Source organism: Entelurus aequoreus, linkage group LG18 (genome assembly GCF_033978785.1).
Source record: "Entelurus aequoreus isolate RoL-2023_Sb linkage group LG18, RoL_Eaeq_v1.1, whole genome shotgun sequence".
Lineage (NCBI taxonomy): Eukaryota > Metazoa > Chordata > Actinopteri > Syngnathiformes > Syngnathidae > Entelurus > Entelurus aequoreus.
The window spans coordinates 26339877-26411965 of record NC_084748.1 but is presented as its reverse complement, the minus strand read 5'-3'; the positions used below and the strand labels follow the sequence as shown (position 1 = coordinate 26411965).

The window sequence follows — 72089 nt, the reverse complement described above, 5'->3', positions numbered from 1 at the left end:
CACACCTTGCCTGCTTGGTAATGACCTGCTTTACAAACTGTACCCTGACATTCAATATCGCACAGAAGGAACCTTCCTGGTGTTACCTGATGGCACAACTACCAAGCTGCGACACCCCTACGAAGGCTCCTCCATGAGCATGTGCTCATTCTACAGCCTGAAGCACCAGAAATGGCTGACATCTACTGGGTACGCCTCCTCCCAGGAACGAGTGAAGGACAAGGACTGCTCCAACTGATCTATTAGTAAAAGCCCTGGCTGACTGAGCTGCGTCAGTGTATACCGCCACCCGACCCGCTGCACGTTATGATCACAAGTTAGACGACTCAGACTAGGAGCCCTTTAACTCCTATATATGTTGGAACTCAAAGTGTGGCTGCTCATGTTGACCTATCTTTGCAACAAATAGCATTGGTATAAGATGGACACAATTGCAGTCCCACATTGTTCCCTTGCTCTCTGTCCCGCCTACGAAACCAAAGACTTAGGTCCAACGATGAAACAGGGCGTAGCTGGTGCTGATTGAACCGGCACGCAAATACCACATTTTCAATTGTTTTAGTTGTCTGTTAAACACATAGCTATGGGCTGCCCTTTGGACACCCCTACTGTAGGCTACAAGGAGCTAGCAGCTACACAACAGCTGAGCTAAAACAACACATTTAAGCATATCAAAAAATTATAGTGGCTTATTACATACACAAAGTCGCCAAGACAGAAGTCTGATAGAAAGTATTCAGTAACAAACATGTCCGCATCATTTAACTTTCTACAACATGAGCTTGACTTAATGAATTATTGTGGCCACTAGGTGTTGTAAAATATCAAATTACTATTGCAAAAGCATCCGCCATAAGGTTAGTGTTTTTCTAGTATTCGTGTCAATATATATAAGCATATTTTGTGGCTTTCACCATATTGAATAATTTGCATAAAATATAGGGTCGATATCGCTAAGGGGTCCCCTACCCTAATGCCACCCTCCAGTGGTCCACAGAGGCTGAAAAGGCTTTCATTGACCTTAAACATGACCTGTCTTCCGCCTCTGCTCTTGATGTGCTTGACTATCAGCTGCCCTTTTTCTTGGATGTTTCTGAAAGTGATAGTACTACTAACACAGTCCCTTGTTCAGAAACAGAAGGAGGAGGAGGTGAGGGTGGATCGTGTCGAGTTTGAGCGCGTCAAGTTTTTGATTTCATTTATACGATCAATCAAAGGTACTTGTTGACTTGTGTTGACAATTACAGTGGTTGGCCGGAAGCAACCCCAACCTCAAAGGAGGATGCCAAATCAGTAATTAAATGGCTTGTGAATGACCTAATACCCTGACATGGTTTCCCCAAAAAGATTAGGTCAGACAACGGCACCCATTTAAAAAAATACTTACTTAGCCTTGGTCGAAAAGGCTCTCGGACTAGAACACAGGTTCGGCTCGGTGTACCAAGGTAAGGTTGAAAGGATTAAACAGGGAATAAAAACAAATTGGCTAAAATCTGTGCACAGACCAAATTGAATTGGATTGACATGTTGCCATTAGCGTTAATGATCATTCGAATGTCCGTGACTAAAACTGTTTTTCCGCCCTTTGAATGTTTCACCCTATGAACTGCATACAGGTCAGCCCTTCACAGGACCAGGACTGCTCCCTTGGAAGGAGGAATCAGCGTGAGATCAAAATGGTATTTTTACAAAATGCAGAATTTGTGTGCCAGTTCCTCTGTACAGATTTGAGGATGACAGCCCGCCACTCCAGATTCCCTTCCGCCCGCTGAGAGGGTCAGGGTTAAGGTCATCCAGCGCAAGTGGACGGAGCCCAGGCGGACTGGTCCCTTCAAGGTCGTTGAACGGACGTCCCACGCCCTTCGACTAGCTCAGGGGTCGGCAACCCGCGGCTCCGGAGTCGCATGCGGCTCTTTGACCACTGTGATGCGGCTCAGCTGCATACTTGCCGACCCTCCCGGTTTTCCCAGTATACTTAACGACCCCCCCAATTTTCCCAGGAGACTGCCTCTCCTAGAAATCTCCCAGGGCAAATATTATCCTATTTTCACTCTAATGACTTAATCAAGGGCGTGCCCTAATGGCACTGCATTAATTGTCCTCTATAGCATTTACAAACAGCGTGCCAGCCCGGCCACATGTTATATGTTGCTTTTACTTGCACACGTAGGAGACAGCAAAGCATACTTGCTCAACAGCCACACAGCTTACACTGACGGTAGTCGTACAAAAACAACTTTAACACTGTTACGTTACAAATATGCGCCACACTGTGAACCCACACCAAAAAAGAATGACAAAAACATTTCTGGAGAACATCCGCACCGTAACACAACACAACAAACACCCAGAATCCCATGCAGCCCTAACTCTTCCGGTCTACATTATACACCCCCGCTACCACCAAACCCCCCACACATCAACCCCCCCTCTCCGTGCGTCGGTTGAGCGGAAGAGTTAGGGCTGCATGGGATTCTGGGTATTTGTCGTGTTGTGTTTATGTTGTGTTACAGTGCAGATGTTCTCCAGAAATGTGTTTGTCATTCTTTTTTGGTGTGGGTTCAAAGTGTGGCGCATATTTGTAACGTAACAGTGTTAAAGTTGTTTTTGTACGACTACCGTCAGTGTAAGCTGTGTGGCTGTTGAACAAGTATGCCTTGCTGGCACTTACGTGTGCAAGCAAAAGCTGCATTCATCATGTGGCCAAGCAGGTACGCTGTTTGGGCAGGCTGTAGAGGGCGCTAAAAGCAGTGCCAGCACGTCCTGAAATTTGGGAGTCTCCCGGAAAATTGAGAGGGTTGGCAAGAAAGATGCTATCAAGCGCCGTTCAATTAAAAGTCGCGGGCTGCACTAACATTAAATTTCCACATAGAGATGCGTGCCGGTGCGTGTGTCAGAGACCCCTGGTTAACATAGCGCAAAGCAATTTAAGCTTTGTATGTGGTGTTTTTCATTTTAAATTTTCAAAATTTTTTTGTGGCTCCCATTGTTTTCTTTAATTTGTGAAACTTTCCAAAATGGCTCTTTGAGTGGTAAAGGTTGCCGACCCCTGGACTAGCTGGTAAAGGGGACACCTGGTACCACCTCTCCCTCTGCACTCCTGCTGAGGAACCTGCCACAGAAGGGACCCGGAAAACGACGCTGAGAGAGATCTCCCTCCGTTGAGATGCCGTCTACCGTCGTGTAGATCTTCCAGACTTGCTCAACTGCTATATCGTATCATTGTTTGAGACCAGTCAATATGCTAATTGTTTCTTAGTTTCTCTTGCTTGTTCTCCGCATAGCTTTTTGCATCTTTAAAATAAGTGAAACATTTGATGTTGATCCCCGTTTCGTAACCTAAATTACCCTGATTTTGATAGACGAAAGGCAGGATGTTACACTCAGTAGTATTCCCTGAGGGACTGGTGCTTGGGCTTGTTCTACTGTCCTTGTACCTCAGTCCCTCCTTCCCGACGACAGTGACTGACACGTGTCTTAGAACATATGGCGGATTTGAAATAGACTGGGTCAAGGGGTACAGCAAGACTTACTTTTTTGACCTGTGCAGTGTGATTAATTGCGGGGGACGTAATAGCAATTATTGTGGTCGTGACCTCTATCTTTGTTAAACTAACGACATCACCACCGAAGACCTGGTAACTTTGACCATAGGAGCGGGCGCAGGCAACCTGTGGCTCAGGTGGACGACTAACCTGGACAAGAGCCAAGATCTAGGTGACTGTATTGCTTGTTCCGCTGGGCGTCCCTTCCCCCATACTTACCATACCATACCATACCAACTTTATTTATACTTATCCCGCCCCTTTTAAGTTGGCTGATACAAATGGCTCAAACTGTCTTATTTCCTTGTTTTCTGTACCCACGCCGCCAGGTTGCGATTTGTTGGCTAGTGTGCACCCTCCTGTTGACAATTCCACCCGACTTCTTCCCTTTGTAGCCCAAAAGCTGAATTACACGTGTTTTCAATTCACAGGACCATCTTCGTCCCCCAACAAATTGGGTGACATTGACCCTTCTTGGTGCACCAGTCTTTTAGATGGCACAAAAATAAGCCCTTGGGCACGGGCTGACTTATTTTGGTATTGTGGGGAGCACAAATTGTGGTGTGAATCCTGTGCAGGTGCCGAGAACCTTCCTATCATAAGTGCTATTTTCCTGTGACTGCTACTAAAATGTAGAATGCATCAACAATGTTTTTATAATCTGTTGAGACTGACCAACCTGACTCGTGACGCTGTTGAGGGACTTGCTGAACAACTTGCCCCAACCTCCCTTATGGCTGTCCAGAACCGCATAGCCCTTGACCGCATTCTAGCCAAGGAAGAAGTTGTGTCTGCAATGTTTGGCGACCAATGCTCAATCAAAAAGGTTAACCAACGAACGAGATTTCTCTACAGAATTTCCTCTCTGGTCAACAAAAGCACCTTGAGGATTCTGGCGGGAACTCTCGTTCAACCCTTTTTCGATTACGCATGCACCTCCTGGTACCCTAGCACCTCCAAAACCCTCAAATCTAAACTCCAAACATCTCAGAACAAGCTAGTCAGGTTACTTCTAGACCTCCACCCCAGATCCCACCTCACTCCTACCCACTTCTCTAAAGTGGGCTGGCTCAAGGTGGAGGACAGAGTTAAACAACTTGCACTGAGCCTAGTCTATAAAATCCGCTACACCTCCCTGATACCGAAGTACATGTCAAACTACTTCCTTAACGTAAATGACCGCCATAACCACAACACCAGGGGGTGCTCCACTAACCGCGTTAAACCCAGATTCCGAACTAACAAAGGTCTTAACTCATTCTCTTTCTATGCCACATCAATGTGGAATGTGCTCCCAACAGGTATAAAAGAAAGGGCATCTCTATCCTCCTTCAAAACCGCTATAAAAGTTCACCTCCAGGCAGCTACAACCCTAAACTAACACCCTCCCCGGATTGCTAATAATCAAATGTAAACAATCAAATGCAGATCCTTTTTCTTATGCCTTCTGATCTCTCTCTCTCTCTCTCTCTCTCTCTCTCTCTCTCTCTCTCTCTCTCTCTCTCTCTCTATGTCCACTACTTGATGTCCATATCCCCACCCCCCCACCCCCCCACCCCACCCCCCCTCCACACTCCTGATTGTAAATAATGTAAATAATTCAATGTGATTATCTTGTGTGATGACTGTATTATGATGATAGTATATATGATAGTATATATCTGTATCATGAATCAATTTAAGTGGACCCCGACTTAAACAAGTTGAAAAACTTATTCGGGTGTTACCATTTAGTGGTCAATTGTACGGAATATGTACTTCACTGTGCAACCTACTAATAAAAGTCTCAATCAATCAATCAATCAATCAATGCTGCACCTTCATTCCTAACAACACTTCCCCCAATAGCTCGGTCCAGAGGGCCTTAGAAGGCCTCCAAGCCCTGTCTAAAGAACTTACTGAAGTTTCCGGTGTCTCTGACCCCTTTAAAGATTGGCTCCACAACACCTTTGGCAGGTGGACTGACCTAATTAAGTCTGCCCTGGTCTCCATTGGAGTTTTCTTGGCCCTCATAGCCTCATGCGGATGCTTTATCCTTGTGCTAGGTATCTGTGCACCCGTTCCATTGTTAGAGCTGTCGAAGGTCAACCCCATCCTCTTTCTGGGCTTGCTATATCACTGAAGGGGGTCAAGCATAGTGGTGACTTTCGAGGACTGTTAGTTTCCTTCCCTGACAATGACGACATTGACGTTGACTCCCTCCTTCTCTCTCCCATGTAACTATGGTTTGATTGTTTATCGATAGCTTGCTCGAAAACCGAAACAGCACCTACTTTAATGTAGGGTGTGCTTTAGAAGTGTTGCTCTCGTAGGAGAGATCTTTTGGAGAAGATCTGAAGGGGGATTGTGGAAGGATGCAGATATGTTTAAGAGTTCTCTCTTTTTACATAGCCATGTTTAAAGTAGCTAGTACTTTTCCTTTGTTTATTTGACCAGTCTCTCTTTGTTTTCAGATTGTCTGTTTTATGTCTCAACCTTGGAATGTGAAAACCTCCCCCGTTGGTTTCTTATCAGTGTTGCGAGGGGGAGATGGGGGTTGTCTTTGTGTGAAAAGAAGTTGTTTTTTCCCTTGGAATGCCAGATCAACTAGAGCAGCGATATGAATGTATGATTAAGTTGATCTCCTAAAGCTTTGGTATAAACTTGAAACAATTCCAATTCTGTCTTGATGGTCCTTCTTACTCAGCATATATGTCATCGAAAGAATTTGGGATTGACCAGTAACTTAGATTCCCTCGGAGGAAGAACTGGTCCAATGCAACAGTACTAATGCACATCCCCATGAACACATCTCATTTTCACCCGTGCTGCCTGCCTCAAAGCCCCGGGTCGAACCAGGTTCTGGTGGATCATTGACTGCTCGCAACCCGAATCCACCATCGCCCGGTGTGTACTCCCTTGTATCCTTACCGGCATACAGTAAGTCTCACCCGGGCCAGAGGAGGGCGCCGGAGGGCCGGCAACCCGGATCACCTGCCTCGCCTCCACGCGTGGAGGTCCCTGACGCACGTGACCGGGCTGCCCATGCCTCCGGCAGGCCTGCCCAGGCGTTTAAGGGGCCGTCTGCACGGGAAGCACAGTATCCCCAGCAGCCGAGATCTGCAAGGAAGCACAATAAAAAATAGTTAGTTGCGCGGTGCCGCCTCCTCCCGCTGCACGCTCGGTCTGCGCGGTGCTGGTGCTGGGTCCTCGGCCGACTTCATGGTCGTCTCCCTTCGCGCCTCGCGGTGCCAGTCAACGTGTCGCCGCGTCCCGGAGCTGCTGCCCGAGCACGAACGGGCGGTCCTCCGTCCCCAAACACAGCGCCCGGAACCGGTGTCAGTGGTCCTCGGCGGTGCAACCGGTCAGGTCCAGCACCGTCCTTCACAGGTCCGGGAAGTGCACGCCGGTAGGCGGCCTCCCCCGCCAGCAGCGGCAGTAGACGCACTCCCCACTCCTCTTTCGGCTACACACATGCCTCCGCTGTGGCCACAAAAAAAGTCTATGAAGGCATGGGGTTCCTCTTCTTCCCTCATGCGCTGCATGGGGACGGCTGCCGATGTTGACGGTGCCGCTCCAACTCGGTCTGCCATCACTTGCACAATTTGGGTCTGCTGGGCCAGCTGGATTTGGACCGCCTCTAGCTGTCGATGGCCGGCCGCCATCACCTCTGCAAAAATGTTCGTCAATGCTGCCAGGGGGTCGGCTTCCATCTCCTCCGGTGGTTCGGCTTGTTGGGCGCCAAATGTAGAGGTTGCCCTCTAGTGGGTTTCTCGGACCACCACACACTGCCAGGACAGCCCGGATTTCAGTCTCTGTGTGCAAGAACTTGCATGTGTATGTGTGTGTGTTTAGATGCATGTGTGGCAAAAAGTGACACTTTTAGTGTGTTCTTTGCAGAGATATTTCTTGCAGTTGAAGCACAATACGTTTGTCTTTCTTTCCTTACTGCTTGGGCAGACCTAACACCTCTTTCTTTGAGAATCAGGTGGCCTGAGTGGGGTTGTGGTTGTGGCTGTTTTGGTTGATGTTGAGGCAGAGCTGGCTGAGGAGGATGCTGGCGCGGATGCTCTTTGTGTTGCTGATGAAGAGGACGGAGTGCTAGGCGAGCTCTGCAGCTGTCTGACCAAGGCTGCAGCGTCTGGGTCTCGAGGCACCCTAACCCTTTGCTCAATGTGTGGCTTGACAATGGAATTTCCCAGCTCCTCAAGAAACATTCTCCGCTTGTTTCTTTTGGTTGAGTTCCACCATTGGTGGATGTGGGTCCACTACACAAATGCATTACATGTAGACACATCGAGGATGTTGTAAAACACAACCATTGGCCATATCCTGGTCGCTGGCAAGTGTAAGTGGCAGTCAGCGTGTCCAGGTTGTTTTTGTTATAGTCAAGGATAATTGTGGACTTTTTGTCACTTCCTGATGACACAGCTGCATCTTTGTGAAGAGTGGACATAAGTATCACATTCCATTTTTTTTTGGACAATATGAGACAACAGTGGCAGTGTCTGTAAAAGCAAACTTTGAGGAAAGCAGAGCCCTGTCCTTCACCTGCAAGATTTCAGCAGGCAGCTCAGGTTTATTTTTCTTCACTGTGCCCACCATGGTAAGTTTCCTCCTTAGAAGTTCTTGTCCTTCTTCTCACCACCGGTGGCCTCCTCATCAGATGTTTCTGTGTCTTCTGGATGATACTCCATATTGTCTTCCTCCTCAGAAACTTGTTCATCCGTATCACTATGCTGCTCTGTGTCCTCTACCTCATTTTCACCAAAAATATTATCCAGAACTTCTCTCACTGTAAATCTCTTTTTCATTTTAGCATGCTGCAAATTGGAGATGTGCACTCTTCAAGTCACCAACTCTATACTGAATTGACCTCCCATGTATGGACATGCCCGTCTTTGTTTGTTTTTGTACTAGATAACAAGGTAAAATGAGAATCCCCTAAAGCTCACATGATTGGGAGAGGAGCTGGCTGTCAGTGTGTTCAGTTTTGGCTCTAATTATTGCTTTATAGTCTTATTTTTATAACTGGTTCGAAACCGACCCTAACAACACCAAGGTCATAATTTCAACCAGAGCATTTTATAATTTAGTGGGGAAAAAAAAGAAGTTTTATTTTGTTGAAATAGAGGTTCCTGACAAAGTCAAAAAGCCTTGTTGCAAAAAAATAAATTCATGTGGTTCTTTTATGCATTTAAAAACTAAAACGGGTCGGTGCCGACCCTAACACAAGACGAAGGTTAAGCTACAATTAGTTGTAAAATGTTGGACGGTTGTTTTTACGATATGCAGGCAAACGACAACTTTAAAACATACCGGCTTCAGATATCCCCAGGCTTAGCCACCGCACCTGGCAGCCATCTTGGGACGGTGGATCATATAGAGCGCGATAGGCTGCAGCGGGTCACGTGAGCGCGTGTGTTAAACTCGCGAGATTAAACGTGGAAAGGGTGCAGGTAATATGAGGGGATGCCATGAGAGGAAATATGTCTTATTTCCCACCCGTGTTACACGCACGCCTCCACACTTTGTTTTGTTTAACCCATTCTTAACTCTGGACGTACATTGAAAATACACGCAACCCTAACTTAAAATGCCGGACATTTGAGGCATTTAAGAAACCCCGCCTGGACACCCCGGACATCCCCGCAAAAGAGGACATATGGTCAGCCTAAAATACACATCGAGTGCGACCACAGCGGAAGGGTGTATATCAGCCATGTTTGAACATTTTTGTACTAACGGACATTCAATGCATCTGGACAGTAGTCATGTGGCAATTTAAGAGAAAATGCGTCTTTAATGTATTGCTATCAATTGATTTGATTAATTCCTTTACGGTCAATATTACACTGTCACGCTCCCCACACACATAAAAAACACACGTACAACTGTCAAGCCCATCTGACGTGTCGCAGCTTCACAAACATTTGTACTAAACAGAACTCTTAACACAATCACAAATACCATCAGTTTGTTTATAATAGCAGTTGAAACAAAGTTTCATCTACAGATCATAATTTACATCTAGCCAGGAAGAAGACGCTGTTGTAGCGTGCATACACACACTACATCACCATTACAACACACGTTCACTTGACAAGCACGGCCTGGATTGATACACCTTTTTCAAATTCAATTTGTCATATTTTTTGTGGATTTTAGTGACGTTCACAAGCAGGGACGGTTACAGAATTTTTTTCTCTCCGGGGGCTAAAGGGTGGGCTTGACCGATACGTAGGGGTGTTAAGAAAATAATCAATTTTCATGACTTCAGTTCTAATTTTTTCAATAAAAGCAGTTATGATACACAGAATAAGTGAGTTCGATATAAAAGTAGTTTGATCTGAATTTGACCAAAGAATATTCCACAAATGAGTCAAGTTTACACAGGTGACGATGGCAAAAATGTTTAACATGCAAAGGTAACAAATACAGCAGGATGAATGGCGGTCGCTGTTTTGTTATGCTAAGACAGCGTCTGCGCTAAAGGTACAGATGGCAACTCTAGCTGCATTGGACGGCTAAGCTAGGTTTGAATGTTTTTTACTTGACTAAATAAAAAATATTTAAAATATACAAGAAAAGGCTTGGGGGGATTTGACTGGGACCATACAGATTTCTGACGGGATTATATCCCCTTCAGCCCCGGTGTAACGCAGGAATGCATTAGGACATTTAAAAAGGAAAAATAGAACTTTAAAATCGACCCTGAAGCAGACGGAGAGCCAATGTAGCGACTTTAAAACTGGTGTAATGTGGTCCCGCCCTCTGGTCCTCTTCAGCATGCATGCAGCTGAGTTTTGTAATAAATAATTTGAGTTTCTAATTTATTTATTTTTTTAGAAGAGCATACAGCAGGGCATTACAATACAACAGGAAATACAAGCATGCATGAGCACCACTGTGTTGGCCAGACAGAAAAACGGGCGGCCTTTGCTTATGTTCTTAAGATGATAAAAAAAAATTGTTTTGCAATATATTTGATGGGGTAAAACCAGCTCAGACAGCTCAGTGAAACATCTGGTTGACTGGTGCAGAACCAACAACCTGGTCCTGAACGTCGACAAGACCAAGGAGATCATCGTTCACTTCAGGAGGTACCAGTCCAGCCACACTCCACTCTTTGTCAACGGCAAAGCAGTGGAGATCGTAAGCAGCACCAAGTTCCTGGGGGTGCAGATAACTGACTATATGACCTGGTCCCTACACACCGTAGCTCTTAAAAAAAAAAGCTCAGCAGCGCATGCACTTTTTGCGTCGGATGAAAAGAGCACAGCTCCCCCCATTCTCACCACATTCTACAGAGGCACTATAGAGAGCCTACTGACCAACTGCATCTCTGTCTGGACTGAAGCCTGCAGTGCCTCAGACTGGAAGTCTCTGCAGAGAGTGTTGAGGACGGCGGAAAAGATCATCAGGACTCCTCTTCCTCCTATCCAGGAAATCGCAAAAAGCAGTTGCCTGACCAGGGCTCAGAAAATCTGAAGAGACTCCTCCCACCCCCACCAAGGACTGTTTTCACAGCTGGACTCTAGAAAGAGGTTCCGCATTCTACGCAGCGGAACCTTCAGGTTCTGTAACAGCTTCTTTCCTCAGGCCATCAGACTCTTGAACGCATTAAAATAATTCCCTCATTCCCCCCGAAAACGGATTAACTCGCTGGAATATAAAGACAATATAACATACATCCATAAATGTGGATGCATATGCAAAAGTGCAATATATTTATCTGTACAGTAATCTATTTATTTATATCTGCACATTATTGCTCTTTTATCCTGCACTACAACGAGCTAATTCAACGAAATGTCGTTCTTATCTGTACTGTAAAGTTCAAATTTGAATGACAATAAAAGGAAGTCTAAGTCTAAAAATCACGCCCAGATATTTTATGGATTGTGCTGGTTTAAAATCTTCAAAATCTACTGCAAGTAAAAGTATCTCTTTATATTTAAAAATATAAAATGACTTTCTTCCGTCGTTTTTTTTATTGTTTGTTTACGTTACAAGCAACCCCACAGCAGCATCGGCTGCTCGTTAAGAATAGGATACGAGCTTCATGTTAGTCAAATGTACTTTATGGGCAAAGTCTATTTGTTCACTTTCTTTAGTAGTTGTTTTCCTCTTCAGTCTGTCTTCCACTGAATTATGTCTTCGCCCAATTTACTCAGAAACATGATTTACATTTTATCAGTCCCCTGGGCACATAGGTATGTCAAGACACGTAACGTTAATAACTATTAGTATTTTCCACAGAACTGTGTTGGCTGCATATTTGGTCATGACTTTTTATGGACGTTTTGGGAGACAAAAAGATAACAAACATAAAAAATAGGGATGTCAAAAACAACGTGTGAAAACGTGATTAATCACAAAAAATGGTCACATCACTCTAAATGCAGATTAATCAAATAATTGATTTTGACCATAGATGCTCTTATACCTTAACCAGGGATGATTGTTATACAGTCAGTGATCAGTTCAATGCACACGTCCGATCAAATCTGAGTGAAAAGATTCTGACTACAAAATATCCCTTGAAAAGACTTTGGATAAAACCTTTACCAACTTTTGAGCAAATAAATGATGTGCATTCAAGGAAAACATTTAAAAAATGATTTCAAGATGACACTGACTGCTGGTTGAGAAGATGATATGTGCTTTAATGTAAGTCCAATGTACTTTAAGGCTGCAACTAACGACTATTTTGATCAGGGGTGCTCACACTTTTTCTGCAGGCGAGCTACTTTTCAATTGATCAAGTCGTGGGGATCTACCTCATTCATATATATAATTTATATTTACTTATTTATTAAATATATGTTTTTGTTAACAAGTTAAAGGTGTTTAATGATAATGCAAGCATGTTTAACACATATAGTTAATATTGTTAATAAATTAAAGGTGTTTAATGATAATACAAGAATGTTTAATACATATAGTTAATATTGTTAACATGTTAAAGGTGTTTAAAGATAATGCAAGCATGTTTAACACATATAGTTAATATTGTTAACAAGTTAAAGGTGTTTAATGATAATACATGCATGTTTAACACATATAGTTATAAATGATAAATGGGTTATACTTGTATAGCGCTTTTCTACCTTCAAGGTACTCAAAGCGCTTTGACAGTATTTCCACATTCACCCATTCGCACACACATTCACACACTGATGGCGGGAGCTGCCATGCAAGGCACTAACCAGCAGCCATCAGGAGCAAAGGTGAAGTGTGTTGCCCAAGGACACAACGGACGTGACTAGGATGGTAGAAGGTGGGGATTGAACCCCAGTAACCAGCAACCCTCCGATTGCTGGCACGGCCACTCTACCAACTTCACCACGCCGCCCCTAGTTAATATTGTTAACAAGTTAAAGGTGTTTAATGATAATACATGCATGTTTAACACATATAGATTCCTTCCTTTCATGAAGACAAGAATATAAGTTGGTGTATTACTTGATTCTGATGACTTGCATTGATAGGAATCAGACAGTGGTGCTGATAACGTCCGCATTTTTAAATGGAGGAGAAAAAAATGTCCTCCTTTCTGTCCTATACCACATGAAAGTGGTTGGTTTTTGGCATCTTATTTGTCTAGCTTCCATACTCCTTTGTATACACTTTACAAGAAATACATTGGCGGCAAACTCCGTAGCTTGCTAGCTTGTGCACGCCAGCTTTCTGAGACTCTTAGCGCAGGCAGGATGAAGCAGAGCTTTTATTGTGAAGGCAGGAACTGTGCAGTCGGTCTTTAGAGTTTTGACGACAGGTACGGCGCCAGAGTCTGTTGAAATAAAAAGTGTTTCTCGCCTTCCTGTCGGTAATTTTTTCTTAATAATGAGCTGGCAGCAGCCAGCGTCATCTCAGAAGACCCTCGGGTGCCGTGAATGTCAATCAAGTGACGAAAGTGACTTCATAGTGAAGATTTATGATCGCTCATTTTTAGGACTATTTTTTGAATGCCTGGCTGGCGAGCGACTGAGACACCCTCTGCGATCGACCGGTAGCTCGCGATTGACGTACTGAGCACCCCTGATTTTGATAGTTGACTAGTCAAGGGTTATCTCAACGATTAGTTAATCGGATTCCATCCATCCATTTTCTACCGATTGTCCCGTTCAGGGTCGCGGGGGGTGCTGGAGCCTATCTCAGCTGCATTCGGGCGGTAGGCGGGGTACACTCTGGACATGTCGCCACCTCATCGCAGGGCCAACACAGATAGACTGACAACATTCACACTCACATTCACACACTAGGGCCAATTTAGTGTTGCCAATCAACCTATCCCCAGGTGCATGTCTTTGGAGGTGGGAAGAAACCGGAGTACCCGGATGGAACCCTTGCAGTCACGGGGAGAACATGCAAACTCTACACAGAAATATCCCGAGCGCAGGATCGAACCCAGGACCTTCGTATTGGGAGGCAGACGCAGTAACCCCTCTTATGAAGCATAAATCTATTCAGTGGCTGGAATTTATCCATCTGCTTTTAAATTCACCTTAATATATTTTAGGCATACACTAACTAACAAAGATGATTATTCATTCAGGAATATTTATTTATACTATAACTGTGCTGCTCATCCATCCATCCATCCATCCATCCATCCATCCATCCATCCATCCATTTTCTACCGCTTGTCCGTTTCGGGGAGCCTATCTCAGCTGCATTCCGGCAGAAGGCGGGGTACACCCTGGACAAGTCGCCACCTCATCACAGGGTCAACACAGATAGACAGACAACATTCACACTCACATTCATACACTAGGAACCATTTAGTGTTGCCAATCAACCTATCCCCAGGTGCATGTCTTTGGAGGTGGGAGGAAGCCGGAGTACCCGGAGGCAACCCACGCAGTCACGGGGAGAACATGCAAACTCCACACAGAAAGATCCCGAGTGCAGGATCGAACCCAGGACCTTCGTATTGTGAGGCAGACGCACTAACCCCTCTTATGAAGCATAAATCTATTCAGTGGCTGGAATTTATCCATCTGCTTTTAAATTTACCTTAATATATTTTAGGCATACGCTAACTAACAAAGATGATTATTAATTCAGGAATATTTATTTATACTATAACTGTGCTGCTCATTGGGCTGTTAAAAAAACTATCAAACTTTCAAACATGGTCATGAAATAACTTACAAAAAGGATTTGAGGTTATCTGAGCCGACCGATAACTTTGGGGGAATTTCAGGCCATAATAAAGGATCGAGAAACTGTTTTTACTGGGCATTTTACTTAGAGTTAGAGTTACAGTTTATTTCGAACATGCAAGCATACAACATGCTACATCACAATTTCCAGTTTCTCTTTTCAACATGTTCGAAAAGGAGTAGGAAGAAGCAGAGCTTTTTTAATCCTACCCCTTTTCTTTACATAACAGTTGCTGAAACTTTTTTATTCACTTCCTGTTCTCAATTTATTCACAATAAACTCCATAGGTAATCACAATACAAATAAATAAATAAATAATAGTAAGAATTTAATAATAATAATTGGTGAAGAAAGTCAAATTTCATATGATGAGATAAGTAAGATTACTTTAAGAATGAATGAATGAATGGATGAAATAAATTGAAAATGTTTGTCATGGTTCTTCTTCTTTGTACTTTGTAAACACTTTAAGTTTGAAGAGTTTCTTGAAGTGGATCATATTAGTACATTGTTTGATTGCTTTGCTTAATCCATTCCATAATTTAATTCCACATACTGATATACTGAAGGTCTTAAGTGTTGTACGTGCGTACAAATGTTTTAAATTACATTTTTCTCTAAGATTATATTTCTCCTCTTTTGTTGAGAAGAATTGTTGTATATTCTTGGGTAGCAGGTTATAGTTTGCTTTGTGCATAATTTTAGCTGTTTGCAAATTCACTATGTTGTGGAATTTCAGTATCTTTGATTCAATAAATAAAGGATTTGTATGTTCTCTATATCCAACATTATGTATTATTCTAACTGATCTTTTTTGTAACACCGTTAATGAATGAAGCGTACTTTTGTAATTATTTCCCCATATTTCTACACAGTAGCTCAGATATGGTAACACTAGTGAGCAGTAGAGAATATGAAGTGATTTTTGGTCTAGAACATGTTTTGCTTTATTCATTATTGACGTGTTTCTTGCTACTTTATGTTGTATATTTTTTACGTGAGATTTCCAGTTCAATTTATCATCAATCATTATACCTAGAAATTTGGTTTCATTTACTCTTTCAATTTCTATTCCGTCTATTTGTATTTGTGTTTGACTTTCTCTTCTACTGTTACCAAATAGCATTATTTTAGTTTTACTAAGATTCAACGATAGTCTGTTTTTGTCAAACCATCTTTTTAATTTGTTAATTTCTTCTGTTATTATTTGTATTATCTCCTGTGTGTTCTCTCCTGAACAAAACGCTGTTGTATCATCCGCAAATAATACTAACTTTAAATCTTTTGTAACTTTACAAATGTCATTTATATATAGATTGAATAATGTAGGTCCTAATATTGATCCCTGAGGTAGACCACAGGATATATTTAGCGTTGTAGACATGTGTTCGCCTAGCTTCACGTATTGTTTCCTATTCGTTAGATAACTTCCTATCCAGTTTAAGACTAACCCTCTGATGCCATATCGTTCTAGTTTTTTGATTAAAATATTGTGATTAATTGTGTCAAATGCTTTAGTTAGATCCATAAAAACTGCTGCTGCACATTTTTTACTGTCTATTGCATTGGTAATTTCTTCTGTAATTTCAATTAAAGCCATTGAAGTTGAGACATTAGCTCTTATCCATATTGGTTCTCTTCGAGTATTCTATTTTTATTTATGAAACTCTCTAATCTGTTATTAAACAGTTTTTCAATGATTTTAGAAAATTGTGGAAGTAAAGAAACAGGTCTATAATTTGTAAATTGATGTTTATCTCCAGTCTTATAAATTGGTGCAACTTTAGCTATTTTCATTTTGTTTGGGAATGTACCTGTTTGAAATGATAGGTTACTAATATACATTAATGGTCCTGAGATCTCTTCTATAACCTTTTTTATCGTTTCCATATCAATTCCATTACAATCAGTTGAAGTCTTAGATTTACATTTTTTCACGATTGTAACTATTTCCTCCTGTGTCACATTACTGAGGAACATGGAGTTGGGATTTCGCTCTATGGTATCATTATAGTCCTCAATTGGAACTGGGTCTGGAATCCTTTCTTCCAATTTTGGTCCAATATTTACAAAATAATTATTGAAGCTTTCAACTACTTCCTTTAAGTTGTCATTGTTTTTATTTCCGTCTAAAAAGTATTGAGGGTAGTCCCTCTTTGTGCCATTTTTAATAATGCTATTGAGGATGCCCCATGTTGCTCTCATATTATTTTTGTTCCTGTCCAATAATTCACTGTAATATTATTTTCTACATGATCGTAGTATTTCTGTTAACTTGTTTTTATACTTTTTGTACTTAATTTCTGCCTCTATAGTTCTTTGTGCTATAAATTCTCTATATAGTGTATTCTTCTTCTTACAAGCATTTTTTAATCCTTTTGTCATCCATGGTTGATTATTCTTTCTCTGTTTATTACTGAGTTGTATCCATGGACAATGTTTGTCATAAAGTATTATGAACTTGTTTAAGAAATGTTCATATGCTTCATCAACCTCTTTTTCATTGTACACATTGTCCCAATCTTGCTTTTGAAGCTCAATTTTGAAAGCAGTCATCCTCTTCTCTGTGCACAGTCTTCGAAATGTCCTTTTGTCTTCCATGTTCTTCTTGTAGTGTCCATCATATATTGTAAAAACTGGCAGATGATCACTAACGTTGGTTATAAGTAGACCACTTGTAGTGTTATTGTCAAACTCATTGGTAAAAATATTATCAATAAGCGTGGCACAGTGTGCTGTGATTCTACTTGGCTTTGTGATTTTTGGATATAAACTGATGCTGTACATTGTATCAATGAAGTCATCAATAGACTTTTGCTTGTTAGGGTTCAATAAGTCAATATTAAAGTCACCACATAAGAACGTTATTCTTTGACCATTATCCATGTAAGTAGCCTTGATCCATTCTTCAAATGTTTCTATACTTGACTTAGGTGATCTATATATACAACTGATGAAAATGTTTTTGCTTTTTTCCTGACATATTTCAATGGTTATACATTCTAAGATATTATCTATAGCAAATTACATGTTTTTTACCACTTTGTAGTTCAGGTTCTTCATCACGTACACAGCTACTCCTCCATTTTTGTTGGTTCTGTTGATGTAGTTTAGTTCATATCCTTCCAGATCAAAATCTATTCCTTTTTTATCATCAATCCATGTTTCTGTAACAGCAATCACTTTGAATGGTTCGTTGATGTGTTCCAAAAAGTTCTTAATGTTGTTGTAGTTTGCATACAAGCTTCTGCTATTAAAATGAATAATTGACAATTTGTTATCGCATGTAATGTTGCTATTATATTGATCATCTGTATAATAAAAATTACTGATGTGGGAGAAAAAATTTGTATCTGGATCTATATCATTTTCCAAATCCTGATTTTTGTAATCTTTGTTGCAGAAATTTTTTAGTTCCATATTTTCTTGTTCAACAATCTTTGATGTTGTTTCAATAATCTCAATAAGTGTAGGTGGATGTAATCCTGAATGTAGGTCCTCTTGTTTAGTCGTCCCTTGGAACATAGTAGTGTCGATGCTGAATTTGGGTGTTTGTTTTCTGTCAGAGTCCATTATCATCGTTGTTTTGGTAGCTGTGTAAACTTTAAAAATTGTCCAGGTCCTTGATGTCATGGACAACAATTACTCTTGCTTCTGGACCTCCATTCAGCTTGATGTAGATTTTACAGTTGGTGCTCTAAGTTCCCTGGATTTTTCCCTGCCTTCTCAAGTCGCGTGCTTTCTTGGCGATTCCAGCATTAAGTTTTGTGAGATGCTCATTCATGTACACATTTGTTCCCTTCAGCTTCTTTCCCTGTCTCAGCAATGCCATTTTAGATTTTCTGTTTACGAGTTTCACGAGCACGACTGGAGTGGCGTTGTTGTTTCTTCCGTTCAGTGGGATGCATGTTTCGATGGTATTAATGTAAATTTCAATTTCCTTCGATTGCAGAAAGTTGACCACTTGCTGTTCTGCTGAGATCATATCCATTTCATCAGGTTCACCTTCATTATTCACAGCTTTCGCATAGGATCTTGGTTTAATTCGGTGCCCTGTCACGATGATATCATTCATTCGTTTGTCCTGATCCATTTCATCTATGATATTCCTCAACATGTTGTTGTCTTCTTGAAGGGTCTTCATTCGTTTGCCCATTTCAGTGGCTTCATTATTCCTTCTGTTGTTCTGAGATTGCAGATTTTCTATATTTTCCTGCAGACTTTTCACATCTTGTTGGTGTTCTGTTGTTTCTTTTCTCAGATATTCTTTCAATTCTTTCATTTCTTCTTTCATTTCTTTTTTCATTTCTTCTTTCATTTCTTTCATTTCTTCTTTCATTTCTTCGAGTATTTGTAGTATCACTTCTTGATTCCCATCATGTCCTGTGTCCAACCTCAAATCTTGTTCCCAGTTGTGTTCTGTAACAGCTGACCCCGAAGGTTTCGGGATTTCAATCTTTCCTTTACCTTTTCGCATCGCGGCAGTCACTGACGTCACTGCCTCTTGCTTGTGTCTTAACGGCAGTTGCTTCTTTAGCGACTTGCGGCACTTTAACTTGTTTTTTCCAACAATTTCGTATCTTGCGCCGTTCAGAGATCAATTTGAGGTGTCAGCCTGTCAACTTATATCACTCTGCGACGTCGGGATCACTTTAAAACAGCTGTAAACTCGCCATAGCTTTTGGTTGCTAGGCAACCGCTTTGAACTGCGGCAAGGCGCCTTTGGCTTGAGTCTAACGGCTCTCTCAACTCGACTTCTTTCAGCGTACCAGTGCCTCTCAACTGACCAAAATCAGATTGAAGATGCCAGGGTACTCTCCTGTGGCTGTGATCGCAAATCAGTGGTCAAAATCTTCAGATTTAACAAAAAACTCCGGTAGCAAGAGCGGAGCCTTTCTCTTTTGCGTCCTTTCTCATCGACAGGAAGTGACGTCGATCTTTAAGTTGTTTTTACTGAAACATTGTGTACATTGTTTTTATGTTAATATATATAAATGGTCCCTAGTGTGTGAATGTGAGTGTGAATGTTGTCTGTCTATCTGTGTTGGCCCTGCGATGAGATGGCAACTTGTCCAGGGTGTACCCCGCCTTCTACCCGAATGCAGCTGAGATAGGCTCCAGCACCCCCCGCAACCCCAAAAGGGACAAGCGGTAGAAAATGAAAGGATATGTAAGTCATTTATTTTTAATGTGGTGTGTGACTGCTTCTGTTTTTGTTGTTTTTATATGTATTTCTGTAACTTTGTTTTGCTGCCCTCTTGGCCAGGTCACTTTTGGAAAATAGATTTTAATCTCAATGAGTTTTTACCTGGTTAAATAAAGGATAAATGATTAGTTGATTTTGTCCACTTAAAAGCAAGGGCAGGCTCTGTGCAGAAAGAAACTATATTTTTAATGAAAACAAAGGACATCAAAATAGCAGCAATAAAAAAAAACAACAACAAACCTTGACACAATCTAACTTCCTCAAAAAAAAACATGCATTTCGTAATGACTTGTGTGGGGAGGCGGGGCCAGCGGTCCGACGCCGGGGCCCGCTCCAAGATGGCGGCAAGGGGGCGTGGCCGGCGGACCCGCGTCCAAAACTACAGGTTCGTGGATCGCGCAGCTGGGCAAAATTAAGTAATCCCTTCACAGTGTTTAAAAGGGCGGCGGCCGAGAGCGACGGGGCAGAAGGATGTGGAGAGCCAGACACCCATGCCGGAAGAAACAGAGAGAGAGTTGGAGAGCAAGCAGAAACCCATGCAGGAAGAGACCGAGAGAGAAGCCGGAGCCAGAGAGAAGCGGATGCCGAGCGAAGGCGGAAAATAGCACAAGACACGTGGCGGCGCCCGCAGCTGGAGGGAAGGAGCGAAGAGAGAGAGAGAGAGGGAGAGAGCGAGGAAGACGATGCGCTGCTGGAAGAGCAGAAGCGGAGGAGCGAGCAGGTGAAGCCGGAGCTGAAAAGCGTCCAGCAAGAGACTTTGAGTATTATTTACAAAAATAAAGAAAGTCAAAACCTGCTCAGCACAATGTCCTTCCTCGATGGTCCTAAAAACCCACATGACGGCATGAGTCGGTCACAGTATTGTTATTGTATTATAATTGTATCTTGAGTATGTTATTGTAACTTATATTTTAATAAGGACCACATTAGCATCGGCTAATGGGGATCCTAAATAAACAATTAAACAACAATGTCAAAAGCCGAACAGTTTGGAATGAAACTAAATAAACAAAAGTGTAAATTTGGGGTGAGCAAAATAACTAATCCGGGAGATACATTGTCTGCAGCAGGCATACATCCAGACCCTGAAAAAGTGAGTGCAGTTACAGACATGCTAATACCAAAAGACAAACATGACTTGCAAAGGACATTAGGCTTAGTCAACTGTAGCTGCGTTTCTGTTGCAGTTTTTTGCAAAATAAAATTTCAAAAATCCCGACAACGTACATTTGCAACTTGTAGGTGTTTCCATTGAAGGGTGTTTTGCGTCACACGCCGTAATTCTCGTGAGATCTCATCAAGCAAGACTCCAATTTGAAGAAGATATTGCAGCCACCGCTGTTGCCATGATGTCAATAGATAACGAAGGCAGCGGGTGAGCGCTCAAAGGCAACATCCTTACTGCCCCCTCGACATTGTTCGGGCACGAGGGTCTCTTCCAGCCTGCGGTTGGCCTCTATTGCTGGTAAGGGACCTGCGAAACGGCCCAGTGCGGGTGTGCCGCCTCCCTCCCCCCCGGCCGACCAATCGGAAGCGAGACAAGACGACCCGTCTGTTCTAGTTGTCCTACGTTGGCTCCCTGCCGGTTCAGTGTTTATATGTGACCAGCTGTAAATGCAAAGTGTCCATCATGCTTTTGCAAAACACATCAATATCGAAACGTCTCAAAAACCACTTCATGAGAGCGCCAAACTGTTTTTGCGATATTTAAGAGGTTTTTCGGAATATGGGTGTTTCCATTACCCAGTTGTTATTGCGATAATTAGGTTTTGCGCAAAGGCAGCACGGTGGAACAAGGGTTAGTACGTGTGCCTCACAATACGAAGGTCCAATGGGGCGACGCGACAATGTCCTCGGGCCACACGGAGCTGTTGCCGCTCGGACCCCACATAAGATCCCCATCCCATATGGCACTTAACGCCTCCCACCTTCCTTCCTCCATGACGTTTGCAGGAAAACTTCTTGCTGGCGACATTCTGTCATGACGTGGACTATGAAGCAGCTTACCGCGAGGCTTTCGCAGCTCGCTGCGAGGAGTATTTTCCCGTGGTGCAAACGAACAGGACCGGACAAGGCTTGCAGGAAAATACATGATTTTATTTATGACTAACAAAGTACAAACAAAAGGCGCGTACAAGGCGGAGACACAAACTTAGCGAATGGAAACAAAAATTAACTCTTAGACAGACTATGGACATGAAACCGAATAAACACTTACTGTGACGTCAAAAGAGCAGCATAAACTATGGTGTCAAGAGCTATGGCATAAACAGAGCACAAACCAAGTAATGTCGCCAGGTCGACTACCTGGCAACTACAGGCTTAAATAATTATGACATGAATAGTGACAGGTGCGTGAGTCCGAACACATGACAGGTGAAACTAATAAGTTGACATGGTAACCAAGACAAGGGAGCGTAAACAGGAACTAAAAGAGTCCAAAAACCAACAGAACATAACCAAACAAAACATGACCACAGAACATGACACTATCTTCAGGAAGAATTTGTGTTTCCCCTATCATCAAGTCGTGAGCCAGTTTTTTTTTTTTTTTTAAATCATTCAAGTTTATTTCACAGAAAAATAGCACAGTAGACTTATCTTGTTAATCGGTTTGTCTTTGACTAAAATAATCTTGTTTTGTCACCAGAACAATGGCTACAGCTAAAAGGCCTACTGAAACCCACTACTACCGACCACGCAGTCTGATAGTTTATATATCAATGATGAAATCTTAACATTATAACACATGCCAATACGGCCGGGTTAACTTATAAAGTGACATTTTAAATTTGCCGCTAAACTTCCGGTTCGAAACGCCTCTGAGGATGACGTATGCGCGTGACGTAGCCCGGCGAACACGGGTATGCCTTCCACATTGAAGCCGATACGAAAAAGCTCTGTTTTCATTTCATAATTCCACAGTATTCTGGACATCTGTGTTCGTGAATCTGTTTCAATCATGTTCATTGCATTATGGAGAAGGATGCCGAGCAAGCAAAGAAGAAAGTTGTCGGTGCGAAATGGACGTATTTTTCGAACGTAGTCAGCCACAACAGTACACAGCCGGCGCTTCTTTGTTTACATTCCCGAAAGATGCAGTCAAGATGGAAGAACTCGGATAACAGAGACTCTAACCAGGAGGACTTTTGATTTGGATACACAGACGCCTGTAGAGAACTGGGACAACACAGACTCTTACCAGGATTACTTTGATTTGGATGACAAAGACGCAGACGTGCTACTGTGAGTATGCAGCTTTGGCTTTTTTTTGCGTATGTACGTAACTTTTTTAAAATATATAAGCTTTATGAACCTTGGGTTAGGTGAACGGTCTTTTGGGCTGAGAGATTGTGTGTGTTGATCATGTGTTTGAATTGTATTGGCGTGTTCTATGGAGCTAGGAGCTAGCAGAGGAGCTAGGAGCTAGCATAACACGTACCGTACCGTACGTGCGCGTCACGTACATAACTTTTTAAAAATATATAAGCTTTATGAACCTTGGGTTAGGTGAACGGTCTTTTGGGCTGAGTGATTGTGTGTGTTGATCAGGTGTTTGAATTGTATTGGCGTGTTCTATGGAGCTAGGAGCTAGCAGAGGAGCTAGGAGCTAGCATAACAAACACGCAGGTGTTATTATGCAGGATTAATTTGTGGCATATTAAATATAAGCCTGGTTGTGTTGTGGCTAATAGAGTATATATATGTCTTGTGTTTATTTACTGTTGTAGTCATTCCCAGCTGAATATCAGGTACCGTGAGTATGCAGCCTTGGCTGCTAAACATTCGATAACTTGACCGTATGTGCGCGTCACGTGACGTACGTAACTTTTTAAAAATATATAAGCTTTATGAACCTTGGGTTAGGTAAACGGTCTTTTGGGCTGAGTGATTGTGTGTGTTGATCAGGTGTTTGAATTGTATTGGCGTGTTCTATGGAGCTAGGAGCTAGCAGAGGAGCTAGGAGCTAGCATAACAAACACGCAGGTATTTTTATGCAGGATTAATTTGTGGCATATTAAATATAAGCCTGGTTGTGTTGTGGCTAATAGAGTATATATATGTCTTGTGTTTATTTACTGTTGTAGTCATTCCCAGCTGAATATCAGGTCACCCCCGGCTCTCACAGCATCTTCCCTATCTGAATAGCTTCAACTCCCCACTAGTCCTTCACTTGCACTTTAGCATCTGGTTTTGTTGCCAGAAACAATTGTAAAATGGCTGTATTTGTCACCAGAAAGATGGCTAAAAAAATCAGGTTGTGTTGCCCCAATTAGATTTTTTAAAATATATTTCCATGTCTGTCCTGACAAAGTGGAACAACAGAGTGCTGGAAGAGGTGAGGGAGAGATGAAAGTTGATGAGTTGACTATCAATGAATGATGACCCCAATCTTGTTTTTTTTTTCTTTTTTTTGCCTGAGTCATTTGATTTTGAATATCGATGGCAGAACTACAAAACCTCCCATTTGAGGAAAAAACAAAAAAACATTTTTTGGAAAACAGTTTCTTAGATTGCTTTTTGGTCAGGTGACTTTTTTGTCACAAGGAAGGATGGGATAACTTTGTTAACAGAACAGCTTTCGCTATTCTTATAATTCCATGTGAAAACTGAAGACCATAAAAATGCAGATAGGAGACTTAGAACTATGTACATACTTGTAGGAAGTTGATGGGCCTCAGAGAGAGATGACACAGAGAGTAGACACTGAGAACCAAATGCATTACCGCAGTACATTTTTGGTGGTTGATCAAAGATCTATACAACAACATAGTCTGATATGATTGAATATTTTAAAGAACTATTAATTTTTCTTATGATAAATAAATGTTGAATATGTTTTTGTTATCGCGCATTTTGCGCTCTCTCATGAATTCTTTGTGCCCCAGGTGTGCCCCAGTACAGTATTAGGTCTAGTGAAGCCCCTGAAATTGTAAACCCACTACACCGGTATTTTTTAAAGCTTTCAATGTGAGTCTCCTGACAGATATAAGTTAGAACTTTACCTAGTGTCTTTTTTTTTTTGTGTCGTCCTCCCCAGTTTCGTGTCCTTACAGGCCTACTGAAACCCATTACTACAGACCACGCAGTCTGATAGTTTATATATCAATGATGCAATCTTAACATTGCAACACATGCCAATACGGCCGGGTTAACTTATAAAGTGCAATTTTAAATTTCCCGGGAAACTTCAGCTTGAAAACGTCTCTGTATGATGACGTATGCGCGTGACGTCACGACGGCAACGGAAGTATTCGGACCCATACAAACTACTCTGTTTTCATCAAAAAATTCCACAGTATTCTGGACATCTGTGTTGGTGAATCTTTTGCAATTTGTTTAATGAACAATGGAGACTGCAAAAAAGAAAGTTGTAGGTGGGATCGGTGTATTAGCTGCGGACTACAGCAACACAACCAGGAAGACAAAAATGGATAGCAGACGCGTTAGCCGCCGAACTCACCTTAACTTTCTCTGTCTCGCAGACCGCATCTGTGATCGGGTGAAGTCCTTCGTCGCACCGTCGATCGCTGGAACGCAGGTGAGCACGGGTGTTGATGAGCAGATGAGGGCTGTCTGGCGTAGGTGGATAGCTAATGTTTTTAGCATAGCTCTGTGAGGTCCCGTTGATAAGTTAGCTTCAATGGCGTCGTTAGCAACACAGCATTGTTAAGCTTCGCCAAGCTGGAAATTATTAACCGTTTGGTTACATGTCCATGGTTTAATAGTATTGTTGATCTTCTGTCTGTAACGACCTGGTCGCATGGTGATGCGGGTGTTGTTCTCCCAGGAATGCAGACGGGCTTCGGACACAGCATGCAGGTAAGAATGATTTATTTAAGAAATAAATAATATTTGAACAAACAAAACCGTGCTCATAGCACTTAAGGTAGAAACAAAAGACTAGCGTGGGAGCTAGCAAGCCAAAATAGCCTAGTGTGAAAACAAGTCGCTAAAGAGCAGGAAACAAAAGTCGTCAACTGTTGTGTGGAACAAACTAGGAAGCCAGGCCGAGTGAGGCCAGGGCAAAGACTAAATAGCCCTCTGATTAGTGCCCGGACAACAGGTGAGCGTCTCGAACACTATCCAGAGGCAGCTGAGCACAATCTGCCGTCATGGCAACAGAAACAAACAAACACAAGGTGCTGAAAACACATGTGACTTGAAAACGTAAACAAACTATGATCCGGGCAGCGGATCCTAACAGTACCCCCCCCTAAAAGGACAGATTCCAGATGTCCCTTGAAAACAAAAAAACAACTGGAACCCAAAAAAAAACAAGCAATATTTCACGAGTCAAGGGCGGGCGGAGGGAGGACTTGGTGGTGGGTCGCCAGGCCACGTGTCCCAGAATCCACCGGGGACGAGTCAAGTGGCGGCGGCGAATGGAACGCCGCTGCCGCAGGCGAGGCGGGCAACCACGGAAAGGCCATGTTTGTGGCCGCCGAGAAGGTGGGCGTGAGTGGCGCCAGAAGTTCAGCAGCCGGAGAGTTCTACGACAACATCTTGGGTGTCGCTGCTGTTTGCGCCACTGGCGTCCATTACCTGACCTCTGAGAGAGCTGCTTGCGCAGCCTGACCACTCGAGGTCGCTGAGACGTCGCCGTGGAATCGGTAGGCGTCGACGTCGCCATGGCAGCCGGAGGAGTTGACGTCGCTGTCGTGGCAGCCGGAGGAGTCGACGTCGCTGTCGCGGCAGCCGGAGGAGTCGACGTCGCTGTCGTGGCAGCCGGAGGAGTCGACGTCGCTGTCGTGGCAGCCGGAGGAGTCGACGTTGCTGTCGTGGCAGCCGGAGGAGTCGACGTCGTGGCAGCCGGAGTCGCTGTCGTGGCAGCAGGAGTCGCTGTCGTGGCAGCAGGAGTCGCTGTCGTGGCAGCAGGAGTCGCTGTCGTGGCAGCCGGAGTCGCTGTCGTGGCAGCCGGAGTCGCTGTCGTGGCAGCCGGAGTCGCTGTCGTGGCAGCAGGAGTTGCTGTCGTGGCAGCCTGTGCTGGTGCGAGAACCAGTCGTGGTACAGGTGCTGGTGCGAGAACCAGCCGTGGTGCAGGTGCTGGTGTGAGAACCAGTCGTGGTGCAGGTACTGGTGTGAGAACCAGTCGTGGTGCAGGTACTGGTGCGAGAACCAGTCGTGGTGCAGGTACTGGTGTGGGAACCAGCCGTGGTGCAGGTACTGGTGCGAGAACCAGTCGTGGTGCAGGTACTGGTGCGAGAACCAGCCGAGGTGCAGTTACTGGTGTGGGAACCAGCCGAGGTGCAGGCACTGGTGTGGGAACCAGCCGAGGTGCAGGTACTAGAACCTGTGGTGGAGCTGGTGCTAGCCTTAGCCTTGGCGCTAGCTTAGGTGCAGGTGGCCTAGCTGGCGGTTGCGGCTTAGCAGGCCGAAAAACCGGTGGTGGCGGCCGGGCAGGTGGTTGCGGTTTAGCACGCAGACGAACTGGTGGCGGTGGCCGAGCAGGAGGTTGCGGCTTAGCCCGCCGAAGGACTGGTGGCGGTGGCCGAGCAGGAGGTTGTGGCTTGGCTGAGCGTAGTTGTGCCACCCCACTAGCACAGCTCCCAGTACTAGCCCCCCCCCCTCCCCCCTCAAGAAGCGGATACCAGACGCGCTCCTTGCGGTTTGGAACCGTCTTCAAAGGTGGGTGGAGGGAGGTCAGGAGGAGGGCAGATTCCTCTCCTCTAAATTGTCCAAAATGTCTATTCTTACTCCCCACCTGAGACTGGGTGGGAGCACAGGGGGAAAAAATATGTGCAGTGGGCGGAGCAATAGTCACTTGGGGTGGAGCTAGAAAGTCAGGTGACTGGGACTGACTAGATTTAGTCCTTAAAAAAATGTCCTGATAATGCTTAATTGCAGAAATAAAGTCACTTGGCTGGCTGAAAGAATTGACAGAATGTCTAAAAATGTCTTTGTCTATGACGTCATCCAAAATGGACGGGACAACGTCATCAAGCGGCGTGTCATCAGGGGGTGCCGACGGAATGACGTCATAGCTGCAGTCCCAGTGATTGACAGGCCAGTCATAACAATCTTCGGTAAGGTAGTTGATGGGATTAACATACCTTTGAAGAGGGGAATCTTGGGCTGAATGTAGCTTGCTGTGTACCGGTGGAGGAGTTTGAGGGAGTGGCACGTCTTGGCAGCAAAGTGAAGACCTTTTGGGCGGCTTCCGTCTTCGCTGACGCGTCCGGTACTGCGGAGGTGTGGCAATGTCCTCGGGCCAAACGGAGTGGATTGGGACCAGCTTTCCGTTAGGACCCCATAACAGGTCCTCGCGCTCCGAGGGGGAATAGCGAAGAGTCTCCGCCTCCATCGCTCGCAACACCATCCACGTACCTTCGTCCAATTCCTCCATCATGCTCGCTGCGGGAGAACCTTTTCTTGCTGGCTTCCTACTGTAACGACCTGGTCGCATGGTGATGCGGGTGTTGTTCTCCCATGAATGCAGACGGGCTTCGGACACAGCTTGCAGGTAAGAATGATTTATTTAAGAAATAAATAATATTTGAACAAACAAAACCGTGCTCATAGCACTTAAGGTAGAAACAAAAGACTAGCGTGGGAGCTAGCAAGCCAAAATAGCCTAGTGTGAAAACTAGTCGCTAAAGAGCAGGAAACAAAAGTCGTCAACTGTTGTGTGGAACAAACTAGGAAGCCAGGCCGAGTGAGGCCCGGGCAAAGACTAAATAGCCCTCTGATTAGTGCCCGGACAACAGGTGAGCGTCTCGAACACTAACCAGAGGCAGCTGAGCACAATCTGCCGTCATGGCAACTGAAACAAACAAACACAAGGTGCTGAAAACACATGTGACTTGAAAACGTAAACAAACTATGATCCGGGCAGCGGATCCTAACACTGTCTATCCTTCCAGTCAGGGATTTATTTATTTTGTTTCTATCTGCATTGGAGCCAGATGCTATCACGTTAGCTCAGTAGTTAAAGAGCTTCGCTGATGTATTGTCGTGGAGATAAAAGTCACTGTGAATGTCCATTTCGCGTTCTCGACTCTCATTTTCAAGAGGATATAGTATCCGAGGTGGTTTAAAATACAAATCCGTGATCCATAATAGAAAAAGGAGAGTGTGTGGAATCCAATGAGACCTTGTACCTAAGTTACGGTCAGAGCGAAAAAAGATATGTCTTTCACTGCATTCTAGTCCGTCACTCTAATGTTCCTCATCCACAAATCTTTCATCCTCGCTCAAATTAATGGGGTAATCGTCGCTTTCTCGGTCCGAATCTCTCTCGCTGCATTGTAAACAATGGGGAATTTTGAGGAATCCTACCTCCTGTGACGTCACGCTACTTCCGGTAGGGGCAAGGCTTTTTTTTATCAGCGACCATAAGTTGCGAACTTTATCGTCGTTGTTCTATACTAAATCCTTTCAGCAAAAATATGGCAATATCGCGAAATGATCAAGTATGACACATAGAATGGATCTGCTATCCCCGTTTAAATTAAAAAAATTCATTTCAGTAGGCCTTTAATTTAAACAGTATTGCCGGCAGTTATTGAATGGTTATTTATTGGATTGGCTCCGCTGTCAGCAGACTTTTATTTACAAGATAGAATGCATAAAAAAATTAGAAAAATCTGTCGTCATGTCTTTTATAATGATTTGTACAATAGGCACAATTTTTAAAAAAAAGTGCAGTTCCCCTTTATGGAACCCACAGAGTCCCTGGGATCCACTTCGAGAACCACTGTAAAGCAGTAGTCAATCAAACAGTGACCTAAGTCGTTGGAGGTGAGGACATTGGTCTTAAGGTATAAATCAACATTTTTTTTCAAACGCATCAGGACACTAAAATCTCACTCTCACCATTTTCTGAAACTTGGCAGCCCTGTGATTGGTCTATAATTGGATGCCAGTGTTTTCTGACCCGATTGAAAAAATTGTGTTATCATAGCTATCTTCCAGGATGATGGTATCTCCTTTGAAGCCAGTGATTGGTTTACTAAGATCTTAATTGGTTTTATTAGTGCTTCAGAATATTTTCTTAAAGAACTCTGTCTACGTTCGACACATCCTTCAATGCAGAAACAATCTTTTTGACTTCTCCCTCAGTTATCTGCTCTTGTTCAAAGACGGGTTGAATAGCCATCATTGGGTTTGATTTTAAAATGGCCCTCAGGCCACACTTTGGACAACTCTGCTTTATACCTTCCCTCTCAACACATTTTGGGAGATCAAACCCTCTTTCACTGTGGTTCTCACCAGGTACCACCATGATGACCAACATTAAAATACAGTAGCATAGTAGGACCAAGTATTAATAAAAAACAAGACAAGTTTTATTCAACAAGTATGTTTAATATTTTTGGCCATTGAAATATTACACCAAATAATCACTCAACTATATATTCAAACACAATGTTACTGTTCAAACAGTTAAAGAATGACTGATCTATCCCACAAACCTTAAAAACTATTTTTTTTGTAAAGAAATCTCTAAGTTACTAATACTAATACATACTAATGATAGAGAGGAAAATAACGTGAATATAACCATTGAAGAGGACATGGAGCTTATTGTGACATAAGAAAGCATGTGGCTTCTCAGTGCAATATGCATACAAAAAGTAACTTCCCCAAACAAAATGACACTTTAGTCAGCTCAAGCAATACCTATTACACACCACCAGGTGACAGTATATTTCAGCAAACACTTTTAAAGCAGGGGTGGGCAAACTTTTTGGCTCAGGGGCCACATTGGCTTGTGAAATTTGACAAATAAGGCGGGCGAGCACGTGATGCATTGGAACTAAGAGTAGGCTTCACAGAAATGGGCTATTTTAATCATATTACATCTATTTTCAACAATATAATTTCATCAAAGAAACATATGGTATTAAAGGGTTAATACTTACATTCTCTTTTAGTGGCAGTGGTGTTTTTAATCAGCCATTTGTGTTAGTGCCTCGAAGTCTAGTATCAGTTTTGTTGTGGCCATACTTGCCAACACTCCCGAATTTCAGTGCCTCTCCCGAAAATCTCCCGAGACAACCATTCTCCCGAAAATCTCCCGATTTCCAGCCGGACAACTATATTGGGGGCGTGACTTAAAGGCATTGCCTTTAGCGTCGTCTCTCACCTGAAAAGGAGACTATTATATATGTCTCCGTTATCCATAGGTTTATCTATAACCCATAAAGTAGGCAGGCACGGAGCTATTTCTCAGCGTGTTTATTCCAGCCGGCACATTAATACTGTTGCGGCTGGCTACGGGGTGTTAGCAAATGACTGTGGCTGGGGGGCGGGACTTCCGGGAGAGATAGTGACGTTGTTAATAGGAAGTGGGTGTTACAGAGTTTTGCCGGGAAAAGGGATAGACACACATTGGAGCTGTTGTGTGGTTGAATTACATCTTGTGCAATAAAGACAAGAGAAACAAAGAAGTCGTATGAGCCTACATTCCTGGGATTATTACAATACACGGACACACAACATCCGGATTCCCATCATGCATTGCTTCAAAACTACGGCACATTGTAATATCCAAAATTTCCAGCGGGACAAACAATATTGGGGGCGTGCCTTAAAGGCACTGCCTTTAGCGTCCTCTCTCACCTGAAAAGGAGACTATTATATATGTCTCCGTTATCCATAGGTTTATCTATAACCCATAATACGGTGGCCGAATGGATATAGTCACTCATGAACGGTCAGAGAAACACAAGGCGGCGGCAACGCAGTATTATGGGCCACCTTTTCAACAAATCCGTGAAGGATATGTTCCCGGATTCAGAGATCGCTCGCCAGTACTCAAATGGCAGAACAAAAGCTACTCAAATAGTGAAAGGTAAGTGTTTTTTTTTTTCTCAATTCTGTTTAAATATTTGGCTGGCCGGATTAAAATGACCAACGGGCCGGATGTGGCCCGCGGGCCGTAGTTAGCACACGCTTCCTTTAAAGGGTAAGTACTTTTTTATTTGACTCGTATATTTTCTTTCTTCCATTTGGAGGTTCTGCTGCAGTACCTGTTTTTAGCATTGCAGTCATAGAAAAGGCAAAGATTATTGCATAATGTAAGCTAAAAACAGAAATAGGCCACTTGTTGTGTTTTGAATATATACCATGTAACCTATTCTACAACATTAGTAGAATGGTTTTAGATGGTGATGCTGTTCTCCATACTGTTTGGTAACAGGTAAGTGTAAGGGATTTCAATATCCATGTTCCTCTTCTTGAAGGTTGGAGTCAGCACCTCGAGCTCCGCTTTGAACTTCCTCTGCAGCTGGCGGGGGGTCTCTTCAGTGAACTGTTCCTCTGGGTAGTGTCCCAGGGTAACCTAAGGAATAGTTATCACAAATGCTCCAATTAACGGCTTTATTCAGTTAACAGCAATAGTCCAGTGTTTGCCTTATTTTCTCTACTCTCAGCACATTGCCCTCATTTTTCATACGCAAACGTTGACAAGTATGCCTTATCACTTGTAAAACATTGGTTCTCTTGTGCAATACATTGGTTAATATATGTAAGAGGTCTGAAACAGATTTTTTTTAGATTTAGAAAATCTTTGTGTGTTAGCCTTGAAAGAACTCTGCACTTTTTGGGGAATTTTGGCCATCATCCACAGTCCTTATGAGGGACAAGACACATGTGTTTGCCTTTTTTCTGTGTTCTAAATAGTGAAAAATGGCTTATTAAGAAGCGGCTAACAATGCAGGTATATGAGATACGAACAATTCCGCCTATGAAGCGCACTAAAAACATTTAAATCCTCAAACAACACCGTTTTGTATACTGTGGAGGGGGGCGTGGTCTGCGGGCCTGCCCCGGAGCGGGGTGTGTAAGGATCAGCCTCGAAGCCAGCGGCAGGTGAGTGGATTGCCCAGCTGGGGAATTGTTATCTAATCACCTGTCGCCTTTATTAGCAGCAGCCGGGCTGAGACACGTGTTTGGAGTTGGAGACAGAGAGAGAGAGCACGAACAGAGACACGCCGGACTGAAAAGTATTAAATATATATTGCTGGAAAGCACACCATACTTGTGTATGAGAAATAAAAGACTTGCTCCAACCTGTCTACCGGGCTCACGAAAGGTCTGTCGGCACCAGGGGAACCTTCCCACACTCAAAGACTTCCACATATACATCCCTCCGTTTTCTATAACGTATTATTTACAGTATGTTGGTCATTCTAAACATTACTAGCGTTTCTTTCCTTCCTTTCGCAGAAGGAACAAAGGTTACTTCTGTTTGTTACCACCAATGTCTGTTGGAAATGGGATGACGACTGATGGGATGTTGTATCTTTCAGCATGTGTTCGCCTTGATCTGCTAAGTTTAGAATATTATTCACTCTTCGGAAATAAAGGCTTCCTAGCAATGTTGCAATTGTTTTATGCTGCATTAAATTTGTTGAGAGCCATATAGTATCAAGTCGGTAGTGTGTAGATTTTTTAAAGTTGACCAACTTTTCGGCTTGGTGCCACAACCTTCTACTGTACAGGTGAGATGCATGATTTATAATCAAGCATGCACTTTTACTAACTTAAAGGCCATACAGCAGCAACAGAAGTAGCTAGTCGTGGGCTACTCGCGAGTGGTCGGAGAAGCACCAGAAAAGTAGCTTGTCTGTGTTAGCTCCTACAACAACAATGTTGCTATAACTTAGGTAATATACAGGTCACGTGAGCGCTCTAGAGGCAGAACTGATTAATCCATTAATTCCATTGTTATCCGCCTATTACAAGTAGTTGTTCACTATTTAAAACGAACAGAAAAGAGACATGCTCTTGTCTTACATAGGTATTGTCAATGATGGGCAAAAAAAAACTGGTGTGAACTTTTTTTAGATCCTTTAGTATTCAACTTTGTGATGATATGGTATTATTGTACAATCTATTTGTACCACTTAACTCTATTTTGTACACTTTTGACCAAATAAAACAGAATACAATATTATTTACAGTATATAACCATACACTTAAGGTAAAATGTATTTAATTTTAAACAGCACACTCCAAAACTGTAGATTTTAATGGTGTCCACTCATCATTTTTTTTATGTGTTATGTAGGCGCTGTTGATGGCCGACTGAATGGATAACATGTTAACATAGGAGTGATCTTAAAAATACAATTGCACTGAAAATATCGAGCAATTTATTTTTTAAAGTTGTTTTCCAAAAAGCGCAACAACTAATGAGCAGTAAAGGTAGCAAAAAATATTTTAGGAAATCCCAAACTGTGTCTTGGTGGTCTTTATTTAACCACAGACATAATGAATGGATTGTAAAACTAACAAAACTAAAAGGATAAACGCCATTGTGCCAAATATGTGCCATTTGCTTCCCCAGAAAATAAAATGTATAAATGCACGATCAAATGACTTGTAAAGTATATGTTTAAATCAAGAAAAGTGTCCTGCGCATTTATCTGATGTATTTAATGAATACATATTATTATATTGCAAGGTGAAGTCTAGTTTTTGGAAGCAGGTACAGGCATCAAATGCCATATACTACTTATTTTGTTTATGCGAGTTTGAATTTATACTATTGTAAATCCTTAAGAAATGTGTGTTGATGTTTTTTACATATTTATGTTCTTCTTTATCCCAAATATAATTACATTTTATTTTCTTAAAAAAGTGAAGTAAAAAGTTAACTTTATTATGTCCCTGAGTTTTCACTCAGTCCTGTTCCTTACTAAACAGATGTTAAACTTAAGGCCCAGTGGGCTGAATCTGGCGCGTCACGTCACTTTGTGTGGCCTGTGAAAGCTTGGAAATTATCTACATAATAAAGCACTTTATCATTCTTAATAAATTAACTATTTTTTAAAATTCTGACAGTAAAATGGCATGTCTTTTAATATATATTGTAATGGCCATAGGGGTCCATCGATATATATATATATATATATATATATATATATATATATATATATATATATATATATATATATATATATATATATATATATATATATATATATATATATATATATATATATATATATATATATATATAATAAATTGCCAGTCACAGTTACCTTGTGCTCAGCTGGGAAAATAAATATATATATATATATATACATATACTTATTATGTCATCCATTTACTTATTATAAACTGTTACAGGCGTATTAAATAATCATGTTAATACTAAATATGTACGTAAATAATATGTGGGGATATAAAAGGCATCCGGTTCTATCAGACCGGGCGGAAGCGGAAAGTGACGTCACAATCCACCTGGAGCACCTGTCAGACACAGCGTTTTTTACCACGGAGCCACTTCATGGATTAATCCTCCTTTTTGACATTTTTGGTGTGCTTTCCATTGGCCTGTGGAGAACCGGGAGAACAGAGACTCTTTCCAGGAGGACTTTGAATTGGATGCGCAGTCTCGGTACCGTGAGTACACTGTTGCGGCTTTCAAACATTTCATCGCTTGCCCGTACGTGCATGTCACGCTACGTGCATGTCACGTACGTAACTTTTGGGACTTTGGGGAAATATATGTGTTATATGAACTTTGGGCTGTGGGATTGAGTGTGTTGTGTGGGTGTTTGATTTAAATTGGCGGGTTATATGGACGGGAGGGGGGAGTTGTTTGCTATGCGGGATTAATTTGTGGCATATTAAATATAAGCCTGTTCGTTTTGTGGCTGATAGTTATACATGTCTTGTGTTTATTTAATGTATTAATCATTCCCAGCTGAATATCAGGTCCCACCCGTGACTCCTTAAATGCGTAGTGGCAAAGACACCCGGGGAACTTGGGTGCGTTTGTTACAATATGTATTTCATATTATCTAATCATGTAACACCACATATTAACATATATTCCTAAAATGTTTTTGTTAAAATTACAAAGAAAGATTTAATAAATGCTTATCAAATGCACAAACAAGTGTGTTCAATTGCATGTAGTACAATCATGAGGCGATTAAACAATGTGTTTTTTTAGGGCTGTAAAACAATTACAATATTTAATCGCGATTATTGCAGTTTGTTCATAGTTAACTCAAAATTAATCGCATATAGATATATTTTTTTATTATTAATTAGTGTACTCTTGACAGATAATTTTCAAGTTTTTAATACTATAAATAGACAATTAGTTTGCTTCAGTGAAATATTTTTCAAATGTTATACTTTTTTAAATAGCTCAACACACTTTAAAAAATACCTGCAGTGCGTTGGTGTCTTGCCAAATTTTGTAAGAATACAGAATTTGTATTCCTGCTGTAGAAGCACTTGCATTCAGAGGAGTGGAGCTACACCATGTTTAGATACCAGTTTCACACATTAATAACATACATTTGAGGATTGTTACGCTCATGGTTTGATTGTCAAAGATGTTTGGTAATGTCATATGTGATATTTTTACTTAAATAAATGCTTCTGATATCTCGTATTACATGTTGTACAAGTTAATAGTATTCATATTTATGCATGACAATGTTTTAACCTTCTCTATTTATTATTAAATTGTAATATATAACCTGCTAAAGATGTTGTAATGGTGGACTATCAATCAGAACAGGTAATTAAAAAAAATATACACTTCATTTCAATCTGGTAGATACATATATCAGATTATATTACAAAACATCTTTGACAAAGCATGATCGTAACGTAAGACAATTTTTCATTTTGTTATGGAAGTTAGACCGGACGTGACTCGTAGCGCCATTATTGTAAAGCCAGAAGTGTGTGATTGGTATATGAGAAGAGAGGTCTTGACATGTTTTGACAATGTCAAAGAATCTAAAAAAATGACTCGAGACTTCCTCTCTACTGTCTTTTTTTCCACTGAGCTTGGCTTCCGTCCTACTAAAACGGTTAGTGTCACAATCTACATTTGATGTTATCAATGCACTCAACCGTAATCCAAACACAGAAGTAAAGCTTTACCTCTCTGCTAGCGGCAAAGCCCACCAACAGGCTGTTGCTGCAGTGATGTCGTCTACCGGTGATCAAAGATAAAATAGACTTGTCTTGTCCGGAGAACAACTTGCCATGGCTTTTAATGTACCCTTTTCATTGTGCATTTCTGCTCGCTATTTTCGAGATTGTATCTCAACAACAACTGAACGTGATTACATTTCCCCATGCCACGGAATTGACCGAGGGTCAGCTAATGCGTTACTATCGCGTTAACTTTGACGGCCCTAGTATTCATATGAATTCAGTTACAAGCGACTTTCTAAGGACAGCCAATAAGATTGAGTTTGAAACCCCTGCTACATTACTGCTCTGAAAAATGTGGAATTCTCCGCAAGTCTCATCGTCAACAAGAAGTTGCATCACTCAGATCCTCTGCAGGCCAACAGTAATTTCACATATGTATTTATCCATCCATCCATTTGCTACCGCTTACTCCCTTCAGGGTCGCGGTATTTACTCGATGATATTTAAACTATGTCAGAGGACGGGGTTAACATCTTAGCAAAGATACTTATTTATTTTTTTATTATTATCTTAATTGTTGAATGACTGTATTGTGCTCAGTGCCAACATACTATTAGCATAACTGTATATAACTTGTATTTCTCCTCCTTTTGTATTTTGTCTGGAAGTTTTGGTCTACTTACAAAGTCTGACTGCGGCCTGCTGAGCAGCCAAACTATATTGTTGATCTGAGCAGTTATACAGACAGGAGGTAATGTCGCCAAAATGGTGGCCTCCGATGTTATCCCCTTTTCCGTCGGGGGAGGACACTGCATAGTCGAGGGGTAGTTGGGCATCCAGCCGGCGTAGTCAAACTGCAAATAGTGTTTTTTGTTGTTGTTGGTTTGTTCGTCTAAAGCTTGTACAATACACAACAGAAGGAGGACTCACCATTCCGTTGTTTACAGCCGCATGCTGGCAGGAACAAGTGAACATCACCATTGTGACGAACTTAACCATCTCAGTCACAGTGGAGAAACTCTGAGGGAATCCTGCCAAGGACCGAAACAAGATGGATTCATTTTTGCTGGTTCGTGGTTCACAAAAGTGAGTACATTCCATGTATATTCCAGTATGTCATATCAAGGGACAACACTATAGAAAGGACATCTTGGAGATACTTTAGAGTGGTCAGTGTACAGTGTGTAAAGCAGTGAAGATTTACTGAAAACAACTCAAAATTATTGCCCGAACAAAAGAGCAAGATGTAAAAGGAGCACCTCTTTCTTTACGCGAAAGGAAGGCCTTTTTAAAAATGTCCCCGATATAAGTCTGCAGTTCTGAGTCTCTCAGGACGTCGTCGTCACTTTTGTAGTAGTACTCGAGCACTCCTTGAACAAACCTGTGAAGAAAAACATATAATTATTAGTGATATATTTTTGGGCACCGGTTCCTAATTGGGTCTGTCCAGGAGGACCGTTAACATTCTGGACAAATGATACAGCTATCTGTATTTTTTTATCCAGCTAACCGTCGTAATTATGACACGCGTGCGCTGTCACATTTATTTCAAGTGCCGCTGCTATGCTTAAAAAAAAGACACAGGTAGGATCTGATAATTAGCTTAGAATTATCACAAATAAGGAAGCAACACCACACAAAAGTGTTAACACAACAATATTTCCTCTCCAAAAGTCCTTCGCACGCCAATAAGAGTTAATGTCAGTTTGAAGTGAACATGCTTTACTCACGAGTCACAACTGCTGCTATCGCTCCTTATCAATCCTTGTTTTAACGAGACAGTAATCCATTGGCCAATATTAATCCACTAAAAAAAGTGAAACATTTAAGTGAAATAATAACCCACAAAGTTGCTCTCAAGCAAGATAGCGTCCGCTGACATGTACACTACCGTTCAAAAGTTTGGGGTCACCCAAACAATTTTGTGGAATAGCCTTCATTTCTAAGAACAAGAATAGACTGTCGAGTTTCAGATGAAAGTTCTCTTTTTCTGGGCATTTTGAGCATTTAATTGACCCCACAAATGTGATGCTCCAGAAACTCAATCTGCTCAAAGGAAGGTCAGTTTTGTAGCTTCTGTAACGACCTAAACGGTTTTCAGATGTATGAACATGATTGCACAAGGGTTTTCTAATCATCAATTAGCCTTCTGAGCCAATGAGCAAACACATTGTACCATTAGAACACTGGAGTGATAGTTGCTGGAAATGGGCCTCTATACACCTATGTAGATATTGCACCAAAAACCAGACATTTGCAGCTAGAATAGTCATTTACCACATTAGTAATGTATAGAGTGTATTTCTTTAAAGTTAAGACTAGTTTAAAGTTATCTTCATTGAAAAGTACAGTGCGTTTCCTTCAAAAATAAGGACATTTCAATGTGACCCCAAACTTTTGAACGGTAGTGTATATATACATATACATATTTATATACACATATACATATATATATATGTATACATGGACCTATACATAGACATATACATATACACACACACACACATTTACATATAATATATATATATATATATATATATATATATATATATATATATATATATATATATATATATATATATATATATATATATATATATATATATATATATATATATATACACTACCGTTCAAAAGTTTGGGGTCACATTGAAATGTCCTTATTTTTGAAGGAAAAGCACTGTACTTTTCAATGAAGATAACTTTAAACTAGTCTTAACTTTAAAGAAATACACTCTATACATTGCTAATGTGGTAAATGACTATTCTAGCTGCAAATGTCTGGTTTTTGGTGCAATATCTACATAGGTGTATAGAGGCCCATTTCCAGCAACTATCACTCCAGTGTTCTAATGGTACAATGTGTTTGCTCATTGGCTCAGAAGGCTAATTGATGATTAGAAAACCTTTGTGCAATCATGTTCATACATCTGAAAACCGTTTAGCTTGTTACAGAAGCTACAAAACTGACCTTCCTTTGAGCAGATTGAGTTTCTGGAGCATCACATTTGTGGGGTCAATTAAACGCTCAAAATGCCCAGAAAAAGAGAACTTTCATCTGAAACTCGACAGTCTATTCTTGTTCTTGGAAATGAAGGCTATTCCACAAAATTGTTTGGGTGACCCCAAACTTTTGAACGGTAGTGCAGCCAAATTTTTTACCCCACTGCGGCCCCGGAGTCAAAGAATTGGGGACCCCTGCCATATATGGTGCAGGGTTGCCCAAAGAGCTTTGCACGAGTCCGCCATTGTAGTCACTAAGGTCCTTCTTTTTCTCTATCCTCTTTTAGTGGGGCAGACTGGCTTGTACGTGCACATGCATCCCTCACTGTTGCCATTACAAAGTAACGTATACTGTAGTTAGAACTTATGTGTTAGTAAACTCAACGTGGAAGTGCTAAAACCAACAACAAGGTTGACGGGGAGAAGACAGTTGAAGTGGAGACATCTAAATGAGTTAATAAACGGCGTAACCTGAAGAGATGATCAAAAAGTGTAAAGGTGGTCTGTAAAACAAAATCTATGCACAATTTTGACCAAATGCCCACCGTTACTTTATATGTAGACCACAAAGAAGGGTTTTAAATGTAGAATAAAAAAATCATAATTTGACCCTTTTAAAGCATTACAATTAACTGTAGGTTGGACACGCTGCCCTTGGACTTTAAATGTTTTTGTTTTTTTAATTTGCCGACTTGAACAAACACAAAGAGGTTAGCACAAAGTATTACGTACAGTATAAATTAATTGGCAATGACATACTTGTACATGGTGTTCCAGATCCTGAGCCCATCATCCCTGTAGTAGTAGTTGGGGACATCATGCATGTCGCGCTCATTGATGTCATCTGGGATACAAAGGGAAGTGTAGGTGATGTCGGACATCGATCTCTCCATGAACTTGATTATAGCCTTTCCCCCAGAACCTGCATCCTAAGATAAAGTCCAATATGTGAGTGGAAACAATAAATAATCTTTATGATCGTCAAAGCTTTTTTTTTGTTTTTACCAAGGTAATGATTCCCGTGGGGCCAATCAGCCCTCCTCGACCTAATTTGTTGATCTCCAGGGTGTAGCGAGTGTGGGGTATGAGGAGCTAAAGGGCAAGGATGGAGGGAAAGAAGCATGAAAAAGTACTCAAAGACAAAACCCCACACTGGCAAAGCTCCTTACCTTGTAGAGGGGATGCACCATAGGTAGGTTGCGCTGCAATGACACTGCAAAGGCCTCGGCCAGCAGGTGCGTGCGCAAAAAGTGCGTGTTGAACTGGTGCTCTGTGAAGTCAGCGTTTCTCACAAATATTTTTGCTGTCAGCCAATCATGGTTGGAGTCAGTCGGGAGGAAGATGGGGTTGTCTTCACCTGGGGTCTGCTTCAGCTGCGGAAGGCGTGATCCAATTAGTGATCTACATTCTGACTCCAAAGGATGGGAAGTTTTAAACTCCTGTTTTTGTGACCGTGAGCAGAATAATGCGGTCCAGTGGGGTTGGGCCATGGCATGGATCAAACATCATGCTGTGTTTCTTCCGACTAGGGGTGGGCCTATCGATCTAAATGTTGATAGTATTGATAACAAGGTAGGAATTGATATCGGATCAATACTAGTGTGATGGGATCAATACTTATGTGCCTGTTTTTATTCTTTACGTCCGACAAACACATTTTCAGAGTTTACGCAATTTTCCAGAGTTTATGCAACCTTCTAGTTTGTCAGTGCAAACATCCCACCTCACTCAGGCAGGCTTTACCACTTCCTTACCTGCTCTACTGACTACTAACGTTATTTACCACAAACATCAGCATGTATAGGAAGTTGTTTTACTGGTTTTGTTTACATTTTAAGGTTTATGTTTTTGTTATATTGTTGCTTTTTGTTATTTTTCAGACATTTGGGTGTTGTAGTAACATACTAAGGGAATATAATTCCTGTATGACATTTTGACAATAAAATAGCTTTTGTGTCCAAATATCGGGGTCTGATTTAAATCACTTTAAATGATGCAAGTGAGTAACAACCTGTGATTCAATATTATTAATACAGATTCAAAAGTGTGATTACAAATTAGATTAATAAGATTATTCAGTTGACAGCACTAATTCATATACAATTCAATTTTTAAATCAGATTAATCACACATGATTTTTTATTAATCACGATCAATACCAATAAATGCTTGAGGTGCAGGCAGCATACCGCTTCCCCTTTGGGCTTTTCTGGATGAAATGAAATTATTTTTTTCCAATAATTTTGGAACTTGCAAGTGTATTTCTTCTTACTCGTCGTCGCCATGTCTCTTCTTCGTTCTTCTGCTTCGTCTCCTTCTTGTTGTGTGTGCAGTTTTGCACTGAGCTCCAAAAGCCGTAGATGTTATTGTAGCGTCCCAGAATAGTTAGTGCTGCAAGGGATTCCGGGTATTTGTTCTGTTGTGTTTATATTGTGTTACGGTGCGGATGTTCTCCCGAAATGTGTTTGTCATTCTTGTTTGGTGTGGGTTCACAGTGCGGCGCATATTTGTAACAGTGTTAAAGTTGTTTATACAGCCACCCTCAGTGTGACCTGTATGGCTGTTGACCAAGTATGCCTTGCATTATCATTAAACCAGTTAAAAGATCATAAAACCTGTCAGCATTTCTTGACATCTTTGAATAAAGACCATTGTCAAACCCGTCCAACGCTACAATATTATGTGGCTGTGCCGGTACGCTGTTTATATGGAGGAAAAGCGGACGCCTGGACAGCATGCGGCTGTTAAGGGGTGAAGGTTTAAGGTGAGAGAGGACGTTTAAGGCAGTGTCTTTAAGGCACGCCCCAATATTGTTGTCTGGCTGGAAATCGGGAGAAATTCGGGAGAATGGTTGCCCCGGGAGATTTTTGGGAGTGGCACTGAAATTCGGGAGTCTCCCGGGAAAATCGGGAAGGTTGGCAAGTATAGCTCTTCAGACAGATAACTTTTGTCAGTGGCTTCGTGCTTGTTTGTTCTGTATGTTTGAACTACTCCTTCTGAGTGTGCTTTTTGTTACAAAAAACGTAGTTTTACTTTTGAAAACTGTTTGTCTCTGCTTTGGGATCCTACGTCTTTTTGTCCCCAGGGACGGCGTGGCGAAGTTGGTAGAGTGGCCGTGCCAGCAATCGGAGGGTTGCTGGTTACTGGGGTTCAATCCCCACCTTCTACCATCCTAGTCATGTCCGTCGTGTCCTTGGGCAAGACACTTCACCCTTGCTCCTGATGGCTGCTGGTTAGCGCCTTGCATGGCAGCTCCCGCCATCAGTGTGTGAATGTGTGTGTGAATGGGTGAATGTGGAAATACTGTCAAAGCGCTTTGAGTACCTTGAAGGTAGAAAAGCGCTATACAAGTATAACCCATTTATCATTTATCACTTACATCTGGCTCAGACATCGTAACACTCACAATAGTGTATTAGAAGTGTGTTGTCCAAAATCTAGTCTTGATGTCAGAATTTAGTTTAAAAGTTCTTGGGAAATCAACTGTGAGTCTTTAACTTTAAGACTAATTAACTTTGTGTGTCTTCAACAATGTTTGTAACACGTTAGTGTAACACGTTAGTGTAACGCCGTTAGTTTCGGTGGTAACTAGTAATCTAACGCGTTATTTTTTATATTTAGTAACTCAGTTACCGTTACTACATGATGTGTTACTGCGTTATTTTACGTTATTTTTTATGTAGTATCGGCTAGAAACAGAAGATCTGAGTGTGTTTTCACTCCTACCCACTTTGGAGAAGTGGGTAGGAGTGAGGTGTGATCTGGGGTGGAGGTCTAGAAGTAATCTGACTAGCTTGTTCTGGGATGTTTGGAGTTTAGATTTGAGGGTTTGGGAGGTGCTAGGGTACCAGGAGGTGCATGCGTAATCGAAAAAGGGTTGCACGAGAGTTCCCGCCAGAATCCTCATGGTGCTTTTGTTGACCAGAGAGGAGATTCTATAGAGAAATATTGTTCGTTGGTTGACATTTTTGATTAACTTGGTTCCCATTTTATCACAGGAAAGATTAGCCTCTAGAATGGAACCTAGGTAGGTGACCTCATCTTTCCTAGTGTTAACAAGGGGGGCATGTCTGTGTGTACTAACAACGGAGCCGCAGTCGAGTGTCTTAACATGGAGATATTCTCACTTTTTTTCTTTTGTCAAGCATAAAGAAAAGAACATTTTAGTTAAATGTAAGTTGTGTCTTGGATCAAAGATCCTATCTACTGCCCAAAACAACAATTCAAATCTGCCTGGTTAGGCTTTGTGTATGTCACGTGTGCCTTCCTTAGGTGAAGCCATCTTTACAGCTGTTGTTATTATGCTGTTTGCTACTTATGTATGTTATGTTGCAGCTATTTAAAATAGTTTTGTCAATTTGTTCTGGCCTGAAATAAATTGGCCCTTTGAAACATATCTTTGTCTTTGTGTGTTGTATGTAGACCACATTGCTTAGCAGAGTTCAGTGATGCAAATGCCTGTCAAGTTGATCAACAGATTGCATTATTCTCCAGTGCAATAACAGTACTGAAATGAAGGCTGAAAGGGCATTAATGGGAGCTTTAAAAAAAAAGAAGAAAAAAAAAAGTAACTAAATAGTTACTTTTCACAGTAACGCATTACTTTTTGGTGTAAGTAACTGAGTTAGTAACTGCGTTACTATTGAAATAAAGTAACTAGTAATTGTAACTAGTTACTGGTTTTCAGTAACTAACCCAACACTGGTCTTCAAGAAGCAGTATTGTGCACTTTTTACATACAAACTGTGTACTTGTCCAGTTTTTTCACATACAAGAAAGAAATTAAGGAGTAGGACTAGAAGAAATGGATGTTAGCGACACTAGTATAGCTATTGCTTGTATTCCGACACGTGACTTCTTCATGGAAGTGAAAACCAGTCGTGGTCAACCAACTGAAGATGGCTGTTGTACAGCAAGCAGCGCACATACAATCAGAGTACAAAAGAGGCTTAAATCTTCCTGCAAAAAGCAGATACGAGCAAAAATCAAACTATGCAATAGAATAGATCCCTGTACGTTATGGCTGGGTCAAGACTTTCCCAGGTAAATATACATAGTTTTTGCTCGGGTAGGTTTGCATTTCATGATTTAACTTCGCGTCTACTGATGTTTGTTGCTGTTTCACGCACCGATTACGAGTAGCGGGTTTTCCCCATCTTAATCAAAATATAACTATAGAAGTCAACATTGTGTATGTGCTGAAAGCTTCATTTATGATTGATACTTTTGGTGAAACCTTAACTCATTTAGGTTTTGCTCACATTTGCTTTCTTTTTTTAAACTCGCTGAGTAGGTGCTTTTGGAAACACTCGTAGAAAACATATGTTTAAGAAACACTAATAATATTAAGATATTAGTTGGGAAATAATAACTGTTAAAAGTATATCAAACAAACATTATTCCAAGTGATCACTGCAAACTCATGCAGTCTTTGACTCTACTCCATTGGACTGGTGTGTGAGCTGCATGATTTTGTCGTTGTTTCATAAAATCTTGCACTTTTCCTCTTTTTTTAATTACCTCTTGAGGAACTCTGAAAAAACATGTATCTTTTTCGCGACTTGAAAGATTCCTACAGCCAAAAACAACACAAGGTTCGGGCGTTGTTTCTTTGAGAAAGGCTAAATGGCGTCTAGTACCCATTGAAAACAGAGCTCACTTGACCACCATGCATATTTAATGGGCGGGACGTGAGCCGGATGTAACGTCAGTAACATTCGAGCAATATGGGCCCCAATGCTAACATTATACTCACATTTTAATATCACGCTAGGTTAAGCTATTCGCTGAAGAAAAGTGACAGTTGCCACCTTTGTATCTGACTGACAAATATTAGGCAGAGCTTCAGCCTTTGTTTTTGGATGTGTATACATAGGGTGATGAGAGGCAGTATTATTGCCATGAGGAATGAATACTATTGTCCTTTTGTCCGCCTTCAAGCTTTAAAGTAAAAAAAATGGCAACCCCAAAATTCAGGGGCAGTAAATTGTATAACAATTTTTTTTAACACTGCCCTATACTAATGTTACCTGAATGGCGATAGGCATCAGCTTGTCATCTGGTCTCTTGTGAAACAGAACCAGGGGCGCCGTTAAGTACTGCTGCTTTCCTAAAACCGTGTTTGCTGGCAGTCCGTCCAGGTTCTTGTAGTCACACAGGTAAATGTTTCCTTGCTGTTTGAGGGGAAACAAATCTGGATGTCTATCTTGTCGAGTTGAATGAAAAAAATTGTTGGATCATGACTTCAAGTTAATGCAGAAGAAATGTGAAACGAGCAAGTACCTCCAACTCATTAGACAGCTTTAACCCCTCAGGAAAGGAGACCATGTCATCGGTCACAGGGAAGTTTGGCGGCAGAGTTTTGCAACGTCGGATCAGGATGGGATTGATGCCGTTTAAATATTGGTATCCGAAGAAATCATCTTCCTTCCAGTGTTGCTGGACGTAATCTGAGAAAAGAGCAGACTTTTTACTTGTTGTCAGTCAATCATTGTCAGACTTTGCTGGATTTATCGCATAACTAATTGACACAACCATTACAAGTTGTATGAACATTTTGCCAAAATGGTGGGCAGAGGTGGGTGTAGGAGCTAAATATTTCACCAAGTAAGAATACCGTTACTTTCAAACAGTGGTCAGGAACCTGTTAGGCTGAGAGAGCCATGAAACCCTAATATTTAAAATGCATTTTTATGAGAGCCATATGATATATTTTTAAAGAAAAAAAAGAAGCTCTTTATTATCATTGCACAAATACAACAACATTTCAATTTAACACGAAATACAACTAAATGTGTATTTTGAAGAGAAAATATTTTAGAGTATAATAAGTCTAAAAGTATTCTTCATAATAATGTTTTTATACTGAAGCGAACCAAAAATATTTTAAATATTTCTTACATTTAACGCGGCATGTGTCGAAGTGACCCTTCACATTGGCTTGTTTTATTGAAGTAATGCTATCATTTAATATTAGAAACACCGCAGGACCTGCTCTTTCCACTCGTTCTGAAATGTATGACACAGGTTTAAAGGCAAGGCGTATACTTCTTGAACTCACAACAAGTGTAGCTGCGATTGGCTCATACCTGTCAACATTTTTCTGTCATAATATGGGAAAATGGGTACAAATTTTGGATTTCTATTTCAATCACCAATCATCCTTGAATCAATTAAGAAAAAAAATGCTACGTGTGCTATGCTGAATTTGAACTCTGTCTTTTATAAGATTAGTTTTAACAACAATTCGATACATATCATAATTTGTTGTTGCCGATGCAATTCAGGGACGATATTTGTTTGTTTAGAGCAATAATATCCTAATCAATTAATTGGGTTGAAATCGATTCAGTAAATTTTTAACCATAAATGCAACCAGTTGGACTGTGAAATAAATACGTGGATAGTGGACACTACAGGTGAAATTTTATACACTCCTCTTAATTCTTGTAAGGGAATTAGGTATTAATTAATTACGGATATAAACAATAACATAAACAACAATTAATGGCCAATATATTAACATTTTATTTGAATAAAGTGCCACCAACACTTTAGTTCAAGAGAAAACGTGTTCTGCTCTCCTTTCCAGTATACAATAACCAACATTTTTACAGTAGATTGACCTCCTACTTTTGTTTATCATCATAAAAGTATTACAATATTAACATAAGAAAACAACTTCTCTTTAGGTCGAATTAACAGTAGGTTTACCTGCTACGTTTTCTGCTGCTGCAGTGAGACTGCTGCTAGTGCCCGGGCAGTTGGCGTGTTTGCAGTCCCATGGCACTTTGGTTCGAGATATTTATCATTGTGTTTTACTTGACCTTTACATACTCTATAAACAGCGAGCGACGTATTAAGAACATCGCAGTCTTTGCAAAAGCCTAAATATTTCCGAACACTGGACCGCAACGGTGGCTTGATCATTACTTGTTCGTCTGCTTGTCTTCTGGTATCCATCATACCCGTTTTGGTGACTGATGACCAGGGCAATGACTTCACAGATGGACTCGAATAACGTTTAACATCTTCATATCATTAAAAGTTCTAAAACCAACTTTCTATAAAGTATTCTATTTTTAAATCAGATTTTTTCTATTCTCGTATCGATGAAATCGATTGATTTCCTTTTAAAACAATGTCGGATCCATATACATCTTCCAGAAGGCCAACTTGCCGAGCACAGTAGCCAAATTTTAGAAATTTAAATCGATAGATCGACATAATGGATGACTCGTCAAACCCCTCCCTAGTCTTTAACCATTGCGCCATCAACTCTTGACAGTCAGGTCAATTGCGGGCTCCTTCACATCGCTTATAGTGCTAATATTTCAATCTGGCTCATATATTTTCTCCTTGGATTTTACAGAAATCATTGTCTTCAAGTCCGGCCAACTCTCTCTCATCTCTCTTTCGCTGCGCTGCAAGTGGTTATCCATCCATCCATTTTCTACCGCTTATTCCCTTCGGGTTCGCGGGGAGCGCTGGAGCCTATCTCAGCTACAATCGGGCGGAAGGCGGGGTACACCCTGGACAAGTCGCCACCTCATTGCAGGCAAGTGGTTATCTAAATAACTAATTGAGTAAGAGTAAATCTTAAGTATCTATTTTTCAATGGCACTGACATTACAACTTTAGTTGGTGTGTGTTCGTGAGAGAGAGAACTGACTACAGCATGTACTACAAGAGATGCATATATTTTCATGTCTTCCTTGCGATGTCTAAGTTGAATTTCAAAGGTGACCAACATCTCGGTTTATAACCACAGCCTTTTACTATGTATGTGTGATGCATGATTTATAATTTAGCGCAAACGTTTACCAACTCAGAGGCGATATAGAAGCTCCCCGACTAGGTATGTCAATACGCTGTTAAAAGTACCTCCTTGGCGTTAAAAACAACGTTGGTAATACAAGTCACGGCATGTAAATGGGGTATTATTGGCGTTTTTTTAGAGGGCTCTATGGGCGGAATAGGTGACTCCTATTAGCTACGTTGTTAGTCATATAGTATGAGCCGTATATTACAAATTCCAAAAAACTTGCACTTTCTCATTAAGCACAGGTAACTATAACAAAGTAAATGTAGCGTGTTACCACCCACCTCTGGACATAGATTCATCAAAACATTAAAAGCTAATTCCATTGGTGAGCGCTTTGTGAGTACGTAGAACCTTTTCATTTGTCTTTACCAGACCACATAAGATCCCACCGTACCATATAGGTTTGAGGTTCTGCAACTCAACACATTGTGGATTTCGTCGAGATTCTTCCAATTGTTGCGGTTTTCTGTCAGCTTTTTCAGACAATTCCCAATTTTCCTTGAAAACACAATCAGCAGCTGAATGATAACACAATAGCAGAAAGACAAACTTTATCCAAGACTTGACTAAGGGCAGCATGAAAACTCAGCAAAGTGGAGACAGTGGAGCAACTAGCATTAGCATGTTTTTTTTGGTCAGTTTCCATCTTGTATCCATCAAAAGATGACACATCTGCTCCACCAATGAGCAATCAGCATAGGTCACCCATTCAGTACATTACATTTCTTACCCATAGATCGCTGTCATGTAAAACTGTATAGTTTTAGTCCAGGAGAACCTGTCCTTAGGCAGCAGGCCACCAACACCATCTGCTTCAATGTTGTATGGCAAGCGTGAGTCATACTCGTCCCAACTGTTGGGGGGGAGGGCATAATGGTTCATTTTAGTACGTTAATAAATGTAATAAAGAAATTGAACTTTTACCTAAATTCCTCACGCCGCTGGATGAGCTCCATCTTCCGTGCGTACAGACCAAGAGGGTTTTCTTCCTCATAGATCCTCAGAGCTTTCAGGAAAAAAAATACAGATTATTAAAGGGGACCTATGAGGATTTTCCTCTTTTGTGACAATGTTAAAATATTGGATACTCATGTTAAACAATGCCAAAGCATCCAATCATACGGTTCATATATTCGGGCGTGAACTTGCATGCAGTTCTGGTTGAGCATTGAGGGTTTCGATCCCAATCTAAAAGGAACGTCTCAACAAACTAAGCATTTTTAGATACACTTAAAGGGGAATTGCATTTTTTGGAGGAATTTTGCCCATTTTTCACAATCATTATGATGAGATAGGCTTCAGCGACCCCGAACGGGACAAGCAGTAGACAAAGGGCGTGGCGAAGTTGGTAGAGTGGCTGTGCCAGCAATCGGAGGGTTGCTGGTTACTGGGGTTCAATTCCCACCTTCTACCTTCCTAGTCACGTCCGTTGTGTCCTTGGGCAAGACACTTCACCCTTTGCCTCTGATGGCTGCTGGTTAGCGCCTTGCATGGCAGCTCCCGCCATCAGTGTGTGAATGTGTGTGTGAATGGGTAAATGTGGAAATACTGTCAAAGCGCTTTGAGTACCTTGAAGGTAGAAAAGCGCTATACAAGTACAACCCATTTATCATTTATTTATCATTTAGACAATGGATGGATGGATGGCATTATGAGAGACAAGGAGAAATGTTTTTTTTGTTAGAATTTTAAAGATGATAAAAAACGCTTGGAAGATGCAGCTAATGGGAGTCACCGTTGTAGCTTTCAAAGCCCTCTCAGACAACTTCAAAACCCTCCATCAACATTTTATATACACGCTGCAAGTATATATATATATATATATATATATATATATATATATATATATATATATATATATATATATATATATATATATATATATGTAGTAACAGACACGTTCATAACGATATGTAATCAGTTTAATACTTAAGGTATTTTGAGCATTTCAATCATTTCCGGGAGTGACTTCTTCCGCGCATTGATTTCTGTTTCCAGTGTGTTCCTACTTCCGGATACAAAACGCTTATAAACGAGTATTTTTGGAGAAATGAGGATTCACAACCTTATCGTTTTGAAGCGGAAAAAACGAAGGATTAACTGCTGCTTCTAGAAGCGAGCATGAAGAAGAGGGTGAAACGTTGGAGAGTAGAGAAGCCGTTAGAGTGAGGTGAAATCGACTCGAAGCTGCAAATGTGGAACTTGAAGCCAAGCTATTTCATCATAAATGGCGCGATAACCCATAAATAACCGGAAAAAACGCCCCTGGCCAGCTGGACCAAACAGACAACACAGTCCATCAAGTGAGTCACTTCAATATTGATCATGATTAATACTACACAGACACTGTAATATGATTGTTCATGCTTTTTATTCTGTATAGACTGTTGTTCTATTGCAGGCCTGGCCAACCCGTGGCTCGCGAGCCTCATGCGGCGGCTCTTTGGCTGGTTTCATGAGGCTCATAACTCTATTAAAAAAATTAAAAATACATTAAAACATTTTTTTATATATATATATATATATATATTAGTGCCCACGAGGTCTAGACGCGACAAACTCTTTGACTTCGGAGGCCCACGTTGCTGTGTTACTGTACTGTAGTATATCTACTGTCCCTGGCGATCGCCGGGACGAAAAACACTACATTTCCCAAAATGCATCGTGACCCGGCCGCTTCATTGACTTCTGCTCAGCACAAAGAGGGCGTTTTCTCAAAATCTATCTTGCAAAACACCGTGGCCTTCAACACGCGTCCTCTTCTATCGGCCATGATCGTGATCATCACGGAAAAAAAAGGAAATACTTGGATTACAATACTTGGATTACTTTTTTCGCCCGGCTTAAGCTGGTTTGAGTTGCACATAAGAAGAAGAAGAAGAAACCGAAGCCGGTTTGAGTGACGTCAAATGTGCATGGGCGTGAGATCACAGTAGTAAACAATTTGTGACAAGTTCGCTCTCAAAATGGCAGAGAAAAAAAGCACAGCAAAACAAAAATATGAAGAACACAGGACATTTTAACAATGTGGGAGAGTTTATATTTTTTTGTTGAACGTAATGGCAAGCCATTCTGCCTGAAATGTCAGGGGTCATTAGCGCATTTCAAAGCTTCAAATCTTCAGCGTCACTTTAGCTCATTCCATGCTAACATTAACCAGGAATTTCCAAAAGGGACAGAACTTCGCAAGCACAAGTTGGCCACTTTGAAAAAAGCAGAAAAAGTTTTTCCAAAAATGTACGAAGTACTCAGAGACCGTAACGCTTGCATCATATCAACTGGCTTGAAACATTGCACAGGCTAAAAAGCCATACAATGAAAGGGAATTTGTTAAAAAATGCCTCAGTGACGCTGTTGAAATATTGTTTCCTGAAGACGACAAACTAAAAAGAAGGGTATCAGAAGTCCAACTGTCTCGCCACACTGTTGAATGCAGAATATCGGACATTAACACAGCTATTGAATCACAGTTGCCCTCTGACCTTCAAGCATGTGAGTATTTTAGTGTCGCATTGGATGAGAGTTGTGACATACAAGACAAGCTTCTGTGTCAAACGATCGTGTGATAAAAGAAGAACTCCTTGATATTGTGCTATTAAAAGACAGAACCCGTGGCATGAATGTGAAAGAAACAATGATGGCTGCATTTGCGAAAGCAAATCTGCTCATACAGAAACTAACTGCAATAGCCACAGACGGAGCACCAGCCATGATCGGATCTGTGAATGGGCTTGTGGGGCTGTGCAAAGCTGACAAAACATTTCCAGAGTTTTGGAATTTCCACTGCATTATCCACAGGGAGCAACTCGTGTCTAAATCTTTGAATTTAGACAATGTCATGAAGCCTGTGATGGAAATCGTCAACTACATCCGCACACATGCACTCAACCACAAGCAATTCAGGAATCTTATCGCTGACCTGGACCAAGGGCTTCCAGGTGACCTGCCGCTGCATTGCACTGTGAGGCGGCTGTCAACAGGTAAGGTACTCTCTCGCTTTTGGATGCTGTGAAACTGTTCATGGAAGAGAAGGACAAGGACTATCCCGAGCTCTCGGACCTCGAGTGGATTATGGATCTGGCCTTTTTGGTCGACATGCTGTGTCACTTAGACAGACTGAACCTGACCCTGCAGGGTAAGTTAAAAATGCTGCCTGACCTGGTGCAAAGTGTGTTTGTGTTCATCAACAAACTGAAGCTGTTCAAGGCGCATATTCAAAAGGGAGATTTAACGCATTTTCCCACTCTGCTAAAAGCCAGCGGGCAAATCACCAGCGCCGCCCTGAAAAAGAAGAGACAGATATGCGACACTGGTTGAAAACCTGCACGAAAGCTTTGTGACCCGATTCCATTATCTCCAACTGAAAAGGCCACAGATTACATTCCTCGTCGACCCATTTAATGCGGATACGGACTGTTTGAAAGCCCCGCTCATCACAGATGAGGCTGCGGCTGAGTTGGACCAACTGAAAGCTGCTTGAAGGGAAGGGACCATTGAGTTCTGGAAAAGTGTGCCAATGGAAAAATACCCCAATGTCAAACGGGCTGCGCTTAAGATACTGTCAATGTTTGGCTCAACATACGTCTGCGAGTCTGTGTTTTCTACCCTGAAACATGTGAAATCAAAGCATCGATCTGTTGACCCATGTGAAAGAATTGCTTCGAGTGGCAACAACGGAATACAAGCCATATTTGAAGAGGATTGTCCACGACAAGGAATGCCAGAAGTCCCACTAAGCAACATGCATAGTAAGAGAAAAAATATAAAATTTTTGTATGTGGACTTGGTTGAACTGAGCGTTTGTGTGTGTGAGACAGTACACACAATGTTAATTGTTGAAAAAAACTGGCCTGTGGTCTTAGTACTGTAGAAGTCATGTTGGTGTGTGACATTTACAACAAATCTGGCTAAGCAGAGGTCTGTGTGTGTGTGTGTGTGTGTGTGTGTGTGTGTGTGTGTGTGTGTGTGTGTGTGTGTGTGTGTGTGTGTGTGTGTGTGTGTGTGTGTGTGTGTGTGTGTGTGTGTGTGTGTGTGTGTGTGATGAAGGGATGGGGTGATGTTCATGTGTGCACATGTGTAGGATGTGGCTCTTTGCAGTAACACAGTAAAAAAAAGTGTCTCTTAGTCTCTAAATGGTAGGCCACCCCTGTAATATTGCATTGTGTTGTGCATTACAAACTCAAATGTGTTTTGTGCTGACGTAGAGGTTAGCTTATCTCTCGCCGTAGTTAGCTTTAACGGCTAATACCGTAGCACGCCAATGTGTTACTACAATAGAGAGTTCCTCAGAATTGGCTCTTACATTAACAATGTTTCTGCAGGTTGGTTGTCATACAGGTTACGGAACTTTAATGAAGTATTGTTGACAGTTTTTGAATGCATTTTTAAAGTGATTTAGTGGTAGAATTGATTGTTCCCGTTAGCTACAGTGCTAGCCACCTAGAACTAGCTGATTTTTACAAGTTAGAATGCAACACAAAGAAAAAACCTTAGCCTTCATGTTTCTCATAATGATTGTGACGATAGGCAAAATTCCAAGAAAAGTTTTTTTATTCACAATACTTGTGTGAAAAAAACACACAATGTTTTTCTTTTTTTAATGCATTTTAGCTAGAAAATAAACAAAAATGGAAGTGACCTAACAATGGAGCCTAGGAGTCTAGGGGAGTTGCACTTTTCTGCCAATAAAGCGCTCCCTAACACCTCCATCAATGTTTTATAAACACACTGTGTGTATATATATATATATATATATATATATATATATATATATATATATATATATATATATATATATATATATATATATATATATGCAAATATATATATAATTTTTTGTGCTGGGGTGATTGGAGCACATACTCATTGGTCACAAAAAACATTCATGAAGTTTGGTTCTTTTATGAATCTATTATGGGTCTACTCAAAATGTGACCAAATCTGCTGGGTCAAAAGTATACATACAGCAAGCTTCTGGCAAGCTTGTGGGTGGCTACCAAAAGCTCCTTATTGCAGTGAAACTTGCCAAGGGACATCTAACCAAATATTAACATTGCTTTATGTATACTTTTGACCCATCAGATTTGGTCACATTTTCAGTAGACCCATAATAAATTCATAAAAGAACTAAACTTCATGGATGTTTTTTGTGACCAACAAGTATGTGCTCCAATCACTATCACAAAAAATAAGAGTTGTAGAAATTATTGGAAACTCAAGACAGTCATGACATTATGTGCTTTACAAGTGTATACTTTTGACCACGACTGTGTGTAATGTAGTAACAGGCACATTCATATTAACATGAAATATTTACGTATTTTGCTCATTTTAAGCATTTGGCAGCCATTAATTTTATAGATGAGTCACAACAACACTACTAATCATGGCAGACTTCATGAAAGATAAACATGTTAAAATAATCACTCACAGTACAGCGTCTGCTCTCACTGGGATGTGGAGGGGATTTTCAAATCTTGCGGTTTACATGAAGAATGAATCATAATTCTTGCGAAAGGATAAACAAAAAAGCCAGGTAGATAAACTAGCGTCTTTTAGGCCCCGTTTAAGCCCAGTCTAAATGCTCCAAAGTGCTTCAAATCTGATCTTTTCGCATCAGATTCAGGACACATCAGGAAGTCGTCCTGACTCCGATTGGAATCTGATCTTTTCAAATGTGATTTCAGTCTAAACGCAATGCGACCCGTATGTGACATTTCATCATTTTAGCGCGAGCTACGTCATTCATGTGCGCCAGGAAAGACGCAGTCGCCAGCGGAAGTGGATATTTCATCACAACATTCGGTTTTGGTGAGCAAAGTCTACTTAAGACGACCACATTTTCGGTGCATCACTTGCCAATAGTGCGTAAATAATAAGCTATATGTAACAAATGAACATATATATTTAGATTCCGAAGAAATAGTGATTGTTGAAGGACCAGAATGGATGCTGTGGTCTATTTGCTTACATGTGAGTTGAAAAATAAAGCTAGCGTAGAGCCTTGCTGATGTCCGTGCCTCCTCAACTTAACAGCCATAAAAAAGGTTAGAACACCCCTAAATATATTACACTATATATATCCATTCATACATTATATTACTTACAACTATTTTCACATAATAAAATTTAATTTTTAAGGTGTGGTGACTTTTATTTTATTTTGTAGTAGTAGTAGCGATTTCCTCCCGGTCAACTTCCTTTGTTTTCACTTTATCAAAATGCGCATGCAAGTGACGTCGATCCCACTTTCGGGCCACATGCGCGTTTACACAGGAGTGTGATTAAAAATCTAATTTTACTTGCAGTGTAAACAGTCAGCCACTTTGGGCCCCTTTGGCCTGCAGCGTAAACGTTGTCTTAATGTCTTGTTATGTCTTTCTCGCCACTTTTGGGTCTTAGTTAAATGTCACAGATGACCAACTTCTCGGTTAATGTCCACAACCGTTTTCTATCCAGGTGCGAAGCATGATTTATAATCTGGAATTAACTTTCACGAGCCAACAGGCAATCATTAGCAGCAGTTTAATATGTCAACACTGTGGTTGCACAATCCGTTAGCTCTCTGTGACCACGGTGCAGCTGAACATAGTTTGAGTAAACGCTTACTAACAATATTGCTAATTCTTGATTAATATTCTGGACACAAGGTGTAAAGGAGGTATTATTGGTGCTGTTTGCATTTGTAGAGTGATTTAGAAGCAAAATTGATTACTCCCATTAGCACCGCTGCTCTCTACAGAGAACAAACTGATTATTACAAATTAGAATGAATAAAAAAATATATACATTTGTTCTTGACTCATGGAAAGATTGTGAATGGTAGGCAAATGGGAGAAAAAAAGCACAGTTCCCCTTTAAAAGGGAGGTTATACATTTGACTATGGAGCAACATGATAATTTAAAAACACCACTTCATTGGCTGCCACCAGGGGGTATTTATGTGGCCAAACAAAATGGCTAACCATTGACCACTTAAGGATCTTAATATTTCTCAAAGTTTTGTCATCTTGTGGCATTAGGATCTGCTGTCTCCTGTTGATCTTTAGAAAGCATTAATATATATAAATTTATACATCAAGTGTTGCAATTGGAATTACCATCATTGTCTATTGTCACATTAACACTTAATTCCAAACTACGTTAAGTCTTCTAAGCGACGAACAATTTTTTAAAAACTTTTCAACAGCTTCAGACCTATCCATAGATATTACGTTTTTACATATTTGTATGTTTATGCTGTTTTTGAAGAAAAAACCCCAACATGTTTTATGACGAGAAAAACACAAAATGTGAATAATTTCAAAAAACTAGTTGCAAAGTGGAGTATTTTAGATGAGGTAATTGCAGCCTTTCATAAATCAGTAATTCATAACAACACTGATTTTGATGCCTTATTATTTTTAGAAGAAGGAGCTGAGCCGCAAGGCAAAGCTCTCAATTTACCGGTCGATCTACGTTCCCATCCTCACCTATGGTCATGAGCTTTGGGTTATGACCGAAAGGACAAGATCACGGGTACAAGCGGCCGAAATGAGTTTCCTCCGCCGGGTGGCGGGTCTCTCCCTTAGAGATAGGGTGAGAAGCTCTGTCATCCGGGAGGAGCTCAAAGTAAAGCCACTGCTCCTCCACATCGAGAGGAGCCAGATGAGGTGGTTCGGGCATCTGGTCAGGATGCCACCCGAACGCCTCCCTAGGGAGATGTTTAGGGCACATCCGACCGGTAGGAGGCCACGGGGAAGACCCAGGACACGTTGGGAAGACTATGTCTCCCGGCTGGCCTGGGAACGCCTCGGGATCCCCCGGGAAGAGCTAGACGAAGTGGTTGGGGAGAGGGAAGTCTGGGCTTCCCTGCTTAGGCTGCTGCCCCCGCGACCCGACCTCGGATAAGCGGAAGAAGATGGATGGATGGATGGATTATTTTTAGAACAATGTCCGTTTAAAAAAACAAAACAACTCACACTATCCACCCAAGCCGAAAAACAGACGCGCTCAAAAGTGTTCAAAGTAAGTCATATATATATATATATAGATAGTAAAACAACCAACAAAAAAACCCCCACATTGTTTCATTATGAAAAAATCCCAACAAATATAAAATATGTTCCCAAACTCTTGCATATTTGAGATTAGGGTTCGGTTTAAGGCAACATGGTGGCGCAGTGTTATTGCATTTAAATCGTTTGTTGGCAGATTTTTTAATTTGAATGAATAACTGTGCAAAACACTGTAAACGAATGATATAGCTCTCACATTAACTGGTGATTGAGAAGTGTAATTACACCCAAAACAATTTGTCCTTGTATTTTACAAGGATTGCTTGGATCAATTTAGTATTTGTATGGTGAAAGCCTAATAACATGTCTGATTTTAGTATAATGTAAAATATGTGTTACGATGGCAGTCAAAGGGCGACCCAAATTGACAAAGGGGTTAAATGAGGAGTAAATATTTGTCTCTTATTTGGAATAACTTTGAAAAAAGTGCCATGATGTTTAAAAATAAAATCGTTCAAAACTTTATGTTCAGCCCGGTAATCTTGTCGAAAATGGGGGGAAGAAATGCAGAAAATATCATTTTTTTGCGTCAAAGGTGACTCAAGGGTTAAGATGGTCAAAATCACCCTGTAAAACAGGGGTGTCAAACTCATTTTGGATCGGGGGCCACATGGAGAAAAATCTACTCCCAAGTGGGCCGGACTGGTAAAATCACGGCACGATAACTTAAAAATTAAGACAACTTCAGATTGTTTTCTTTGTTTAAAAATAGAACAAGCACATTCTGAAAATGTACAAGTCATAATGTTGTTGAGGTTTTTGTACACTTACTGTTGCAGTTAATAGTATTCTACCTTTATTTGTCGTTATTTATACTTTCTGAATAAATTATGTGATAATGTTCATCAGTTAGAGATGCGCGGTTAGCGGGCACACCCGCGGTGTCCGCGGGTAAACCGCGGGTCGGGCGGTTGCATGACGAAAAAAATTGATGTTAAATAGATTCGGGCGGGTGGCGGTTGAACCAAGTCAGAAAAAAAAATACATAGTTAAATGTTGTTAACCATGTGAATGATCGAGGGCGAGTTATTTGTTTCTTTAGGTGGGTTTATTGTAGGCAGTTTTCATGAACGTCCACCCAGTGCGGCAACATCACACAACAACAACAGTCACGTTTTTGTCCTACCGTAAAGCAGGTCGTCTGCCGTAAACAGCAATGCTGTGACAGTCTCAAACAGGGCAACACTGCCATCTAGTGTACACGCATATGTGACAACCCACATACGAAAAACGAGCAGCACTCTTTAAAACAGGCAATTATTTATCAAGCACTGCTGCAGCTGTCACGGCAAATTTCTCCCCCCCCCCCCCCCCCCCCCCCCATTTACTTCCGGGGCTGCGTCCAATAAATTTACAAAGTTGCCGGGGGTCCTTAACCGGCACGCGACTGTCCTGTTTCGCGCCTGTACAAAAAAAAAACAATCATCGATTTCTTCAGATTCCAGCAGCTGTCAAAGACGAAGTATCCTTCCAGCGACGGGCAGTCAAAGCCGAAGTGCTATCGATCGCTGTCAATGACGTAAGAAGAAACATGACCACGGAAGTAAATGGGGGGGGGGTCGGAGGTTTTTGTAGGGGGAAGAAATTGTGGTCGGGGGTGGGCGTGGTTGGGCCGGGGTCGTGGTTGGGGGCATGGTTAGGAGGGGAATATATTTAAGCTAGAATTCACCAACTCAAGCATTTCATATATATATATATATATATATATATATATATATATATATATATATATATATATATATATATATATATATATATATATATATATATATATATATATAAATAAAAGAAATACTTGAATTTCAGTGTTATGCAGGCTTTCCAGTAGATGGCAGTATTGTCCTGTTTAAGAGTGTCACAACATTGCAGTTTACGGCAGACGAACTGCTTTACGGTAGACGAAAACGTGGCAGTTGTTGTGTGTTTTTACCGCGCTGGGAGGACGTTAATGAAACTGCCTAACAATAAACCCACATTAGAAACCAAGAACTCGCTCTCGATCATTCTACAGTTATAACATGATTGGGCAGGCACGCTGTTAATATTGTGGGAAAGCGGACGTGAAAACAGACTGTCGCCGCTGTCCCCACTCAGGTCCGCATTGAGCTGGGGGGGGCGTGGCCTCCAGCTCCGGCTGAATACCGGGAGTCTCCCGGTAAAACCGGGAGGGTTGGCAAGTATGCTCTAATGCGTGGCCAAGAGATATTATTGCGTGGCACCCATTGAATGTCTCTGCTGCATTGGATCAGTCTCATTTCTTTAACAGGAATGCCTTGTATCGTCTATATTAGATGTATAACAACGGGTGGGTGGCGGGCGGTTGTGGTTTTGATAAAATGTTAGTTCGGGTGGATGGCGGATGGATGACGACTTTTGTGATGCGGTTGCGGATGTAATAATTGCCTATCCGCGCATCTCTATCATCAGTCAACTCAGGGGGATCATTTTCAATCCATTAAGATAAAAAAATAATATCAAAATCAAATTACAGGATGTTATTTATGTAGTTTGCTCAGTTTCCTCGACTGATGCACTAACATCATGTGGTTTATTGTATTTTTTTTACATATGTAGCAAAATCTACAAAGAAATTGCTATTGCGACATCTAGTGGACACATTTAGAACAGCGGGTTCTTTCAATCAAAAATGTCAGCTCTTTTTTATACTTAGCAAACTCATCCGCGGGCCGGATAAAACCTGATTCGGCCCGCGGGCCTTATGTTTGACACCCCTGCTGTAAAATGACTATTGCTAAATGGTAGTACGTATGTGAATTTTTCTACGTACATTAGCATCAGGCTGCAACGTTTGTTTACGTTGAATGTTAAAAAAATATGATTCTGTATTTTATGTAAGTTATAATTTATATGATTTCGTTTCAGTTTATTAATGCTTTAAAAAGGAACTCAACTGAAGTCTTTATTTAGGGACTGCTAACTGTCTGCTAAGCAAGCAAGTAAAGACTACCTACCAGAATAGCAACTATTTAAAGACAAACATGAAGGTATGACAGAGTCTTGAACTCACAATGATATACAAAACAAAAATGAAAGAAGGATGGCAGACAAGCACACAAAGCAACCCACCTTTCCCCTCTCTGAGGCGGTGAGTCTCGCTGTCACTGATCCAGCAGTAGACGGGGAAAGTGTAGACGTCGCCCTCGGGTGTTTTGATTTCCACCTTTTCAGGGAACCAAGCGTCACTCAGGAACCATGTTCTTTTGTCTACTTCGATCAGAATCAGCTGTCCCAGGGTAAGTTCACAGTCCACACTGCAAGTAACCTCGTAAGAGAAAACAAATGACAGGACACGGGGTAAACTAGCATGTTGCAACACTGTGTGGAGGTGATGGCGTCTGCGCCGAGCAGATACAAATAGGCTTGAAACCGTGCCTGTCAAGTCCGCTGAAAACAGTTTTTTTTTGCTAGTTAATAGGGCTTTAACTAACAGCTGTTTTGATAGTCGACTAGTCATAGACTAGCTTAAAGATAAGTTGACTATTTAGAATATGAAAGTACACCTCTTCAGTGGCTTTAACAATTGTTTTTAAATTCAGATTGAGATATTGTTAGGCATGTGCTAATGTACAAAAATGAAGACTACTTCATTCAGAAATATGTATTAAAAACTGAATTTTTATGTTGCTAATTTGACCGTTACAAAAATAATAACTATTAAACTTTTAACTGTTGATAAAACAGAGGAATGTGTTTTTATGTTAACTAAAGGACAGTCAAAATAGGAGCAATAACAAAATGATACCAAATACATCGAGCTTTCTCAAAAAGAAAAGAGCATTTTGTAACGATGTGTTTAGGAATATACACAGAAATAGACAACGTTTAGTTGTTCACACAACTTGTCTCTCTGTTGTTAGCTAACAGGCTAACTAGCTTACAGAGGACATTTGTAAACCACAATTTTTCTGATTTCTGATGTCTGCATCACAGACGTTTTGCCGTGACAAGCTAGGTCCGCTTTGCAAATTGGGCGAGGTGTTCGCGTCTGTGACGTATTTAGTTTTCACCCGCTGTGTTTTTGCAGTGGCCGGTTTGTTTTCTGTTTGAAAAATCCCAATATGACGTCACTGACTACACTCGCCAAATAAACTGTATTGTTTATTTTTGTCAACAACGAACATGAATGGTTGCACCCAACAAGTTACTGTGATTTTAAAGACGAGGTATTCACAATATATCGTTTTTTTATGTGAAAAATGAGGCGTGTCCGCCGGACGCATGGAGAGTGAGTTGACTGTGTCTTTTAGACTTTGAGTACGTCAGGGACGCTTCTAACTCAAATGCTGGATCACGCTACAATTAGAGGTGGGCAGATTGACACAAACTTTGATATTATTAATAGCTGGGACTAAATGTATTTATCATACTTATTGTCTTCATAGTATCCCAAATTGCATTTGGCAAGTTTAACAAAATACACACAAGACAAAAAAGCTTGAATATCATCGTTTGAATGTTGAATGTCCGATACCACACAAACATTCAATATCTATGTATTTTTGGCACTTTTCAATTGGATGTCATTTAATTTTGCTCTTCCTGGCTACTTATCTCAAACTGCAGTATTGTAAATGTAATGTGTCTTCCAATAACTGAAGCTGTTCAAGGTGTGACTCAGATGGTACAGCAGCCATCCAGTGAATTGAGGATTATTGGTACGAATCCAGCTTCCTCCATCCTAGTCACTGCAGTTGTGTCATTGGGCAAAACACTTCACCCACCTTGCGCACAGTGCCATTCACACTAGAAAAAAGCGCTATATAAATTAAATCCATTATATTATTATTAATATTATTATCTTACTCTGCATGTGTTTACTAGTTGCACTGATCATTTGATTTAATGTACTTGCAAGTTAGCAAAAATCATTTACAACACAGCAAAAAGTTTGTATCCAGACTTACTGATCCCCAGAAGACGGGCGAAATGTTCAGCCATTTGCGGTCACTCTCGCCTTTTGTGCCCACCAGCTTTATGTAGATGCTGTTCACGGTTATGGCACTGGCTTCTTTGCCAGTGTAGACGGTCAACTCGTAGGAAACCATTTTTGATGCAGAATGATGAGTCCACAAAATGTGTCTTCTTCCGAATTGACACAACAGGTGTTGCCGTCTCTGTTTATATAGTAGTAAATGGGAGGTTCTTGGAGCAGGTTTTCATCAAGAATGTCAGACGTGTAAGAGCAAAAACAGCAACAAAGTTGCAACATTAGATTTCCCAAGAAATTATTAGTCTCATGCAACTTACATGCAGCTTGAAACATCAAAGAGACCAATCCATGGGGTGTGTCAGGTTAGTTGGAATCCATTTTTCAGTGATGTTACTAGGAGCAGGTCCTGAGTCCCTGACAAGTTCAAATCTGAAAGGATGTTGTGAACTTACTCTCCTTGAGTCCCAGAGATATTTTTCCCAAAAACATAAGGACTTGTGTTTAAAATCACAGTAACTAGGAAAAGAAAAGCAATTTGTTGTTGTTGTGGACAAACATTGTTAAAGAAGTTTGTTGCAGACAAATTCATTTGTCAATAATAGTCAGTGATGTCATCGCTCTTGTTTTGCCGGACAAAAACAGAGATGCACGTGCTAGCACGACCAGTAATCACCGCATAACAGAAAGAGAAAAATGTGAAAACTGGACAAGTCAAAAAAATACAAATAATAATAATTTTCTTTGAACCGCAGTACATCTGTGATGTGGAAACATTTAAAGCAGAGGCTTGTCAGACATCTGGAGGATGCAAGCTCTGATTTTTCTTTGTAAGTGATTTAGTTAGCTTGTTCGCTAGTTAGTGTAACGTACGGGGGGGTCGCAGCTTGCTGCAAAGTTCGTTTCCCCGGGATGCAGACGGACCACTGCAGACAGGACGTGCAGGTAGGAACATGATATATTGTCGAAATCAAACAACTACAAAAAAAAAAACATGATCCGGGCCACGGATCCTGACAGTTAGCTACCAAGAGAACCAGAGTTGTGTAAAATAAAATATTTAAGTATCATTTTAGTTAAAGTCTGCCAGCTAAACTTAATCTATATACTAGTGTGCATCTTTTTATTAAATCTTCATCATCATCATTGTCATGTCTTTTGATCATGTTTTTGTTTGGCCATGTGCTGTTTGGTTTTTGGACTCTTTAGGTTCCTGCTTTTTCACTCCCTTGTTTTGTCACCATAGCAACCATTAGTTTCACCTGTTCCACGTTTGGACTCACACACCTGACACTAATCAAGACACTATTATTTAAGCTTGTAGTTGCCAGGCAGTCGGCCTGGCGACATTACTACTCATGCTACCGCTGTTACCCCTGACATTCTGGATTTACTCTTATTTCATGCTTGTATTCCATGTTAAAGTTGCATGCTTTTCACGTCACAGTAAGTGTAGTTTTGTTTCATGTCCTTAGTCTGTTTATGTGTTAGTTTTGTTCCTGCGTTAAGTTTGTATCTCCGCCTTGTGCGCGCCTTTTGTTTACACCTTTTTGTTAGTGTTAAAATAAATGATGTATTTACCTTCACGCCATGTCCGCTCCAATTTCCTTGCAACTCGGGAAAACCAACCCCGTCAAAGTCCACGTCGTGACAATCATCAGCATCATTATCATCACAAAATATTTTTTTCTTCTTGAGGAAGCTCGTCAGATATAGTGTTGTTTTGTTGTTATTGCTGCCATTTTATATGATATATAATAATCAATCTATCAAAAGAAATCAGTAATTTACATACAATCTTTTTAAATGGACAGAAGTTCAAAGTACCAGTAAAATGGAAAAACAAGATGCCTATATTAAAGCTTTTATTATATACCTGTATATCTGATTTATAACACTAAAAGATTTACAAAGTTTGCGAGTAAATAGATATGATCGAAGTAGTATCAATCTCACGGAGATTCCAGAGCATTTTTGAGAGATAATGAGCAAGCCAATCACGTAATCCGTGACGTAGACGTAGGAACCACAGATCCCTTACCCATCAACAACAATCAAAATCATGCAGACTTTGTGAGCACCAACAACGATTACTTTGGGGAAAACCTTTTATTTTTAGTCCTGAAAATAAAGAGGGTGACCTACAAGTTTTAGAAGGTGTGTGCTAAACGGATCCAGCTTTAGTGAAACACTATAGAAAAGACAGATCAAGTGGGAGAGGGGGAGGAGTTATGATTTATGTAAGGGAAAACATTAAAAGTGAACAAATAACCCTCCCAGTAGATCATCTTGAGTGTGTTGGAATTAAAATTTACATTGTCCTCAGAAATGTATTTCAAGGTAATTGTAGCATACCGACCGCCCACAGCTAAAGACATTTTTCTCAGTTCATTTTCAGACATCCTCAAACAGCACAGTATGAAAGAATTGATCGTTATGGGGGACTTTAATCTGGACTGGTTAAATAAATCACGTAGAAAGAAACTTAAGGACATTATAAACGGCTTCTACATGACACAAATGATAAGCAGCCCTACTAGAATTGCATATTCCTCCCGAACCTTGCTGGATTTGGTATTTACTAATAAACCTGATCGCATTAAAAAAATGTACAATTTACTAACAGGCTTATCAGACCATAACATCACATTGATAACACGGAAGTTGTCAAGATTTAGGCATCACAGCCAAAAAGGTACACAAAAGTGCTTGCCCTATATCCCTAAAAAAGACCAACACTTACTAGAGAATGAACTTAAAACTGTCCCATGGAGTGACATAAATTGGACAAGCACCGAACATGCCTGTGATGACCTAATGACAAAAATCAAAGAGATTATCTGTAAATACACTAAAACAAAACCCAGAAAGAAAAGTGCTAAAATAAAAATACCTTGGATTAATGAAACGATTTTGATTCTAATGAAAAATCGGGACTCAGCTTTCAAAAGAGCAATTAAAACAGGTCTAAACACGGATCGTATGATTTTTAAAAGTTTGAGGAACAAAGTTACAATGCTTATGCGGAAGTCTAGGGCTGACTTTCACTTAGACTTAATCAAAGCTGCAAAAGGGAACATTAGACAGTTATGGAAAACCATTGACACACTCACTGGAAGAGAGCAAACAAGAAACAACACTATAACATTAAATATCAATGGCACTACTATCACAGACAGTCTGGACATAAGTAATCATTTTAATGAACATTTCATCCAGTCTGTACAAACCCTGAATAAAAAATTCCCTCAAAATCAGTGCAAAGAATTGCCATTTATTCAGGAGGGACTAAGTTTAGAATTAACAAATGAAACAAAGGTAAACAAAATCCTCTCTGCATTATCAAACTCACGATCTAGAGATATATACGGTCTGTACACGTTCTTCCTAAAAACGTATAAAGATAGTCTCACTGCTCCTATAACAACATTGATAAATAAATCAATAACAGAAAACACTTTCCCTACCACGTTGAAAACTGCCACTATCATCCCAATCCATAAAGCAGGAAATAAACAAGACATCAATAATTACAGACCAATTAGCCTTCTCCCCGTTATATCCAAAGCAATAGAAAAAGTGATCATTGAGCAACTCACAGAACATTTGGACTATGAAGACCTCCTACATCCCATGCAGTTTGGGTTTTGGGCAAATCACTCGACCGAAACTGCATGTTGCCTTCTACTAGAAACAATCAAACAAAACCTTGATAATGGAGGTGTAGTTGGAGCAATATTCTTAGACCTTCGCAAGGCATTCGATACAGTCAGTCACCCCACGTTACTTACAAAATTAACATCTTTTAAACTGTCGACAGATACTCTGGCCTATATTATGTCATATCTATCTGGTCGGACCCAATTTGTCCGTATTGATAACACAACATCCAGTTTCACTGCTACTGATATTGGCCTGCCACAAGGCTCTAATATCGGCCCTCTTCTTTTCTCCATGTATATAAACGACCAGCCATCTGTATGTGAGGATGTAAATATCCAGATGTATGCAGATGACACGGTTATTTATACTTGGGGAAAGGACGCTGAAACGGTTGCCAGAAAACTTACAGCAGCCATGGAGAAGGTGGCAAGATGGCTACATGACTCTTGTCTTACATTAAACATTAAGAAAACTGCAACAATGTATTTTGTAAACAAATATAAAATGTCATCCTTTCCAAATATAACAGTTAATAAGGAAATAATACAACATGTTAGTGAATATCGTTACCTGGGTGTCATTTTGGAGCCAACACTTGGCTTTAAAAAACATATCAAACAGATGTGCCAGAGTCTTAAATACAACATACAAACTTTCAAATGTATCAGGAATTCATTAACACTGGAGGCAGCTCAAACTTATTTTAATGCAATGATTATGTCTCGTTTTTATTATTGTATAACATGTTGGTCGCAGGCAAGCAAAATGACACTGAGGCCATTGGAAACTTTGCACAAACAATCCTTCAAAATCCTTGACCGAAAACCACAACACCACCATCATTGTTTAGTTCTCCAAAAATATAGATTGTTAAATTTAGCTAACATTCAAAGATTAGCATCAATACGAATGGCCCATCGAATTCTAAATAACACTGCACCAGCGCCACTTAAGCACTTTGTCCAGTTTACATCTGCTGTGACAAGATGTAAAACCTCTTTTGCACAATCAGCCTTTTCATATAAAGCCATAAAGGAATGGAACGACCTCACAACAAACTTGAAAAGTCAAACAGATTACTCTTCATTCACAATTAAAGTTAAAAGGTGGCTTTGGAGCAATCAAAGCTGCTCACACGGTCACTAAGGTGGGCTGGGCATTATGTGTGACACATCAACCTAATGTGTATTATATTTATCCATGAGAGCATTTTTATTGTAAATTGTGAGGTGTTTGTGTTAAAATCATGGTTGTTTTTACAAATGATGACAGATGTGAACAAAAGCATGTATTGTCTTTGTGTGATGATGTAAATGAGGTGTGGCTGTATTGTATATTAAGTATGTGTACATGAAAGGGCATTTTATGACTTTTCTTAATTTAAAAACATGCTATAATATGTTTTTATTGTCATAATTTTATTGCATGATTTTTGTATCCCTTTAATTTAGGTAGCCAGGGACTGCAGATGGAAATTAGCTATTTAGCCATAATCTGGTACAGAACATATCTGTCTTTGAGCTTAATGTTTCTGTGCATTGTCCCTTCAAATAAAGACTAAACTAATAGCAGGGGTGTCCAAATTTTTTGACCCGGGGGCAGCAATGGGCAAAAAAAAATTTGGCCAAAGGGCCAAAAGCTGACTGCGTGTAAAGTAACAATATGTACACACACGCACACACATACATAAATATATATGTATACATATATTTTACATATATATATATATATATATATATATATATATATATATATATATATATATATATATATATATATATATATATATATATATATATATATATATATATATTTATATATATATATATATATATATATATATATATATATATATATATATATATATATTTATATACATATAGCCTATTTATATGTAAACATATAACTCCAGTTCACTTCTTAGATAACTAGAGAACGAGCTAACTATCTTTCAAAGAAGAATTGGAGCTTGCACCCTCCAGATATCTGACAAACTTGATCTCTTGTGTTTTTGCCATTGGGTCAAAAAGTTATGTATATATATATATATATATATATATATATATATATATATATATATATATAAATGTATATATATGAGTCATCAAAATACCACCAACTAATATTCTGTCATCATTCCTTGTGTTGGTAAAATGTTGTCAAAAACAGATGCACTGTTTGTAGTAAATCTTGTTGGATTTGTTATCATAGAAAACAATCCTGTGCTGTACATAATGTTGAAAAACTCATCTGATGTTCTCAGTCCTCAATATCGTTGTTAACATCACCACATAGAAACCCTGATTTAAATGGTCAAACAACTCCATTAATTAACACATGTGACAATAATATTTTTACTTGATGGAGTTTATATAATACAAAGAACAACTGTATACTTTATATTTGTTTTTAAACCGTTTTTGTTACCTTGTTTCTGGTAATAAATATTATTCAAGTGTTTTTTTTTAATTGTTTGTTTTTGTACAATGGAATTTGTTCAATTAATCAATCAATGTTTACTTACATAGCCCTAAATCACGAGTGTCTCAAAGGGCTGCACAAACCACAACGGCATCCTCGGCTCAGACCCCCCCCCCGCCGACCGGTGCAATGGACGTCGATTGGATCTTGCATAATATTGTGAGAGTCCAGTCCATAGTGGATGTAACATAATAGTGAGAGTCCAGTCCATAGTGAGGCCAGCAGGAGACCATCCCGAGCAGAGACAGGTCACCAGCGCAGAGACGTCCCCAACCGATGCACAGACGAGCGGTCCACCCCGGGTCCCGACTTTGGACAGCCAACTTTTGTATATATCTGAGTGATTTTATTGTTATTTAATTGTTTTCTTGCACTACAAATTATTTTTGCACATGGCTGTTGCATGTTTTGTTACCAAAATAATAAACCAAATCAGGATCAGAATCAGCTTTATTGGCCAGATATGTTTAACACACAGGGAATTTAACTGTGCTCTCTCTGTAGCATGTAAAAATGAATTAATAACAATTAGTTAAAAATAAAAACTGGTAATTTAGGACTATGTTGTGGTATGGTATGGTAAAACTAATATGTACAAAACTGATTAGGCAAGATTTACTGTAAATATAAAGCTTTATCATTTTGAATGTTCAACCATAGGCCACTCTTGTAGCTGAATGTTCTACATTTTGAAATTAGGAACCATATGTGGCAGTTTGGACGTCATTCATTGGTATTATTTGTGTTATTATTGTATTGATATTATTTATGTTCTTAACTGGGGCAACACCGCATATTTATAAATGACATGTCATATGTAAAGACATGCAAGGCTAACAATGGAATAATGTAAACAACACTGCCAGAGCCGCAATTAGTTTACAGTAGGTGTGTGAATGATCCATTTTCTACCGCTTATTCCCTTCGGGGTCGCGGGGGGCGCTAGAGCCTATCTCAGCTACAATCGGGCGGAAGGCGGGGTACACCCTGGACAAGTCGCCACCTGATCAACAATCAATATTATTGGAAGAAATGGAGCACCCCAAAATCAACAGAGGGCCCCAAAATCAGAGATAGAGGAACCCCACATGAATAGATGGCCCTGAAATCAGAAATAAAGGGCCTCAAAATGAAATTTTGCTTAGGGCCCATGGAGGCTTTGGCCGACTTTGAATGTGGGTCCACATTCTGGTTTTGGTAAGGGCGCAATAACCTTTTTAGCTTTACCACAAAAAAAGCAAGTCATTATAATACTCTATAGGACTTTTAACTTGTCTCTGTGTTGTCCTGAAAGAGAATAGGGTGAACTCTGGCTATACTCTTTAGATGATAAATAATGTAAATAAATAATTACGTAAAATATTTAATATGTATGTTGTCCAGGGTGTACGATGCCTTCAGCCAGAGTGCAGCTGGACTAGGCTCAGTCCCCTCCCGCGACCCCGAAAGGGACAAGTGGTAGAAAATGGATGGATGAATGGTATAAAACTGAGCTAAGAAAAAGAAGCCCAATATTTCCACTCGGGATGATGGAGTTAAAGACATTACTTGTAGTTTAGATGTGTTTCTGTCTCAGGGCTTGAGGGCCAATGCTTAAAATGTAATTTTTTTCCTGGTAAAGCTATAAAAAGTGTTATGTCATCCAGGATTTAATATCTAAATTGCAATTAAAAAAGAGTATCAATTGGTCTTGTGTCATCGGGAGGCAAGGAAATGTACAGCTGTAATTCCATGTCTCTTGTTGACACTGCCAAGTGGATTAATGTAACAATTTAAAAGACTTAGGCCTAAAATTGATTCTTGTGATTTTTGAATGTTGGAGGCGCTAGTGTCCATACTGAACAATAATTTTCTGTTTAAAAGATAGGCAATGAACCACATCTGAACAGTAAGAGAGGCCCACCAGGTGTTTCAGTCCATTTAAAAGAATGAGGTGATCTAATGTATAAAGGCACCACTAAGATCCAGTAGCACCAATACTGACAGTTGATATACTGCTTGACAATAATGTACATTACTGATCATCTACCAGTTTTCACAATCTGATGGAAACTACAGGAAATATAGTACGAATGACAAAAACACATTTCAAAAACTTTGCACAGAGAAAGGTATCAGAGCTTTTAAGAATGAAGAGTTTGGACAATGTGTACAGCAAAAATAATGTAAATGAAGCACCTACCGAGCAGGCACAAAACATTAAAAAAAACGTTGAGAACTTGTTGAGTTAGGTACTGATGTTGAGCAACTCAAACCTAACGTTGGAACAACATGCTTTTTGACAATGTTTATTCAATGTTGGGTTTTGACGTTTATTTGAACATTGAATTTTGGTAATTTCATTTCACAACAAAAATACAACGTTTAAACAACATGCTTTTTGATGACATTTATTCAATGTCAGGTTGTGACCATTGAAATGTGATCATTTCCCAAACAACAACGTGGATCCAACATTAGACGTCAACGTTGTCTCCCTTTATGAATACAACTATTTTGCAACGTTGTTTAGAAGTCAGTTTTAAAAACTGACTATTTTTGTCATGATTTTTTATGACAAAAATTGTCCATGGAAGCAGAAGAAAAAGAACATTTATTGATTGATTGATTGACACTTTTATTAGTAGGTTGCACAGTGAAGTACATATTCCGTACAATTGACCACTAAATGGTAACACCCGAATAAGTTTGTCAACTTGTTTAAGTCGGGGTCCACTTAAATTGATTCATGATACAGATATATACTATGATATATACTATCATCATAATACAGTCATCACACAAGATAATCACATTGAATTATTTACATTATTTACAATCAGGGGTGTGGAGGGGGGGTAGGATATGAACATCAAGTAATCAAGTAGTGGACATAGAGAGAGAGAGAGAGAGAGAGAGAGAGAGAGAGAGAGAGAGAGAGAGAGAGAGAGAGAGAGAGAGAGAGAGAGAGAGAGATCAGAAGGCATAAGAAAAAGTATCTGCATTTGATTGTTTACATTTGATTATTAGCAGGGTGTTAGTTTAGGGTTGTAGCTGCCTGGAGGTGAACTTTTATTGCAGTTTTGAAGGAGGATAGAGATGCCCTTTCTTTTATACCTGTTGGGAGCGCATTCCACATTGATGTGGCATAGAAAGAGAATGAGTTAAGACCTTTGTTAGTTCGGAATCTGGGTTTAACGTGGTTAGGTTAGGTAACAATCAACCATTGATGACGAAAGTACTGAAAAATGCTTGTAACAAGAAAAATAAAATTATTTATAACATTTATAACACAAAAAAACTATGCAGTCAGAAAATTAGTACAAATTGTGCAAAAACAAGGTAACCAGCATCTTACGAGCATGTAGGCAGT

The 72089-nt window shown here is 40.5% G+C and overlaps 1 protein-coding gene across 1 annotated transcript; it reads right to left on the bottom strand.

Annotated features, from left to right (window-relative positions):
- Nucleotides 1-31387: 31387 nt before the first annotated feature.
- On the bottom strand, nucleotides 31388-62711 carry LOC133633959 (hydroperoxide isomerase ALOXE3-like). Its single transcript, XM_062026812.1, has 15 exons — nucleotides 62567-62711; nucleotides 61925-61934; nucleotides 60733-60917; nucleotides 49514-49595; nucleotides 49320-49442; nucleotides 48984-49087; nucleotides 46048-46214; nucleotides 45795-45938; nucleotides 40935-41138; nucleotides 40771-40857; nucleotides 40525-40694; nucleotides 38022-38143; nucleotides 37693-37793; nucleotides 37446-37616; nucleotides 31388-32188 (listed from the first exon to the last, which is right to left on the bottom strand). The coding sequence occupies exons 1-15, from the start codon at nucleotides 62709-62711 to the stop codon at nucleotides 32009-32011; spliced, it is 1995 nt and encodes a 664-aa protein (XP_061882796.1). The 3' UTR covers nucleotides 31388-32008.
- Between the last annotated feature and the right edge of the window lie 9378 nt (nucleotides 62712-72089).

Coding starts and splice junctions, on each gene's coding strand:
- LOC133633959 (XM_062026812.1), bottom strand. CDS start 62,711: ATGGTTTCCTACGAGTTGACCGTCTACACTGGCAAAGAAGCCAGTGCC. Junction 45,939..46,047: donor AGCTGTCTAATGAGTTGGAG/GTACTTGCTCGT, acceptor CCCCTCAAACAG/CAAGGAAACATTTACCTGTG. Junction 32,189..37,445: donor GCAGGCCGCAGTCAGACTTT/GTAAGTAGACCA, acceptor ACTATTCCTTAG/GTTACCCTGGGACACTACCC.